General features: G+C 35.1%; 7 protein-coding genes, 1 long non-coding RNA gene and 2 other non-coding genes across 15 annotated transcripts; 7 read left to right on the top strand and 3 right to left on the bottom strand.

The window, feature by feature from the left end:
* Positions 1-7853: 7853 nt before the first annotated feature.
* Positions 7854-11022, top strand: LOC133796431 (3-isopropylmalate dehydrogenase 2, chloroplastic). 2 transcript variants are annotated; one of them, XM_062233935.1, is made up of 11 exons: positions 7854-8299; positions 8529-8658; positions 8746-8857; positions 9073-9148; positions 9267-9355; positions 9520-9606; positions 9777-9893; positions 9986-10093; positions 10198-10251; positions 10339-10491; positions 10713-11022. In XM_062233935.1, the coding sequence occupies exons 1-11, from the start codon at positions 8086-8088 to the stop codon at positions 10785-10787; spliced, it is 1215 nt and encodes a 404-aa protein (XP_062089919.1). In that variant the 5' UTR covers positions 7854-8085; the 3' UTR covers positions 10788-11022. The 2 variants fall into 2 exon arrangements, with proteins under 2 accessions (XP_062089919.1, XP_062089920.1); XM_062233936.1 differs by having other exon boundaries at positions 8163-8299; positions 8509-8658.
* Positions 11023-15875: 4853 nt separating this feature from the next.
* On the top strand, positions 15876-16541 carry LOC133795154 (uncharacterized). Its single transcript, XM_062232604.1, has one exon. The coding sequence runs from the start codon at positions 15876-15878 to the stop codon at positions 16539-16541; it is 666 nt and encodes a 221-aa protein (XP_062088588.1).
* Positions 16542-21027: 4486 nt separating this feature from the next.
* LOC133796429 (DEAD-box ATP-dependent RNA helicase 35) lies at positions 21028-25198 on the top strand. 3 transcript variants are annotated; one of them, XM_062233930.1, is made up of 4 exons: positions 21028-21205; positions 21601-22503; positions 23481-24436; positions 24880-25198. In XM_062233930.1, exons 2-3 carry the CDS (start codon positions 21605-21607, stop codon positions 24343-24345), a joined length of 1764 nt encoding a protein of 587 aa, XP_062089914.1. In that variant the 5' UTR covers positions 21028-21205; positions 21601-21604; the 3' UTR covers positions 24346-24436; positions 24880-25198. The 3 variants fall into 3 exon arrangements, with proteins under 3 accessions (XP_062089914.1, XP_062089911.1, XP_062089915.1); XM_062233927.1 differs by having other exon boundaries at positions 23481-24784; XM_062233931.1 differs by lacking the exon at positions 24880-25198 and having other exon boundaries at positions 21604-22503; positions 23481-24689.
* Positions 25199-25549: 351 nt separating this feature from the next.
* Positions 25550-27039, bottom strand: LOC133796430 (uncharacterized). Of its 3 annotated transcripts, none has more exons than XM_062233932.1 (4): positions 26902-27039; positions 26237-26656; positions 25967-26077; positions 25550-25810 (listed from the first exon to the last, which is right to left on the bottom strand). In XM_062233932.1, exons 2-4 carry the CDS (start codon positions 26627-26629, stop codon positions 25778-25780), a joined length of 537 nt encoding a protein of 178 aa, XP_062089916.1. In that variant the 5' UTR covers positions 26630-26656; positions 26902-27039; the 3' UTR covers positions 25550-25777. The 3 variants fall into 3 exon arrangements, with proteins under 3 accessions (XP_062089916.1, XP_062089917.1, XP_062089918.1); XM_062233933.1 differs by having other exon boundaries at positions 25550-25805; XM_062233934.1 differs by having other exon boundaries at positions 25550-25756.
* A 4720-nt stretch (positions 27040-31759) lies between these two features.
* LOC133796426 (NADH dehydrogenase [ubiquinone] flavoprotein 2, mitochondrial) lies at positions 31760-34868 on the top strand. The gene is made up of 10 exons (XM_062233924.1): positions 31760-31945; positions 32031-32063; positions 32191-32256; positions 32871-32987; positions 33180-33257; positions 33356-33461; positions 33585-33631; positions 34035-34112; positions 34241-34306; positions 34436-34868. The coding sequence occupies exons 1-10, from the start codon at positions 31889-31891 to the stop codon at positions 34541-34543; spliced, it is 756 nt and encodes a 251-aa protein (XP_062089908.1). The 5' UTR covers positions 31760-31888; the 3' UTR covers positions 34544-34868.
* Positions 34869-35164: 296 nt separating this feature from the next.
* Positions 35165-37072, top strand: LOC133796427 (uncharacterized). Its single transcript, XM_062233925.1, has 7 exons — positions 35165-35460; positions 35570-35656; positions 35757-35881; positions 36016-36112; positions 36194-36303; positions 36429-36503; positions 36751-37072. The coding sequence occupies exons 2-7, from the start codon at positions 35587-35589 to the stop codon at positions 36799-36801; spliced, it is 528 nt and encodes a 175-aa protein (XP_062089909.1). The 5' UTR covers positions 35165-35460; positions 35570-35586; the 3' UTR covers positions 36802-37072.
* A 187-nt stretch (positions 37073-37259) lies between these two features.
* LOC133796428 (uncharacterized) lies at positions 37260-39998 on the bottom strand. Its single transcript, XM_062233926.1, has 4 exons — positions 39824-39998; positions 39478-39626; positions 38876-38956; positions 37260-37668 (listed from the first exon to the last, which is right to left on the bottom strand). The coding sequence occupies exons 1-3, from the start codon at positions 39930-39932 to the stop codon at positions 38879-38881; spliced, it is 336 nt and encodes a 111-aa protein (XP_062089910.1). The 5' UTR covers positions 39933-39998; the 3' UTR covers positions 37260-37668; positions 38876-38878.
* A 2021-nt stretch (positions 39999-42019) lies between these two features.
* Positions 42020-43342, bottom strand: LOC133793600 (uncharacterized). Its single transcript, XR_009874895.1, has 3 exons — positions 43004-43342; positions 42827-42908; positions 42020-42746 (listed from the first exon to the last, which is right to left on the bottom strand). It is a non-coding gene; the product is annotated as an uncharacterized LOC133793600 (long non-coding RNA).
* A 10027-nt stretch (positions 43343-53369) lies between these two features.
* On the top strand, positions 53370-53476 carry LOC133798828 (small nucleolar RNA R71). Its single transcript, XR_009876046.1, has one exon. It is a non-coding gene; the product is annotated as a small nucleolar RNA R71 (small nucleolar RNA).
* A 9031-nt stretch (positions 53477-62507) lies between these two features.
* On the top strand, positions 62508-62614 carry LOC133798827 (small nucleolar RNA R71). The gene has a single exon (XR_009876045.1). It is a non-coding gene; the product is annotated as a small nucleolar RNA R71 (small nucleolar RNA).
* Positions 62615-70061: the final 7447 nt, after the last annotated feature.

Here is a 70061-nt window from a genome sequence, read left to right as displayed (position 1 = left end):
TAATAAAAATGAGATTACAAAGAATTTGGGTTTTAATTAGGGCATAAAACCCCAACAAAGACGTCCTGGTTTCTCTTCAAAAAGCAAATTAGTTGCTATTTGGCTTCTTCCTGGAGGTATTTTCCAACCTTTACCTTTTTCGAGGGATCAGACTCTTCAAGCTTTTCTAAGGGTTCGAGGTCAGCTTTCTCCTCAACCCTTGGATCGATTTCTTCATCAATCTCTAAGACCGTCCCGTCTTTACTTTGAACAATGACAAGTGCTTGTGCGCTCGTCTATTTATTTCCTCTTAAGGAAATGTTGTAGCATTCCCTTCCAGCTAACTGATCTCCCTTCAATGTCCCGATGCCACTAGGGGTCGGAAACTTAATGGCCAGATGCCTTACTGATGAGACTGCCCCCAGCCCAACCAGGGCGGGTCTCCCGAGCAACACATTGTAGGCTGAAGGTAGATCCACTACCACGAACTCCATCATCTTGGTTGTTGATACCGGGTAGTCTCCCAAGGTCACGGGGAGTTCGATGGATCCCATGCAGGCGGTTCCTTCTCCTAAAAATCCGTATAGCGTAGTCGCACATGCTTTCAGGTCGCGAAGGGAGAGTCCCATCTTTTCAAGGGTTGCTTTATAGAGAATATTAACTGAGCTCCCATTGTCTATGAGAACTCGGTGGACCCTTTTATTTGCCAGCTGGAGGGTGATGACCAGTGGATCATGGTGAGGAAATTGAACATGGGACGCGTCTTCCTCAGTGAAGATTATTGGTTGGGATTCAATCTTTTTACTTTTTGGAGCTCTAGGTTCGGGTTCATAAGGAGACCCGTCCCCAGTCTTCAACTCGTTAACGTATCTCTTTTGGGCATTTCTGCCCACTCCCGTGAGATGAGGCCCTCCTGAGATGGTTATTACATCTTCTCCATCAATTGGAGGGGGCTTATCTTCTTCCCTGGGTCGGGAATTGTTGTTTTGTGTGAGCTATGGCACAGCTGCTCTCTGGCTCGTGGACGCTTGATTAGTACTCTGGTTCTTGACATATTGTCTGAAGTAACCTCTCGAGATCAATCCTTCGATCTCGTCTTTCAGCTGTCGACATTCATCAGTAGTATGCCCGGTGTCTCTGTGAAATCGGCAATATTTGCTGGAGTCCCTCTTGGACTTCTGATTTCTCATAGGGTCTGGAGGCCTGAAGGGGACCTGGTTTTCATTAGCCAGGTATATGTTCTCCCGAGACTTGTTGAGCTCGGTGTACACTTTGTACATGGAGAAATATCTCTCCCCTTTCTTTTTCTTTCCTCCCTCGGCCTCGGGGTTACTCCCTTCGTTCTTTTTTCTCTTGGAAGGGTTTTCCGCAGCAGGCTTTGAAGCTGGTGGGTCCACCGAGGTTGAGGCAGAGTTTACGTTTATCGTTGTAGTTACGGACTGGGAAGTCACATTAAGTGTTGACCTCACTTCCTATACATTGACAAACCTCTGTGCCTGTTTGTTAAACTCGGTTAGGGACCTCACCGGTTTCCTCTGCATGTCGTCCCAGAGAGCACTTCCTGGCATAACTCCAGCTTGGACAGCCATTAGGTGACCGCTGTCATCCACATTCCGAGCTCGTGCAAATTCCAAGTTAAACCTTGTAAGGTAACTTTTCAATGTCTCTCCTGGCTGCTGCCGAACATTATTCAGGGTTTACGCCTCAGGTCTAACCCCCATCATGGCTCTGAACTGCTTCTTGAAGTCTTTAGACAGCTGATCCCAAGAAGTTATTGAGTGTCTTTTCTATTTTTCGAACCAGCTTTTGGTTGGTCTTGTCAGTGATGCTGGAAATAACATGCATCTGAGCTCGTAACCCACGTTACTTGCTCTCATTATGGTATTGAATGTACTCAAATGGCTGTACGGGTCGGACTTTCCCTCAAACGTTGGGATGTGAGGGATCTGAAATCCTTGGGGAAATGGAGTGTTGGAAATATGGGGAGCGAACGGTTCAAGCTCCTCATCAGAATCTTCGTATCGATCCTGACCTTGCTCATTTTTCAAAAGCCTGAAGGCCTTTTCTAACTGATCAATTCTTTCCTGGACTGGGTCCGCGAGGGGTCTTGTCTGGAATTGGTTGTCATCGATCATCATTCCAGGTTTGTGCCTCCGCAGGGGGTCTTTACGCCTATTTAAGCGATCCCTCAGGTCCGGGTTCATCGGGTTAACATTACCCCGACTCTGATTCAAGTGTTCCCGTAGGTCGGAGCGATTCCTGCGGCTTCCAGTATTCTTTCGACCTCGATCATGCATGCTGACCGAGTTGGTATCTCCAGAGTCATCACTAGTAAAACTCGTCGTAGGATTATTTCGAGATGGGTCTTTCCCATGCCGCCTCGTTTCTGCAGTGCGAGATCAAGACGTTTGGCTTTTTTCAGAAGGGGCGCCTTTCTGCTCCCTGTTCCCTTGTCTCCTCCCTGCACGTCTTTTGTCCTCACCTCGAACTGTTTGAACATTCCTGCGAGGAGGTGAAGGATATCTTATAGGTGATGGAGGGAACCGTATGGGTGATGGTGGCTGCCACCCATTTCGCGGCCTAGATGGTCCGGAGTTTGCCCGAGATGGGTTGGTTGCATTTTTGTGCGCTCCCAAGGACTTGAGTCCGAGCCTCTGCAGGGGCTCGGTTGTTTTCAGTTCCCGCAGGTACTTCCACAGGTGGATTAACCGGGGCCCTAGCTCGGGTACTTCTCTGGGGCCTAGAGGGGGCCGATTGATCTGCTGGTGCAGGAGGTTGTTCTGGCCTTCTTGTGGTAGCATTCTTTCGTGGACGCCCACGGGGTCTGTGGGGAGGAATGTGCATGTCCCTCAGAGGAGGGGCTTGGTTTTCGCGCGGAGGCGGGGGCTGAGCTGCCTGCGCCTCGGCGGCTATCCTTGCCAACTCCTCATTCCGCTTGTTGGCTTCTGCCAACTGCTGTTTCAGCTGCCAGTTTTCAAGTTCCACAATGGGAACGTACCGCTCAGGATTGTAATACATATCCTCATCCCTTGGTGGTGCGGGTGGTCCCCGAGAATCGGAGGACTCGCTTCTCTCTTCAACATCCAGGTTTACCATTGGCTGTTTCCCAGGACGTCTCGGATAATTTTCTTCAGGAACGTTTTGATCGTTAGCGGCCATAACTCGTTCAGGGGCTGAATGCTTAAGGCTCTCAATGAAAGCACCAAACTGTTGACGCCGCTTTTCGTCAACAGTGAAACAAGAGAACGAAAACAATAAATAGTTATGGCCAGAAAAACACAATAAAATAAGAAGAGTTTTTTACGTGGTTCAGCAGTTAACTCTGCCTAGTCCACGAGTCTTTGTTATTAGAACTTTAAGATGATCTCTGGAAATTCCTCAAGAATGAATTCTCCAGAGTTTTCTCTCAAGATCACAAAAATTCGGTCTTTTACAATGGTGCATGACTTCTCTATTTATAGAGAAGATTTCTGAATACTATCCCACACGTTTTGGGAAGTTATTATGTATATGTAAATGAATTCAATGGCATTAAAAACTTGTAATCCTATATACAAGGAAACGTCTCCCTGAAGATCAGGGAGCATATAACTGAATAATAAATATCCCTTGATTATAGGGGATTTACAACAATGAATGCAGACTGCGTCTCTCTTAGATGATTCACTAAGATATTCAAAGTTATCAGCTTATATTGTCAATGCCACGTTCACCCAGGTCTCTTAATGACTTTCGAGCTATAGCATTTTCCCGAGATCATGTGGCTTCGAGCTCATACTTTTATCAGGCTCGGAATCCCTGATCCGAGGTCATCCGAGAATAGACGTACTTCGATGCCTGTCTTTCGAGCTTGTGAAGGTTTTGAGGCTACCATCTTCGAAGTTGCCCCTGCTTCGCAGGCTCGGTGCCTAGGTTGCGAACACGTTCCAGACATTACGAGTCCATTCCTTACGAGTCCAGCTTTCGAGATCACAATTCTTAAGGCTCGAAATCTGGGTGTAACAAAAGTATACTTGTAGAATGATTTGGTTTTATATGTTACAGTTTTGAAAAGTTGTTTCCAGATTTTTTTTGTTGTTTTTTATTATTTCATAATTAAAATAAATGTAACGCCCTGGTTACCCCATAACAGTTACGGTGAACCGGAAATTTGACCCGCTACCCGAGTCATTTGGATAAAAACGTGCTCTAAGTGTTATTAACAGGTTAAGGTGAAAAACAATAAAAAGGAAAAGGTATCTTTTATTAAATATATAACTGCTCATGAGCTTATCAAAACATTTACAAGTGATTTACAACTCAAAATGGTCATTACTGTTTCAAATTTACAAACACGCTGACCTAAGCGGCAAAATAGGGTAAACCCCCTAGTTCCTCTGAGAACTCCTTGACCGTGGTGGTCAAGCGGCCGCATATGTACACATCACCACCTAAGCTCTCCACTCAAGGCTGGGTGAGCTTTTCTTTCCCTTTACCTGCACCACATAGAACCCATGAGCCGAGGCCCAGCAAGAAAACACAATATAGCATGATATAATATCAACAATGATCATAATAATCATCCAGGACTATCAGTCCAAAACAGATAGGTGACAGTAGCAAAAGTCACTAAATAGGGAATAACTCCTTTCAGCCTTGTGACGATAGAGTCACTGGGGCTTAACAGGTAAGTGAACCTTTCATTAGCTTAACCAGGATAGGTGCATGGTGACTGGTCACCAACATAACCTTCCTCATGACCATAGAGTCGTAACCCTGGAACATCGTTCCCTAGACATGTGACAAGCGGTCACCTGGGCCTTAAGCCCTGGCTCTGAGTAACTAGTCTTAGACTAGCCAAGCGCTTATAAGTTTCATCGACCTTAGGGTCGGAACAGAATTAATGCCTTAGAGCCATTCAATGCTGATATCGATTAGATCTAATCTTCATTCGGCCCTGCGTTCAGGACGCTTATGCCGTTTCTGACTCTTAGGTCAGTATCCCTGACTAGTCAGTGCCATATACAGATAAACAACATTCACTAGCATTTAATATGCAATCCATGTCCATATTTATCAATCAACATGCCTCAATAACAATCACACATGTCATATATACATAGGGTGCAGTTTTCTTACCTCAGATTCGAGCTAGAATGAATAAAGGAACGACCTCAGAGAACAATCAACTTTTAGTCCTTTAGCGGCCACCTAGTCATAATCAAACACGGGACATCATCAATAAAAAAATGATCAACATAGGTTCCCAAACCAATATCTAGCCTCCGGGACATCAATCCAAACTAATCCAAGTAGTAGGAACAATCCCGAGGCCCAAAACTATGTTCCCGGGGTCAAAACACACAAACGGGCTCAACCCTGCTCAAGAGTCGCGGCCCTGGCACCTTGGGTCGCAGCCCCCAGCCACCACTGAAGCAAGGGCCGCGGCGCCCTACATCAAGGGCCGTGGCGCCCAGCAAGAGCAAATTCCCCCACCTGCTTCTTCGAGCTAGGGCCGCGGCACTCCAAGAACAGGGTCGCGACGCCCAACCCAGAACACGCCCAAACTCGTTCTCCAACATCCCAAAGCCTCCAAAATCATGCCTAAACATTACCAAATCATCAAATCAAAGTTCCCAAGCTTCCCAATGGTCCAAAAACTCAACAATTCACAAAGTCCAATTCAAAGCTTAGAAACTCTAAAAACTCAAAACTTTAAACTTAGATTACCTTCGATTGGGTTGTTTCCTGTCAAATCCTTCGGTCAAGAAGCTTCTAATCTTTTCTAGGATCGCTATACCTCGATCCTCGCTCGATTCCGACTCCTAGAACTCGAGATTTCTTCAAAAAGGCTTCGAACGGTAAAAATGAACTACGGGAAGAGAACGAGAGGTTTTCTAACGTATGTTCTATCTGACAAGCTACTTCAAGCTTAAGTAACCTCAAATAAAACCTAGTGCTCGGGGTCCCAAAAACCTCCCTGGGGACATTATAGTCAAAACTTATAGAATTTCATCCTGATCTCAATAACTCCCAATTTATCATCAAATAAACATTCTTATTACCCAATAATTGACCCCGTTATGACAAAACCGCTAATCCATTATATAGGACCGTCTCATGCCGAATAGCTCGAATATATCTCCATAATAATGGATTCTCATTCACAAATCACAATATGCACCCAAATATACAAATATACCCTTAACGAGCTAAATTATCAAAATATCATAATACTCAAATGTGGACCCACATACATGCATATAACATCATATTATAATATAATTCATATAAACATGCATATTATCATTTAATGGCATAATTAAACAGTTATGGCCCTCCCGGCCTACTAATTCTGCCATTAAACCACATCGGAGAATTCAGGGCATTACAATAAACTTCTATCTATTGGGGGACTAAATTATTTTATTACCCTTTTGTTCATACATTTGTAAAATAATTTGAAATATCACTTTTCTTTTTCTTTTAAACAAAGTTTCTTTTTATAAGTTTATTTTTTACTCTCATATTCAAATCAAGAAAGTCCTAGTTTTAATACAGAGGGTCATGTTGATAACTTGATAACTCTAGTTATCTACTATAGGTCATAGCCACTCTATTAGTTTCTGTAAATATTTGTTACACCTTTTGATTGTTTATTGTTAGTATGTTAACTAAAAATGTTGGTTACAATTTTTATAATTTGCTAAATTTTGGCTATGTAACTATCTATTACAATTTCTTGAATTTGTAGTTACAGTGCATTGAATTTTCACAAATCTTTTTCTAATGGTTATTGTGTTTCTGTCTTTTGTTTCAGGTAAAGGTTGTAATAACAAAGCTATTGTTGTTTTTTTTTTTAAAAAATAGGCTAAAAGTTTTGAAATTTAATTTATGGGATAGATTTTGTAAAAATTTGCTACAAATTCATGAAGTTAGCTGTAACTTAATTAAACTTAATATCAAACTAGCTAATATTAGTTTAATATTAAGTTTAATTCAACATTGATTCATTTTATATTAAGAATATATTTACGTAAGAGATTTTTGTGAATATTTTTAGAAATATATGTTAAAATTGCTTTTATATGTAATAATAATTTTTAAGCTTGTAAACGATGATTAGAATATTGTTTAATTGTTTACATCATAAAATTAGTAATAGGTTGTTTCAAGAAAATATTTAAGTTTTTTTTGTTTTACTTTTTTGACCGTAAATTCCATAATAATTTAACTAGATCATATATAAAGTTTTGATGCAAATTTAACTATATAGAAGCATGAATATTGTACAAACGTAAACTTTACCTGATTACAAAAAAAAAAAAGTTTATGACTCGGTTGGAGGTTTGAGTTTGAGTGGGCCACCGTGTATAATAGGTTATTTATTAGAGGTGCCATAAATTTGTAAATACATTTAGATACTATATATATATATATATTTTTTTTTTTTTATAATTTACCGTATTTGTGTTAATTTACCATTACAAAATATGCTAATAGGTTGGTTAAGTTTTGTAGTTGAAAATATATTTTAGTAATTTTATTAAATAATAAACATTTAATACAAAAATAAACATAAATATGATGCTAATAAAAACCACCCTATTTTTATAGTGCGGTCAAGTAAAAAAAAAAAAGAAGCTTATAGGTTGGTTAAGTTTGGTGAAATGTGATATAGAAAAAAGTAATATTAGCACACATAAATACTATAGGCATGTTTGGTGCCTTCGATTAACACTTCGATATAAGATGTATTTCAATTAAAATAATAAATTACATAGACTTTGAGCACTCACAGTTGCTATTACTTTAAAATTTTGAATAAGCTTGAATAAATTCACTCAGCCCTTTTACAAACTTATTCTTTTTTGGAGCTCTTTTATATTTTTGTTTCTTTTTCTACAGAATTTTTAGAGCTCTTTTTTCTAAATTTTTTTTACTCACTCTCTAAATCTAAATATATAGGATAAGTTGGTGCTCTTTGGACGAGCACGTACTTAATTCAGAACAACTTTTTGAGGCTCTTTTAATTACTGTAAAGTCAAACAGTGGGAAAGTGGTTATTTTCTGGCCAACATTATTAAAATTTTGCAGACTTTGGACGAGCTCTACACACTCACTGTAATGGCGGCTACTCTGCAATTCTACGGGAAAACGGTCAGACCCCTTGTACTACCTAACTCCGCATCCAGATACTCTCCCAAGCCCAGCAGGATCACGTGCTCCGCAGTCTCCCAATCCAGGCGCTACACCATCACTTTGCTCCCCGGAGATGGAATCGGCCCTGAAATTATCTCCGTTGCCAAAAATGTTCTCAACCTCACTGCCTCTCTCGAAGGTCCATTTCTCTTTTTTCCCTTTCAAATTTCATTGGGTTTAGTTTCTCCTTTGTTTGGTTCTCTAGAAAATGAAAGAAAGTGAACAAAAAAAGTGTACTTTGAGATCACATGCCCACATTTGCATTTGCTTAGAAGTGTGGAAAGTTTGTCTTTTTTTTTCTTTGTTGATAATTTTGGGACATTTGGAACATTATGTTTATTTCTAAAGGTGTTTTTCCCCCTAATTAGGGGTTGATTTGAGTTTCCAAGAAATGCCCATGGGTGGGGTTGCCTTGGATTTGACCGGTGTTCCATTACCAGAAGAAACTCTTTCAATGGCAAAACAAACTGATGCAGTTCTTCTTGGAGCAATTGGAGGGTAGTTTCTTTTTTCTTTTAGGTGTGTTTTTTGTGTTGAAATGGTATGGTTTGCTAATTGATATGTTTGTTTTTTGAAAAATAAAAGGTACAAATGGGATGCTAATGAAAAACATTTGAAACCAGAAACTGGGTTACTTCAGCTTAGGGCAGGCCTTAATGTTTTTGCAAATTTGAGGCCAGCAACTGTTTTACCTCAGGTGAAATCTTTTATCTTTCTTAACTGTAATTCATGCATACAACATTTAATTCTCCGTGTTTGTTTAAGTACTTTACAGTACCTGCCACCTGGGTATGTTGACAATTAAGGATTGTAGAAAACATGTGTGGTACTTTTCTTATATACAGTTTTGGTATTGACTTTTCCCTATTACATTCAAGAAAGCTTAACAGTTTATGTTATTTACTTTTCCAGTTGGTTGATGCTTCAACTTTGAAAAAAGAGGTGGCCGAAGGTGTTGACATAATGGTTGTAAGGGAGCTTACTGGAGGTTAGCCTGCAATTTGCATGTTTGGATTGACATTCATAGCTTGATTTTTATTCTGTTTGTTACTTTTCTTTTATAAATTGATTATATATTTTATTATACTTTTTCTGCTAAAATATAGGTATATATTTTGGAAAGCCAAGAGGTTTTGGCAAAGATGAAAATGGTGAGGAGACTGGATTTAATACTGAGGTCTATGCTGGCTATGAAGTAATTTTCTAGTTTTTCTTTTCTTGTTGTTGCAATAACTTTTGAACCCTTTTTTTTGTGTGTACATACTTTTCCACGTCTTTCTGTGTGTGTGTGTGTGGCTTTATAAGTTTGCATTGAGTCAGGTGTGGCTGGATTTTAATTCAACATAATATGGTTGCTAGATTGATCGCATTGCTCGTGTTGCATTTGAGACTGCTCGGAAGAGGCAGGGGAAGCTTTGCTCTGTTGATAAAGCAAATGTGTTGGAGGTACTTCTAGATTAACAGAATATTCTTCTTCATTTAATGCACAAAATTAGTATAAATTGTGTTCTTTGAGAAAGATTTAAAGATGGTTTGTTTCTAAACTTTACACTGAATTGAAACTGCCACTGTTGTGTACATTGCCACGGATTTATTTTGCTTAATGGTTTCTCCAGGCTTCAATGCTTTGGAGAAAAAGAGTTACAGCAATTTCCTCAGAGTATCCCGATGTTGAACTCTCACACATGTATGTTGATAATGCTGCAATGCAGCTAGTTCGCTATCCAAAACAGGTTTGGCCTTAGGTTTACATAAACTCACTGGGGTTATGTGTCTCTTCATTATTGTTAGGCTTATAAGAAAGTCTGCTATGGAATAATTGCAGTTTGATACAATGGTAACAAACAACATATTTGGTGACATCCTATCTGATGAGGCTTCAATGATTACTGGAAGTATTGGGATGCTTCCATCAGCTAGTCTTGGGGAATCAGTAAGGGGTCATTTTTTATTTTTCCACTTTATTCAAGGTTTTGATCTAAGAGGAAGTTTTAAAGTTTTTTTTTCATAATGCTTTGTCAAAATTCATGAATACAGGGACCCGGTCTTTTTGAACCTATACACGGTTCAGCTCCTGATATTGCTGGACAGGTTGGTTTAGCCTGCCCTTTGCTTAACATTTTCATCTCTTGAAGTTACATGTCTTTTAATTCCGAAACACCATGGATTCTTTTCCAGGATAAGGCAAACCCATTAGCAACAGTGCTCAGTGCTGCAATGCTTTTGAGGTATGGTCTAGGAGAAGAAAATGCTGCAAAGAGAATCGAAGCTGCTGTTCTAGACACACTAGACAGGGGTTTCCGAACTGGTGATATTTATTCATCTGGAACTGTGAGTATATTTTTATGTTCAACGTTAAGTTCGAGATTTGATTGTCTCAGTTTTTCATTTTTTTAGTGAAATATCTCAAGTTGATAATTTAGCACGTGTTAGGACTTAAGGGAAAGGCTATTACGATATAAATTATTCTGGGATAGTTTCACTTTTTCAATTATTTGTCCCTTGTTTTTTAGATCTGAATACTCGTTAATTGTCATTATTTGTTTGTACAGAAACTGGTTGGATGCAAAGAAATGGGTGAAGAGGTATTGAAATCAGTAGAATCCCAAGTACCAGCTGCTGTATGAACCGGGGAACCTAGTTTTAGCACCAATATAGTTGTTCATTACTATTTTTGTAATCCAAATCTAAGAATCAATAACGAGCAAATCTTGATGATCAGGCAAAGGACTCTCGGATTTCATTCAACATGATTTTTGTTGGAAGGCCAAGTCTTATATTATACGTGTCTTTTTTTTTTTTTCCATTTTTGTGCAAAGAATCAAATTTGACATAGTTGTTACTTTTTGAGAGCCCTGTTCATCCTTGTTTCTTCATAATATCCTTTAAGTGAGTTTATAAATTTGGCTGTGTAAGATTTTACTGTCATGGATGAGAGGTCAAAGGGAATGAAATAGAGCATTCATCTACTTTTTAAAGGTGAAGTTTAGATCTTGCTGAATTTGCTTGATGATCATTAGAAACATGTGTTAAGTTCACAAACATCTTTTACATGGAAACTTAAATAACATGACCGATCTAAGATACCAAGTGTTAGAAAAACTACTCTTTAATTTTATTTCAATGTTAGAACTTTGTTAGATTAAACTTCCTATAGAAAATTTTCCTTTTCAATTAAGATATTTAGTACTCCAAGACAACAACTAGCTTAAGCATGTACTCAATTTTTGGGTTATTGGCGACCGAATACTCAATTTTTTTTCAATGGTAATATAATTAGAGGAATGAGAATATGGTAATGGTAACGGTAATCCGATAAAATAAAATAGTAATGATTAACAATTGACTGTTTGGTTCAAGTTAACTAGAAAAAACTTTTAAAATTGGAGAACACAAAACCATTTAGTTTTGATAAGAGACCATAAAGTCTTCTTGGTTTAAATATTATATTATTATATTATAATGTGAAATGAGAAAAAAAGAAACATATATATTTTTAAGAGGAAATTACACTTTATATGGGATTTTTAATAGAGTGTGCAAAAATATGGCTTTTTTTCAAAAAAAAGTTCATCTATGGCTTTTTTTAAGAATTTTCACTTTTTATGGGTTTATTTTCCCATATTTTTGTATAAAAGTTGGTTTATGCCATAGTTTTACTCTTAATCAAATTTGGAAGAGTATGTTTGTAATTTGATTATTATTTTTTTAGGTTATTTGTTTTTTATATTGTTTTTATATTACTAATTTTATATTAAATTTTTCTTTGGTTATTTTACAATTTTTTTTTTTTGTAATATGAATTGTTTTTAAAATTATTATTTATTTATTATAAACATTTTTTTTAAGATTGTACGTTTTTTTTTTCAAATCCTGAGTAAGATAACAAATTACTTGATTGATCTTAAAAAAAATCATAGAGCTAAGTTAAATAACACGCACCAGGAGGGGTAACTAGTTATCCTGAGATGAGTAATTTTCTGCCATAAGAGAGGTAACCAGTTACCTAAGAGGGGTGACAAGTTGCTCATATTAAATATGAAAATAAACATCAAATTTGAAGGAAAAAAATGGAAGAACACTTCATTAAAAAAGGAAGAAGAAGTAACTATGATTTCAGTAACATAAGTAACTAGTTACCATAAAGAAACCATAAATATACACACACCAGAACGTGAAAGTAACCAGTTACCCTCAGAAATATACACGCAAAGAATGTGAAGGTAACCAGTTACCCATTCACGTTGTCATATTTTTATTAGTTTTCTTTCCAAATTTTGGTATTCCTATAAGTGTTACAGTAATTGATTTTAATTTTTTTTACATATAGTGGAAAACACTATAAAAAAATTACAATAATAAATAAAAAAATAGTAGAATAATTATATAATGTTAAAATATATGTGTTAAAAAATTGAAGAAAAAAAAAAGAAATAGAATGAGAAAAGAATAAGTACAAAAATGAAAAAAAAAATATGAAAAAAAACAAAAGAAATGATGAATGAAAAAAAAATAGATGAATAAATAAGAATGAAAAGAAGAAGAAGAAAAATAATGGAAAAATGAAAAGAAAAAAAATATGAATGAAAAAATTGGTTGAAAAAAATGAAAAAAAAATGGAAGAAGAAAAAAAATGAAAAAAAAGCTCATATGTGTGAAAAAATAAAAAATAAATGGTTAGAGAAAATAATAAATACAAAAATGAAGAAAAAATAGAATGAAAAAAAAACTGAAAAAATATGAAAAAAAAAAAAAACAATACAAATGAAAGAAAAAAATAGATAAATAAATAAAAATGGAAAAAAGAAGAAGAAGAATGAAAAAATGGAAAGAAAAAAATTGGTAGAAAAAAAATAGAAGAAAAAACAAGTAAGGAAAAAAAAATGATGGAAAAAAAAAATTACATTCAAAATCAAAGAAAACATAACTATGATAAAAAAATATGACATTTCCATATATTTAGTTAGCTACTAATTGTGTTTCCATACTTTAACTTTTTCTTTAATAAATTTCCCATACAAATTAAGAAAAGTATAACTCCTATATTTTTGCACATTAATAGTATAAAAGTCATATTTTTGAAAAATTCCCTATTTTTAAAAATACACCTTAAACTTTATTTCTTCTTAATTTTTTTTTTTAAATTATCAGTTTGATGATAGTAGCATAATTGTTATAATTTAATAAAAATAAAAATTATAAACTAAAAAGTAGACATTATTAATTCAACAAGGGAAATTTGACATTTTATATATTTTTAACTATTCTTTTAATTCTTTTTTATCCCAAAAATGTCTTTCTTCTAAACCAAAAAAAGTCACATTCATTTCTCTCTCTCTCTCTCTCACTCTCTCTCTCGCTCTCTCTCTCTCAGACCAAAAAAAACCACCACGGCTTGCAGTTAGCCGGACCTCCACCCACCATGACCTCAGCCAGACCTCAGCCGGACCTCCCACACACTCAACCGACCTCCACATTCATTTTTCTCACCCAAAAGCAATGGGTAAGTGTTTTTTATGCAAAATATTATTGCCTTTTGTTATATTTAGTGTAAGTTGTATGGATCTGCACATTGTTGGTTGTATTTTGTCCATCTTGCGTTCTGAAATGAAAGTAGACTATGTTCCGTTTTCTGGGTTTTTCGTTTTTTTGCGATTTTTGAACGATAAATTGCGATTTTGTGCGATTTATACCAAAGTCAGAGGTTAGGGATGAAACTATGCGACATTTGAACGATGTCATTGCGATTTTGTGCGATGTTATATGTGTGGCAAAAACTAAGTATTTTGGGCGATTTTAGTGCGATTTTTGGGCGATTTGTGGGCAACTTTAAATTTTTTTGTTTGTGACAGATTCAACTGTATTTGTGGCTGTATTGTAAGATGGTGTTTGGGCTGTCGAGGGTTTCAACTGGGTATTCAATTCCCCAACAAGTAAGACGTTGATGTTTGACATTGACACTACTCTGGAAAAGTTGCGTGAAGTTTTGTATGAAGAGTTGGATGTGGATCCTTTGGTGTATGAACTGAAATTAGAAGTCTGTTACATGTACATGAAATGCACCAAGTTTTCGCCGGAGGTTTTAGTGAAAGATAGTCAACTACGAGTGTTTTTTAGCATGAAGGCAAAGATGAGTGTGGACAACTTGCTGCCACTATTTGTGACTAAGGTGAAAAAGAATGTGAATTTGGAGCCTACTCCCCCATCTGTAACCCCTCGAAGTGTGGTAGGGACCTTTGTCCCAGAAACTGATCAGGGGGTTGGTTTGAATGAGCAACTACCTAATAATATAGATGACCACAGAGCCGATATCGCATTTGATCATTTAGATGAGTTCGATGGTCCCTATTACAACGATGATCTTGTGGTAGATTTGGATGAGGATGATGATGTGGAGCTGGAAGTTGATGGAGCTGTACAGGTACCTCCCTTGAGGTTGGAACTAACTCCAAGCAACCAAGCAGAGCGACAAAGAAGACCCCCCCGTAGTGAGAATCACCAAACACCAGGAACTAGTAGCAGTCGGCCAGGTCCTTCCATTAGTACTCCTGCTTCTGAATTTGAAGTTTGTACCAAATTCAAACATCTTATGTGGACTAGGGAAAACATAGAGGAAAATCATGTCTATACGACATCTCTTAGTGGTACGCCTTCAGGGGAGATACATCTTGGCAAGTTGTACACAAACAAGGAAGAATTTAAGAATGTAGTGGGAAGGTATGCACTGAAAAAGAATTTTGAGTGGATGGTGAGGAAGTCTGGCACTGATGTGTTGTACGTTACTTGCAATGATCAAAATTGTAAATGGAGATTAAGGGGGAGGAAGAAGGCACGTTGTGACATGTTCGAGGTTACTGTGTTCCACAACGAACACACATGTAACTTGGATTCTAGAAATTCTGATCACCGTCAAGCAGCACCGTGGGTTATTGGCCACATTATTAAGGAAAAGTACACATCAGATGGAACTAAGTACATGGCAAAAGACATACAGAGGGATATGTTTAAGGATTATGGCATCAAGATTAGTTATGAGAAGGCTTGGAGGTGCAGAGAGAAGGCACTTACGTATGTGAGGGGTACGCCAGCAGAATCTTATACAAAGTTATGTGGTTACTTGTATATGCTGGAACAGAAGAATCCAGGTACTATTACTGACATTGTGAGAGAGGACGACCGGTTCAAGTACTGTTTTTGGTCACTTGATGCTTGTAGGAGGGGATTTAAGTTTTGCGTCCTGTGATTAGTATTGACGGAACATTCTTGAAGACAAAGTATGGGGGCACAATGTTACTTGATGTTGCGTACGATGCAAACAACCAATTGTTTCCGATGGCCTTTGCAATTGCCGACAGTGAGAACCACGACTCTTGGAAGTATTTCTTGCAAAAGTTAAGGGAAGCCATTGGGGAGGTTGAAAACTTTGTGTTCGTATCGGATAGGCATCAGAGCATTAAACATGTTGTTGAGGTCGTTTTCCCCGAAGCATGCCATTGTTTTTGCTTTAAACATATTACTATGAATGTCATGTTCAAGTTCAAGATTGATGTATGTAACACGCAAATATGGCTGGCAGCCTACGCATGGTCGAAGACTGAATGTGATAGACATTTTGAGGTGCTCAAACGGATGGATCCTCCCATTGCTACATACGTCGAGCAAATAGGGCTTGAAAAGTGGGCTCGTCCTTATTGTCCAGCGATCGGTACAACATAATGACAAGCAACGCCGCTGAAAGCTTCAACAACGTGACAGAAGAATTCAGGAAATATCCAATAACTACTTTGGTTGAATTCACCAGGTTCACACTGCAAAATTGGTTTGCTGATCGTCTCGAAAATGCAAGTAAGTGCACTACCCCTTTGGCAACTACTTTTGAGAAGGATTTAAAAGCACAACATGAAGATGGTAGGTTCAGGACTGTCTATCGTAATGGTGCACAATTATTTAACGTTGGTACAGGTCCTGAAGGTCAGAGAGGTGGTGATGTGGACTTAGTCGAGAGAACATGCACATGCAGAATGTTCCAATTGCTAAAAATCCCTTGTCCTCATGCATGTGCCGCAGCAATTAGTCAGAATGCTAGCCTGTACGCACTTAGCTCCCCGTACTACACAAAAGACACGTGGAAGAAGACCTACGATGCAACAATTAATGTTGTCGACGAGGAGGATGATTGGGTACTACCGGAACACATCAAGAACATGAGAGTCGGGGTACCAGTGGATAAAAAACCGGTGGGTCGGCCTAGGAAGAGCAATGCGGGTAGAAAATCGATGAAGCGTCGCCCGTCTAATGGTCAAGTGGTTGTGGAACCTCGCCATTGTACTAACTGCGGTGGTTCGGGGCACAACAGAGCTACATGCAAAGCTCGAGTTTGAAGCTTTTCTCTATTAGTGTACTTATCTATACTAGTTGTAATGCACTTATTTTTTGACTGGATTTTTGTGTTGTATTCCTGGTTGCTGTTACAGTTTTTTAACCTTTTTTTTTATACAGGAATGTGTGAACCATGTAGAATTTTTAACAAGGTCAAAGTAGATTTTTTTCCAATTTTGCGATAGATGGCGATGTTTTTGCGATTTTGTGCGATATATTTTGCTATGGAGATTAATTATGCGATTTGTATGCGATTTTTGTGCGATAAATGCGATTTCAGACCATGTAAATGTGCGACAATGTGCGATTTGCAAAGCGAAATTAGCGATTAAAGACGATTTCTAACATATTTTACTAATCTGACAAAATATAATAGTGTCGTAAATATTATACATTCTGGTAAAATAAGTCAACACACCACCTATGTCTAAAGGTGAGCATGTTATCATCGTTAACTTTCTCAAACGACCGATCCAACATTCGGTGCTCCACATATTCAATGGCATATATTCCACAATCGCCACTGCAAATAAAAAGATATTGGTAATTATTAGTAATAATTTAGTAAAGTAATTCATAATGGAGTACAAAATAAAATAAATACAAAAAGAGACATTTACCTGCTTTCCGCTTGCGGTACAACTTCCGGAGTAGCTCGTTTATAATGCATTGGTGGGAGCTGGCTGAGATCACCTGTTTCAACCGGAAATACATAACTGTTGGTATTAAAATAACCAGAAGCCCGCAATAAGGATGCAAATATCTCGGTATAAGGCTTCAAATATGACTTCATATTGTCCTCAGTCGTGGCGCCGATATCACAGTCATATACAACAATATACCAATTCTCAATATCTACCTCAACAGCCACCCAATGCTTCTCAGCAGGAAGGTTCAATGTGAAGTAGATGTACTCCTGGTTCTCCCAACAAGGCAAGTACCGATGCTCCATCCCCCTCACATAATCAATAACTGACTCATCCCAGATAAATGTGCTTCTGTCACCATCATGACAATTCCAGTACATTGAAAATATTTGTGGAGCAGATGTGTCCAGAACCACACAATTCGTAGTGTACACCTCAGGGAAGAGCTTCCTCCTTCTTCTCAACAAGTGGAATATGACATCAATTTGCTGCATTTGAAATAAAAATGGTTAGAATCGAATCGCAAAAAAGTCGCACAAATGTCGCAAACAAGTCGCATAAAACACAATTTCTGTAATTAAATCGCTTTATGTCGCACAGACATCGCCAAAACGTCGCGCATATCCCAATGTACTATTTTCGCGATTTTCTGAGCGACTTAAAGCGATTTAATTACGATTTAAACAAACAATCAACTTATACATCGCTAAATATCGCAAATAAAATGATGTATTGTTCAAAATGAGAAAACAATTAAATTAAACAGTTAGAAACAAGTACTTACAGAATCGTCGATCCATTCGTGCTCCACCATCAACTTCACGAACCAACTCCAATCGACAATGCCAGTGTGCACTTCTCTAGGACGACGATTGTCCCTCGAGTAAGTAATCCACCTTTTGAAAAATTTGTACAGTCGTGGGTCTGCTGGCCTCAAAGTATCAACCTCAACAGGACCAGTTCATTGTTTCTTCTTCCCCGCTGTGTAGTCCTTCAAATACATTGGCTTTCGTTTTGCCCTCCTCACAAATTCCACTCCAGCTGGTGGCCCATCCAACTGTTGCACATCCTGAGACTGCGTATCTCCGATGGCCATAATAATGGCATCTGTTGGAGTAGAAGGAACCTCATCTACGTTGGGTTCCCAATCTTCAGGGTACACGTCGTCTTCAGAACCAGAATTATACTGACGACGTTCATCCTCTGCTGGCTGTGATGGTTGCTTCTGTAACAAACTTATCACGGTCGCAAGTTGATCCATGATAAGCTTCTTCATCTCCGCCTGACTACTCTCAAACATAGTCTTCATCTTATTCTGTGCAGCCAGAATTGCTATTTGTTGGGCTTCGACCTTCTCCAATCTCTTCGCCAACCCAAGGTAGTCGGCGTCATTGGCTGCAGGAGTTGAGGTTGGAGGCACAGTGCCTGATGTGGACGGCTCTGTTTGTTCTTTTGGTGGTGATGGTGGAATGATTTTTGCAGTTTGAACATATTCCGCCACCCGTTTTGCTTGGGTCTCGAATTGAGTGGAATCTTGTGTTCCAGCTTCTGTTTCTTCCATCTCATCTGAGCCCATATCCACCGTGGGGACTTTACCCTCACAATTGGACTTCCAGTATTCAACCTCCCAATTCCGAGGGTGCAAGATTTGAAAAACAACCATCTGTATAACCAAAAAATTAGAAAACAATCAATATCGCAGAAACTCGAAGAAACATCGCATAATGTCGCAAAATTATATTATCAACAAAGTAATAAAAATCGCATTTATGTCGCAATTATGTCGCTAATATTTTAAAAAGAAATCAAATATAAATCACAAAATAAAAAATCGCATAATGTCGCAAATATGTCGCAAAACAGATAATGTAAATCACATAAAGAAAAATGTTGTCGCGTAAAACTCGCACATATATCGCAAATAATACTGAAGGCAAAGTATATCAGAACAACAATGAGAAATAGAGAAAGATTCACATACCCTTTTCTCAAACAGCAGTGCCACATCAGTTTGCTTCACATCGTGTTTCGTAACAGTAACGGGGGTGCTCCAGTTCAACATTCTAGGGAATCTGCTCCCTTTGCACTGCCCATACTTCTTCCCCACATCTTGCATGACCTCAAACGCCCAATATTGCAGGGCCGGTGCATATCCGTACACATTGTACTTCGCTTCTAGTTGAGTAACTTTTTTCTCCTTCTTGGATTTCTTCTTCTTCTTATCTTTCTTGCTCGACAACTTATCCAGGTAGTTTTGCCGTAGTTGCTACATATTTTTAGCTGTGGAAGACAACAACTTCTGATAAGAAAGGAGGCCCCAAGGATACTCGAAGAAGTTATCTACATTTTCAACTAACTTCAGCATATCAGTCCAAATATACACACCCTCGGACCGTGACAACAGAACGCCTTCAACAAAAGCACATAAACCCAGCTTGTAAACATCATCTTCAACATCACACGCCTCAAAAGCTAGCCAAAGGGTTTTGAAGGCCACCCTTTTCGCATTGTTGAAATAGTCACGCAATATCCGATCAGAATCACATTGTGTATTCAATTATGCTGTCGAGGGGCCACCGCTCATCTTTAGGCCTGTGATCAAATCGAACTCAGACCTCCCAAATCTGGTTTCCGTTTTACCCATGTAAAACCACACTTCATCGTTTTTAACTTCACTGACTTTCTTTTTCCTTAATAACAGTTGATGCACAATCACCCTGGAGAAGTGAAGAACACTGGCATTCCAAAAAGATCCGAAGGGACTTTCCTTCACCTTATCAGTCAACTTAAAGGCTTCGAACTTATCCTTTATAGCAGTGAAGTACCCGCTCCCTCTGTAGTTGATACGCCCTGGAAAATGCTCGGACAATGGGAGAACGAGCTCTGGAGCCATCTGCATTTTTAAAAACAGGATTTATAATCGCACAAATGTCGCAAAAGAACTCGCAAAACCTCGCAAAACTACAATTATAAAAAATGTATAAGGTTTTTAAATTAAAATCACAAACCTATCCAATATAATCGCACAAACATCGCACAAAGATCGCTAAAACAACACAAATGCCATAAACTATCATTATTTTCCCTACATAATCGGACAATATCGTCCAAATGTCGTTCAAAAATCGCAAATCAGACACAAACAACGCCAAGTAACCATACTTGCCTTGATAAGTCGCACAAAATCGCACAAACATCGCTTAATATCGCAAATTTATAAGAAACCAAAGAAAAAGCAGTCCCGATACCCCAGATTCTTCCCCAAACACAAAATAGTAGAAATCTGAACATTAATCACAGAATTCAGTTCTAAAACAACAAACTAACCTCAAATACACCAATTTCGTTCGAATTAAAAAGAGAAATTAAAAGAAAAATATAAAAAACAAACCTTGGTTCCCGTGGGTTCAATTGACGGTGGCGGCGGTGATCGGAGACTGGGTTCTCGGAGGTCTGGCCTTTCGTTCCTTGGTCCGCGTGGGTCACTGGGTTCATGTGGGTCACTGGGTTGGGTGTCGGCGTGTGGGTTCGTGTGGGTCGCTGGTTCGGTGTGGCTGGGTTCATGTGGGTCGCTGGTTCGGTGTGGCGTTGTGGGGTGGCTGGGTTCGTGTGGGTTCGTCGCTGGGTTGGGTGTGTTCGTGTGGGTTCGTGGTTCGGTGTGGGTTCGTGTGCGTTGCGGGGTGGCTGGGTTCCATGCACGACGAGTCCCTAGTCTATAGAAAGATGGCGAGAATGGGAGAATTCAGGAGAGAGAAAGAACTTAGAGAAAATGGAAGAAGTTGAAAAGTAAGGGTATTTTGGATAAGTTTTCTATCTTTATTTTTTTGGTTTAATTTTTTAGTATTTGGATTTGGATTACACACAGACCAGCCCTTCTCTTTTCACTCGTCTCTCTCTTTTCTGGCCGCGCTCTTATTCAACCTTCTCTCCGGCGCCACCCTTCTGCCCCTCTTCTCCTCTCAGGCTCTGTGCTTTGGATTTGGGCTGTCACTCATATCGACCGCTCCTCTTTTGAGCATGTAAGATTCTAAGATTCAGAAGCTCTCTTCAAATTTTATGGGTTGTGAGGAGATGTGCTAGGTTTTTTGTGTTGCGTAGCAGACTTCGTGTTGATTGTTTTCTCCTCTTTTTCGTTTATGAGTTATATGCTCTTGTGATTATTGATAAGTATTGTGTGGTTTATGCTTATTGCTCGATTATGTACTACTTTTACTGGTTTATTTGTATATGTGTGTGTATGGTGGTTGCGAGGGTTGCAAGTTGCTTACTTTGTCGGGTAAATGCTTTTTCTTGGCTGGATTTTACTTTGTCATTTTCTCCGGGGTTTGATATACTTGAACCTGTTGTTCAATTTCTAATTTTTTCGATTTTAGGGATATTTTGCACTGTGAATACTAATTATGGTTTTGTTCAGAAGCATGGAGGAAGAGGATGATTATGTTGAATATGTGCCTGTGGCAAAGAGGAGAGCAATGGAAGCTCAGAAAATCCTTCAGCGCAAGGGAGCGTCTTCCACCGTTGAAGATGAGTTGGAGAAATCTAAAGAAGCTGAAGCCAAACCGAGTCTTCTTGTGAAAGCATCCCAGTTGAAGCGAGATGCTCCTGAGATTAGTCCAACGGAACAGATTGTGCAGCAGGAGAAAGAAATGATCGAGCACCTATCGGATCGGAAAACTCTAATGTCTGTTCGTGAATTGGCAAAGGGGATAACCTATACAGATCCTTTGCCAACGGGTTGGAAGCCGCCATTGCCGATCAGAAGGATGTCGACGAAGCAGTGTGATGCAATTCGAAAGCAGTGGCACATCATAGTGGATGGGGACAATGTACCCCCACCGATTAAAAATTTCAAGGATATGAGGTTTCCTGAACCAATTTTGAAGATGTTGAAAGCCAAGGGGATTGTTCAACCGACCCCCATTCAGGTGCAAGGTCTTCCCGTGATTTTATCCGGAAGGGATATGATAGGGATTGCTTTTACTGGTTCAGGGAAGACATTGGTTTTTGTGCTTCCCCTGATCATGGTTGCATTACAAGAGGAGATTATGATGCCGATTGCTCCAGGGGAAGGGCCATATGGTCTGATTATTTGCCCATCTAGAGAGCTGGCCAGGCAGACTTATGAAGTGGTGGAACAATTTTTAGCTCCTATGAGAGAAGCTGGATATCCAGAACTGAGGCCATTGCTATGTATTGGTGGAGTGGATATGCGATCACAGTTGGATATTGTGAAGAAGGGCGTTCATATTGTAGTTGCTACTCCTGGAAGGTTGAAGGATATGTTGGCAAAGAAAAAAATGAGTCTTGACAGTTGCAGGTAAAATATGTACCAATTTCACAGTTACAGAAAAACATCCATGAGAACAGAATAGCTTAATTTTTTTTTTTTCACTATATTAGTATTTGATAGGTTCATATATTTAAGTTCTTACCACCAACTACATATTGAATACCAAAATCTGACATTCGGTATAAATTTGAAGCATTACAATAGGACCTATTTATAATTATTCTATTTTATCTTGTAAAAATTTGTTTAACCAAAAATCAATGAGTAGACGTTTTGAGAGCCAAAATTTTCTCTTTGGTATTCTTCACTTGGAATGATTAAAATATTATCATAGCTTAGAGACTATCTTCTATATTCTTTCTCTCTCTGGAAGTGTTATCTTTCACTTTATCTATGTGTTGCCAGGATGGGGCAAGTATTCTGTATTAGTATGACAAGGGAGTATTTATTTATTTTATTTTTGCTGGAAGATATGGGAGTATTTTTAAAGTATATGTAACAATTTGGTAACCTATATTTTATCGAAATACAAATTTGGTACCGTATGTTTTCAATGATGCTCATTTGGTAAGTGTAATTTGAAATTGTACATATTTGGTACCCTAAACTTAATGAACAATAAAATTTTATCATGATGAGCAGTTTGGTCACATTGATCAAATTTTAGTACAGGTACCACCAAATATGTACGATTTCAAATTACAGGACATTATTAGAAACAGAATTGTAAAAAGAGTATCAAGTATGTATTTCGATAAAATACAGTGTACCAAATGAGTATTTACCTATTTTTAAATGTATTTTGACTGAGTTAGATGTGGTATTGTTGATTCGAGAACACTTACCATTTTCTTGCATTGAGGCAACAAAGCCACCCTGCTTAGATCCTCGGATGACTTTATTGCCTATTGGATTAGCGGGTGCCATAAGACAATCTGTCATCTCTACAATCTTTTTATTTATATGTATCTATTTTATTGATTGTGATTCTTTATTTCTTGCAGGTATCTCACCCTTGATGAAGCCGATAGACTGGTAGATTTGGGGTTTGAAGATGACATAAGAGAAGTGTTTGATCACTTCAAAGATCAACGACAAACTCTCTTGTTCTCTGCCACCATGCCTGCCAAAATTCAGAACTTTGCCAGAAGTGCTTTGGTAAAGCCTGTCACAGTTAATGTAGGAAGAGCAGGGGCTGCTAACCTTGACGTAATTCAGGAGGTTGAGTATGTCAAGCAAGAGGCAAAGATTGTATATCTTCTTGAATGCTTACAGAAAACCCCACCACCCGTTCTAATATTCTGTGAAAACAAAGCTGATGTGGATGACATTCATGAATACCTTCTCTTAAAAGGAGTTGAAGCAGTGGCCATTCATGGAGGCAAAGATCAGGAAGACAGAGAAAATGCCATTTCGTCTTTTAAGGCAGGCGAGAAAGATGTACTTGTTGCCACTGATGTGGCCTCTAAAGGGTTGGATTTTCCTGACATTCAGCATGTTATTAATTATGACATGCCAGCAGAAATTGAAAACTACGTTCACAGAATTGGACGAACAGGAAGGTGTGGTAAGACTGGAATAGCAACGACATTCATAAACAAGAACCAGAGTGAGACGACACTTCTAGATTTGAAGCATCTATTGCAAGAGGCAAAACAGAGAATACCGCCAGTGTTAGCCGAGCTAAATGATCCAATGGAAGATGTTGATGCCATTACTAACGCAAGTGGGGTCAAGGGTTGTGCTTATTGTGGTGGGCTTGGTCACCGTATCCGTGATTGTCCCAAGTTAGAGCATCAGAAGAGCGTAGCTATTTCCAGTTCGAGAAGGGATTATTTTGGATCTGGAGGTTATAGAGGAGAAATATGATAGTTTATGCATTTACCTTTGCATTAGGTGCTTATGTCCCCACTATGTGATTTGGTAATCATAAACTTGTGCAAGTGGACGATATCAACATGTAACATCACCAAATTAAAAAAAGAAAAGGAAAAATAGTATTTGGTAACAATTTCATTTCTTTTTGGCTGGATACAAAGTTCATTGCCATTTGTTCCTAGCCTCATTTTGCTTTCAGGGTTATCTTTCCATTTCTCTCAAACTCTTACCCGTGTGTAATTATAAATATTCATGTATATCGCTTCTAGTTTCTTGAAGCAAAATGTTCGTTTTAAGGAGGCAAGGGTGAGCCTCTTCGGCATGGTTGAAACACACATTTTGGCATTTTGTTCTGTGGTTTATAGCCTGTTCTTGCCTTGGCTTCCTTTAGTAGAGTTGACCCTAGCACTAAAACATTTCTTGAAGCATGGTATGAATGAATGTTGTGCGTGGCATGTCTTATAATACCTGCCTTTGCATGTGTTTGCTTACCTATTCTTATATGTAAGGGTTCTTTTGACACAGCTGAATTAATCCCCAAGATTGCACCAGCACCAGCAACAGCTTCTGAGGTCGAATGGAAAACTGCGGTGGTGGTCTAGCTGCTACGGAGTTCAGATCCTAAAAATTTATAGATGTAACTTTTTAGTTACCCTTAGTAACATTTAATATGTCTCGTTCTATGATTTTTCTTTTGCTATATAAGCTAGTGAATGTATCTTCTAGTACTTGGAAGTCACCGATTCTGTTTATTATGTAATATATTTTCAAATATTTCAATTAGGCCGGTTCTGAATTTTTTGGTGCCGTAGGATCGATCCAATTGACCAATTTGATTCATCCTTCTATAAATAGATTATTATTTGATCACTTCTAAACTCCTATTGTAAACTTAACTGTAAACTTAATTACAATAGATTACTATTGGAACTGTATTTATAATATAATTTTGTTTAGTTTGTGTTAACGGTATTAGTACCCCAGAGTGTCAAGAAAATAGCCAAACTGAAACATTTTTCTTACTAAAAAATTTACAATGGTTCAATTATCTTCAGCATAGCTGGACATTTAAATTTAAAGTACATTGATTTGCAAAGTATACTATGCCAATGATTCGAAGCTTATGCATCCATTAGTTTATTATGTTGATTTAAAATAAGGAACAAAAAGGACTAAAATACTGCAAAAGCCAATATGTCATTTTAATTGTACGTATATTGTATTGCCTTTCTATATTCGAATAACAAAGCTGTTTTTCCTGTATAGTAAGAAAATAGCAGAACACAGTTTTTGAAATAAAAGATGATGAAACACCATACCACCCAACTTAATTAAATCATCACACACTTCATTTTGCCAAGAAGCTCTTTTTCAATGGTAGCAATTTGATTTGATTTCACTCCTACACATATTGAGGACTGCATCAGTCATGGTGAAACTTGGTGTGGCCTCTGTGCTGTGTAGAAGAAAATATATTAAAGCAGAAGAAAAAGTATTCAAACCACAAAATAATAGATATCAGACTCAAAAGAATATGAAAAATGACTACACTTGAAACATTCACAACTATGTCAAAAATGTCATATATCTGAAGGTAAAGGCAGTACTTTACTTTTATAGGTTCTTGGAGTGCCAAAACTCTGGCTTTGAGCTCTCTGGTAAGAAGAGATGGATTTGGATATGGGCTTAAAATTTCTGGCAAACTCTTTCTGAATTCCACATTCTGTTTATGCCACGCCAAAAGCCATCAATATAGTTATTTCTCAAATAAGCCAAACTTTTGGAACTAGAAATTCTCAAGTAGTTTCTTTGGTAATATTTGGAATTGAAATTTGAAAGTTTGGATCCAAAATGAAGTGAAAGTAAAACAAAACATCATTACCTCAAAAGGGTTGACACCGGAACTTTCTCCTAGTACTAAATTTCGAGTTTGAAGGCAGTGATTTAATAGTTGAAACTGCTGATATATCTCTTTCATCATATATTTCCTTTCTTTTAAACTCCAAAAGAAGGCATCCTTCATGATCTCAGTTTCTTCTTCAAGAATCTTAAGTCGCTCCTGAAGCTCCTCAACTTCACTTCCCCACAAAACAGCCTTGTTCCCTTTAGATGATGATTCTCCACAAGCCTTACTTGCTCCTGTTTTCGAGCTTTCAGCATCTGAATTTGTTGATGGCTTCTTACCTTTCTCATACTTGTATTGATACTCATTGTAAAATCCCTTGAATCTTGAAAGCCAGTCTTTTGCTGAGGAAAGTTCTATCCTAAGCTCCATTCTTTCCTTTATTGAATCACTCCACAGCTTACAATATAGTAAAAATCCATGAAAGTGGAAAATTGTTAAAACATTTTAATATCTTAAAAAATGGGATATTTTTTTTCCCTCTCAATGTTCATGGGAAACTTTCCTAAAGACGAGAATTTTACTTATGACATGTTTGTAATAACAATGGTCTTACTACTCTTAAGAATGTGTAAAAATAAAGAAAAGAAAAATAAAGAGAGGTTAGTTGGAGAAGCAAATGAAATGATGGTTTGGTTGCTTACCCAATGGAGTTTGCAGAGTTCAAAATAATGAAAGTAAAATCCTTTTCCTTTTCAGAGATCATTCTCCATGTTTGCTTTTCTTGCAAGAGAGAGAGTTTAGTGAGGAATGTGTTGTGAGCTATATAGAGTAGAGAGTAGTAGGTTAACTTTACTAACAAGGCAGATACAAAGAGACATAAGAGGAAACTACGGAGTATTTGCGCAAAGAATGTCTTTTACACAGAAAATTAAAAGTGCTTGTTTCGGATGAAATTTTTAACTAAATCTAAATGGAATCAAATTAACAGAGCTCGGCTCTGTAACTATTATGTCAGCCTGAAACTTGGTTCATTAGTCATATTCAATACAATTGGTAGGCAATTTTTGGCTCCATTACTTCAGAAGCGGCTAAAGCAAGCGAGGCGGTTGTGTGTTCAAATCTTTGATTTTTTACCATTAGGCTATGTTTGGTAGAAAGAAAAAGTATCAAGCGATTCGATTGGGAGGAAATAATTTTAAATGTACATTATCTAGTTCTAATGTTTAAGCCAAAACAATACCTTATATGCATGAATTACATGTTAAAAAGTAGAGTAAATTGAGCTAAAATAACTAATATTTTTTTTAAAATGTTGCACTTTATATATTTTTTACATTAAATATACTTAATGTTATCAAAATGTTACATTTTTATACCAATTTTTTTTCTTTTGATAAATATAGTTAATGTTTTTAAATTATTGCACTTCTATACTTTTTTTTTATTATGTTGATAAATAATAAGAAAGTGAAGAAAATATATAGGGTTTTAATTATATTTCAAATTTTAAATTATTTTCACTTCTTTATTCTTTCTCAAAATAATAAAAAAATTATTTAAGATTTTAAAATTAATCAAAATAATTAAAACTTATATTTTTCCTTTACTTTTTTTAAATTGATAGAAAAATATTTTTTAATTGTTTTTTATTAATTTTAATAAAATATTTATTAATTTTTAATTTAAAATAACTATTTCAAGGAATAATAAGAAATAGAAAATAATTTAAAATTTAAAAAATAATTAAAGGTCTATATTTTTTCTTAACTTTCTTATCATTTCTCAAAATTATAAAAAAAATAAGTATAAAAGTTCAACATTTTAAAAACATTAAGTATATTTATTGCCAAAAAAAAAAATTAAGTATAAAAATACAATATTTTGAAGACATTGAGAATATATTTACTGACAAAAGAAAATTGAATATAAAAGTGCAATATTTTGAGAACATTAAGTATTTTAGCCGCAATTTATTCTTGATATCTACCAAACATAACCTTGATTGAGTGCCTACCATAATGTTTTTGAACACATTTGTAGTGATCATAGGTTTCCATGAAAATCAAGATTTTGATAAACAATTGAAACCCTCTTAAGGTTTGGAAGAGGGAGAGCAATGCATAGGTGTTGAGGATGAATTCATACTAGTTCCTAGGTACATGTTGGATCATCTTATGAGTTATGACCAATAATCTTCATTCTTCTCCCTCCTCTTTCTCCAAAATATACATATGGTATGTCAAATCTAAAAAGTGAGAAAAAATGGCATGTTTTTCTAGAAGATTACAGCTTGTAAAACATATACACCAAGAAAGAAAAAGGATGTGGTTTAGTGGTATGTACTATGTATTGGGTATCCCTATGTAACGACCTAAATTTGCTAATAAGGCTTAAGGGTCTTGATTAGTGTGCCTGGAGGGCATAATGGGAATTATGTGTGATTTTAATGAGTTAAATGCATGATTATGATTTAAAGCATATTATATGACTATTTGAATATTTGAGATGCATGACTATGTGTATTAGTATGCATGTAGGCCCTGATTAGGTTAGAAGGGCATAATCGTAATTTTGGCCATATGGGCATAACTGTGTACATATATGAGATAATTGTTGAGACCACATTATTATGTGGATATATCTGTGATCTGTGACTCGAGACGATCCTAGTGAGCAGATTAGTGGACAAGTCATGGTGGGGAGTTACACCCAGCTCGGGGTGAGTCTGGGGGTATAAATGGGAATTTAGTGAGTATATGGGAGTTTATTTTGACATCGAGGAATATAATTGGTGATTAGTTAGGTATCGGGAATTAAGCGGTAAATATTAGGGACACTCGAGGAGTTAGCGGGAATTGGGGTGAAATGACTAAAATGCCTCTAAGTGGATTAAAGGGTTTAGAATTAAAAGGGAGGGCATTAAGGTCATTTGGCTTTTTAGAGATAGGTATTACTAAGACTTTATGTTAGTGGAAGTGGTAGAATGTAATAGAAGTCTGAAAAGAAAAGAAGGAAAAGAAAGAAAGAAAAAGAAAGGAAGGAAAAACAGAGCTGCTTTCCTAGGAGTCGGTTGGTGATCACCTTCACCATTTATGGGCGTTTTCTTGGAGCAAAACTCAGAGGAGAGCTAGGTCAACTAAGCCATAAGGTTTTTGAGCTAAGTTTGAGGATTTGGCAAGGGTTTAGCAAGGATAAGCCATCACTTGAGGTAAAATTCTGTAAGTTTCTTCAGTTCTAGTTTTGGTTTTTAGCTAAGATATCTAAGCTGTGTTGATGGGAAATTCTAGGGAAGTTGGAGCCAAGGGTTGAGGAAAAGCAAGCCAAGGAGATCTAGAGGCAACTTGAGGTCGAAATTCCACCAAAGGTATAAATTTTGAGCTTTTAACTTTGATGTTTTGACTGGTTTCTGCTGAGTTTTGAAGTCTAGAAGTGGCTATGGTGGATTTTGAGATTAGGGATGCATGTGCTTGGGTTTTGAGTATTTGGGGTGCTTGGGATGAGTGGAATGTGTTAATAAGCTTGTTTTTGAGTTTGGAGAAGTTTTGGTTGAGTTTGGTTTGAGGAAATCGCAGGAGGGAAAATTGAGGTATTGCCTGTCTGTGACTAGCGCTACAGCGCTAGCCTTTGGGTGCTGTAGCGCTAGGCCATGCTTCCTGGGGGATTTTTCTTTTTCTTGTAGCGCTGTAGCACCCTCCTAAGAGCGCTTTAGCACTGCCCTGTTTCCAGAAAGGGATTTTAGGGTTATTTACAAGGGTTTTTGACCAAGGGTTTGGGGTTTGATTCCACCACCTTGTTTGGTGGAACTAGGACTTCCCGGGGGCTCGGGATTGGTCCCGAGGCTAGGTTTTGGACTTGAGGTTTGGTGATGACTTTGACCTATGATTGTGTTTAGGTGAGCGCTAGGGCTCGAGAAGGATTGTGCTCAAGGAGTCAAGTGATCAAAGCTAGCGAATCGAAAGGTAAGAAAATTGCACCCGGTTATATGTTTGTGATGGGACTAAGTGCTCCCGATATTTGTATTATGTCAATGATGGTATCATGCCATGGGACATGTGATAGCGGCCTAAGGGTGCCGTACACAATATTTGTGCACAGGGCGCGGCTTGGCCACTGGTAGCTGAGGACAGCTTAATATTCACTGAGCTCGGTTTAAGCGAGCCAGAGTCAGTGGGATAACGGAGGGTGCGGCCTGAGGGCGCTAACCCTAGTTATCATATGTGATTTGGTGTATGATATGAATTGATATGTTTAGTATGCTGAATACTTGACTATTTTGAATGTTGATATGGTTAAGAATATGTGATGCTATATGAGATATTGAATTGACTGTTGATTGCTTATGCTCTGTTGTTGTGTTTTCTTGCTGGGCCTTGGCTCACGGGTGCTACGTGGTGCAAGTAAAGGCAAAGGCAAGTTGGACCAATCCTGAGATGGAGAGCTGCGGGGTTGAATGTACATAGCCAGTTGTTCGATCGCCATGGTCGAGGAGTGGATCAGGACATAGATTGCTTAACTGTCTGTTTTGCCTTAATATGGCTTGATATTGTATTTAGTTCTTGAATCTTTTGTAAACGGTTCAATCTTAACATTTTTGGGATCCCGTGTAAACAGGAAATGTTTCTTTATGAAAAATGTGACTTTTAAGACCAAAACATTTTAACCCTAGTACTTTTATAGTTTCAGTAACACGTTTTTAATTAAATGACTTGATTAGCGAGTCTAGCACTTTATAAACACACAGTGTAACGGTCTTGGCTATCCAGAGCGTTACACCCTAAGTTTGAAGTCATGCCACTCATTCAAGTATTTTAATCTCACTTCCTATATAAATTGCTTCAACTCAATTGAACCATTGTATATATACAACAATCCATGTACAAACAACAAATTTTTTTGTCACAATTTTAGAAATAATGTCAACAACATATCCTATTATTTTTTGGATCATGACTAATTAGGGTTTACACATTTGGATCCAAAATATATATATATCTTAATTGTTTGGTATGCTCAAAATCAACCTGAGATGTGTAAACCCTAATCATTAAACTACACCATTTATTTTTGGAGTTTCAACTCAATATATTGTATTTTATTTTTACAATACACAACATTTAAATCACTTCTACCTATATTGTCACAAACAAACTACTGCAAATATATTCCAAAAAAAAACCAACTGCAAATCCCTTTTCTTTTGTTATTTATAGTTTTAGAATATTTTGAGTCAACTAGTGTTATAATAGAGCTAGACACTCCATTTTTTTTTTTTTTGAGGTCAAATACCAATTTTATAAAAGTAAAGATTATATGCATTTTCCCTTATTATTTCCTTTTATTAAATTTTTGTATTTTATATTATATTTTCTAAACTTTGTCCTTGCTTAAAAAAAATTACTCCTAAAAGATATAAATAAATATAGATCGCAAATGTCCGTGAATCTGGAGCGTTCATCAACGCAGTATCATAAACCCCAATATAAATGCGAAGCAGAAGATAAGTCGATCGGCGTTGGGGAGATCCAACGGTCCTAAATCATTCACGTGCTCTACATCTCCGCCATAGCCTCTCATCTCAACTCTCTCAATAAGCCCCGAACTCCCCATCCCTCCTAGTCCAATCTCTACTCCGTTACTCTTTTCTTTCTTCTCATCTGGGTCGGGTCGGGTCTGGTCTGTTCCTTCAAAATGCTGGCTCGGCTCGCTGCCAATCGCCTCCGTGAGATCCGTCAGATTTTCCGTCAGGTATTTGTTTTTCCTCCTCGCTTTCTTGGATTTTCCCGCTCTCCACTCACTCTCTAATCTTTTGTTTGTTTGTTTGGTTGGGCAGCCGTTGCGATCCTTTTCTACTGCCCTAAATTACGTGAGTGTCATTTTTTTTCTTCAATTCCTGATCTTTTTTTATACATGTTCACATATTTATATCCATATATGTTCCTGATTTTTTTTTTATCTTAATGCTCAATTCATGATTTTTGGGAATTGAACAGCATATTGACTCCCCAGACAACAAACCTGACCTACCATGGGAGTTCAGTGCTGCAAACAAAGAGAAGGTGAGTGAAAATGTTAAAGCTAATTTCTTTCATTTTATTATTTAAGTTATAGGTCCCATGATTTTGTTAAAGAAAGGTGAACTATGTGTGTATGTGTGTGGGTTGAGTTAAATTCCCAAAGATAGAAAATTGTTCAACACCATTCTTTTATTTGGGGGTACATTTGCTGTTCGGGTTTTAGGTTTTTACCTCTGTAATCTGTTTTCTAAAATTTGATTCTAATATTTTTTAGAATTATACATTTGATGGGAAAAGGAAAATGTAGGAAATTTATATCACTATCATCTTAAGTTGACGATTTCAATGCTACGAATTTAACTATTAGGCTATATTGTCCTGAGAAATAGTAAATGGTATTCACTCCCTATTTTGTGATGAAACTAAACAGGGGGAAAAATTAATAAAAAAGTTAAAAGAGTAAAAAACTTATCCTTATTTTGCATTATTTATATCAAATCAAATACAACATATAGGTAGGTGTATGTATCTATATATGTCCACAATCATATTTTATGTGCATACATATATGTTGCTATAACGAGTGTATATGCGTACATGTGTATTTATGATTTTGACAAATTGAGCTTTAACAATGTTATCCTATGCATGCTTAGGTTAAGGAGATAATTTCGCACTATCCGTCCAACTACAAGCAATCCGCTGTTATTCCCTTGCTGGATCTTGCACAGCAGCAGCATGGAGGATGGTTACCCGTTTCAGCAATGGATGCAGTATGTTTGAATTGACAGTTTAAAGAACTTTTTCCGTTCTTGTATTTTATTGTCTACTTTTTCGCAGCTTACAGAATTAAAAGTCTCATTGCTGGATTAGTTAAATTTTGTTTTTCAATTGAGCATGTTCTTTTCCTTTAGAAATATGGTACGAAAAGAAATTTATTGACAATTGTTTTGTGGATAATCCAGGTAGCTAAGGTTATTGAAGTTGCTCCCATCCGTGTATATGAAGTTGCTACATTTTATTCAATGTTTAATCGCGCTAAGGTGGGAATGTAATTTTTGTATTCACATATTTGTGCATCCAACTTTCAGGAAGATGCTACCAGAAGCAATTCCATGAACATGTTTTCTTGGTTTTTTAGGTTGGTAAGTACCATCTATTGGTCTGTGGCACAACACCATGTATGATCCGTGGTTCTCGAGATATTGAAGATGCCTTACTGAAGCATTTAGGAGTGAAGAGGAATGGTGAGTGTATTGCTAGCTAGTTCTCAGGATTTATTTTGCTTTGAAATTAACAACAAATTATTGCAAGTATTTGCAAGTTAAAATAGCACGCTAACAATGATCCTCTTGGCTTTTCATCTGCAGAAGTAACTAAGGATGGATTGTTTTCTGTTGGAGAAATGGAATGCATGGTGAATATTTTAGCTTCCTCACTTAAATCTGCATTATGATTGTTGTTGGAATAAAAAACTTGAGGAGTGTGACTTGAAAAAGGAGTTCAATAATGACACTAAGGTCCATTAGAGGATATTCTTTTGAAATGGATTGGCTATGATAAATTTTATAGTCTGAGCATTAAACCTTGAGTCCTGTCTGTTCATAGAAAAAAATGTCTGTTCAGTTGTTGATTTCCAGCTTCTTTTGCACACTAGATTTGCATTACTTGTTGCCACCTGTGGTGTTATTGAAGATCTGGGGTCGTTAGGTTTTCTGAGATAAAAATTCCCACTTCTTTTTTATGTTAAAATTATAGTTGCATTGATTTGTATTGAATGATCTATGCATAATGTAATTTTACCTTTTGTCTTTATGCAGGGTTGCTGTGTAAATGCGCCCATGATCACTGTGGCAGACTACTCCAATGGTTCTGAAGGATATACTTATAACTATTATGTGGGTTTTTGATATTTACTAGACCATTATGATATTTATGCCTATTCATACCTCAATATATCCCTTTAAAGTTGATAGAGTGGATAGAAGCTTTTTGAACTTAAATTAATCTTTTATCGCAATTTCAGGAAGATGTCACTCCGAAGAAAGTTGTAGAGATAGTTGAGAAGTTGAGAAAGGGCGAGAAGCCACCGGTAAGAAAACTGGCTGGGGTTGTAGTGCTTTATTTCGTTTTCCTTTATGTCATTGTTTTGTTGGTACCTTCATTGCCACATACTTAACCTTTTGTTCTTGTTTTCAAATCCGAATGCTCGTTCTTTCAGCATGGCACTCAAAATCCAGGGCGAACTAAATGTGGACCAGAAGGAGGAAATACTACTTTGTTAAGTGAGCCCCAACCTCCTCCATGCCGAGACCTTGATGCCTGTTAAATTTGTAGCACATGATGTCTTCAATAACATAAGGCTTGGACATTCTCAGGCTTTACTTCTGTTGTCAGTCAGTATTGTTAAATTTTCTTTACGGCTCAGCAATTGTTTTGTATTTCGATATCCCTGTATGGTTTCTGGTGGATGTGCCACACAATTCCATTTTTGTTTCAAGTTATATACATTACATTGGTTTGGAACCATACTGTTTCTAAAGGTATGCTTTCATCTCATGGTCATCTTGTAAGATCTCTACATAAAGTCTTTATTAACCAAAGACTTCCGAACCATTTCCCATTGCTGAGAATGAACACCTTTATTAAAATCATGATTGAATTTTAAATTTATCAGAGTCATGCATAGCTCTTTTTCGTTCATGTTAACTCAAAATATGCTGCCATAATAGTTCAGACAACAAAAGAAATGAAGATAATGTACAACTTTAGCCAAAAACTCGATAAAACATTCATTATAAACATTCAGATACAAGGTGAAACATTCTTTGCGTTCTCTTTAGTTGACACAAATGTCTTCACACCCATTTAGCTTTTTGCCCCCACACTCCAAAATAATAATAATAAATAACAATAATTGCACAGAAACATGAAGAGTTTAATATAGTTCAATTTAAAGTGCGTCTGACGAGGTAAACGATGAAAAACGTTGTCTCGAGGAACATACTTTGTTGGTATTTGTCTTCTATAATAAGAATACGTCCAATTTTCCTACTGCCTCGATTATGACTAAGCAAAGCTAAAACCAAAACCAAAACCATATCTATATGTTTCCTCCAGTGACCATACATATTCATATGTGCGCTTCAACACTTTCCCTTTTTCTTTGTTTCACCTTCTGTTTGGAATCCGAGAAAAGCACTTCAGTAATCAAAAGTAGCAAACCAGAGAATTCAACCTTGCAAGGTGTGGAAATCTACAGTAACGTTTTCTTTTTGGACTTTTCTGTCACGGGGATTTTTTTTATTGCTTCGGTCAATGATTAACTGGGATTTGGAATTTTTTGTTTTTGTAGTTTTACAGTGAAAATCGATGGGAAATACTTCATCTATGCTAACTCAATATGACATTGAAGGAGTTCAAGAACACTGCAATCATCTATGTGGATTTTTGTTTTTTGTTTTTCTATCTTTGATGATTTTCTCTCGAGTTTGTTTATTTCTGCCACTTTTATTTACCAATGAATTTTCTTCTTCCTGTAGTTTCTCAGCAAGAAATAGTATCCTTGTATCAAAGATTTTGTCAACTCGATCGAAATTCAAAAGGTTTTATTTCTGCTGATGAGTTTTTATCGGTTCCTGAGTTTGCAATGAATCCACTTTCTCAGGTATGAAATGAAACTTTTGATTGAAATTGCTGTTAAATATCACCTCTTTCTGAATCCAAACATAAAGTCCATGAATTTGATGTGATGGTGCATGTTGTATTGACTTTTTGGCTTGACTTTCTGGACTTGTTCAGAGACTGCTTAAAATGGTGGATGGATTGAACTTCAAGGATTTCGTGGCTTTCTTATCTGCATTTAGCACAAAAGCTAGTTTTCATCAGAAAGTTGAAAGTAAGTGCAGCTTAACATATGGTGTTTTTTGTTTCAGACCTTTCGGTGCTGCACTAATCATACTACACTTTTCTCTGTTAGTTATCTTCAAGGTATATGATACTGATGGTAATGGCAAAGTGTCTTTCAATGACATCCTAGAAGTGTTGCGCGATTTGTCTGGTTCTTTCATGTCAGATGAGCAAAGAGAGGTATAATAATCAAAGATCTAATTGACTTCTTTTCTTTCTATATTGTCATTTAATCATAAAAAAAAACTTGGAAACGTATGAGGACAATGTTTAGTTCACTTAAATTATGTTGTTCAAACTTGCAGAAAGTCTTGATCCAAGTTTTGCAAGAGACAGGTTACACAAGGGAATCTTATCTGATGTTGGATGATTTCGTTAAGGTACTTTTCAATTTACTGTATAATCTTAATCTATCTTTGGCCTACAAAAATGTTCTGAATGACATTGCATAGAGTGAGAATTATTTAAAACATCAAAGAAAAAATGACAGTTTTCAATTGACTACATAACTTTTGGAAGCAGCAGTTTTTAAAGTTTTCTACCCTCAAAATAGCTATGGTGGAAGAGAAAAGAGCAGTGTGAATTTGGTTACCACTAATTGCCATTATCACTCTAATCCTGATGCAGATTCTTGGTAGTACTGGCCTAAAAATGGAGGTTGAAGTGCCCATTGACTAAGTCGAGATAGATTCATAGCAATTCAAGCTGGAAATCTGAAGTGAAAAGTGAGCAGTTGTTTTCATCTTCAGAACACATTCAATCAAGATGGAAGCATACAGCTTTTCTATATAGTTTTTTTTCTTTTATAGTAGGAATTATCAACCATTGTATGTACCAGTGTAAAGTGTCCAAGTTTCCATGTTTCCAATGCAAGAGATTGTGTGGACTGCCAATGCCATGAGATTCTTGTCAATGAAAAGTGCCATTATTAGTTCTCTTTCTTCCATCACATTACTAATCCAATAATACTAAGAATGACTATCAGCCAAAACAAATTTAAAGCAGACAAATCCTTGAGAATTTCTTGCGTTATACCGACTCATAGTGGCCCAATCCTACTCATTTCAATCATCAAAATTCTCCAAATTATGATATATCCTATGCAAAATGATATGTCCAAGGATCAAGATTTAGAATTACTTTTCAAACACCAAAAAAAAACTTTTTGTTTATTATAAGGTAAGCAATCAAGAATTAATGTGTATAATTGATTGCCGAGTCGAATTCCAATTTGTCTTTCATTATTGTCTGCATTGAGCCACTGAGGTCTATTTTATCAAATATCATTATCTTCTAATCAATGCCTAGCTACTGCAGCAAAATATCTTCTAAAACAAGTCATATTTTTAATAAAGAAGATTTGCATTGATAATTAAAGCCGGTCTCCACAGAATTTTCTGCCAAAAGAAGAACCAAAAGTTAATAACTTGCACTTGGATAGTTCAGTTGAGCTTAAATCCTAGTCAACAGGGCTAATGTTTCACTTCTCCAGGCCGAGATATTGCTGTCCAAGAAATGGTCATCAATGGTGAAGAACCTCCACATCTGTACATTTAACAAAAACAAGGCTGTTTTTAGATCAAAACTCAGACTCCATTACTGTCTTTTACATCAATGACTTCTGATTAATTTCATTCCTGTGATGATGATAATAGTGATTATATTAGAAGAGGAATGCTAATGGTTATAAACCAAAGTTAGATGAATGGTTAATTTTGATAAATTTTGTAAAATAGATAGTTATTATTAGAATTTTTAAAAATACAAAATTAAGCTTCGTATTTAACTAAAAGAACACCAAAATGACATGTTCACTTATATCATCAAATCCTAAAATATTATATTTTCATAGAAATTGCCCCCACCACACACACACAACAATTCTAATAAAGCAATAATAATAACTATCAGCTTAGATAAAAGCTATATATTAGCTGATAATTTACTAACAAAAGTCTATATGTTTCACTTAAAAATAAAGGGTATCATGTTAGTTAAAAACAAAGCACTACAGTATATAACCAAAAAAAACATTATTAAGGGTTTTTATTCTTCATGTCGTAGTTATGTTTTACTACTTATTGAACATGTCAAAGAGGTTTGTCTTTTATTTGTCTTCATAAAATATACTCCATGTGTGTGCTATGAATTATCTCTAATATAATTGGTTTGTCTCATGCATGATGATATAGGGCTTAAAGAACTATTTATTGCGTCTCATGATTTGGGGTATTAGCTCCCAAGGGTCGACACTTGTGGATGGTAGTGTTGTTATTCTTTGGATTCAAGTCTTAAAATGGATACCTCTGCTACTATTAAATAAGTTATAATGGTTTACAGCCAAAAAAAAATACAATAATAAATAAAAGAAGCTATAATGGTACAGTATGATACAATGAACTGTTTGTCTATCACATATTTAGGGCGGAATTTGGTTTTGGAGGGTAATTAAGGTGGACCTAAATCATGAGCTACTGTTCTATACTCCTCCCACTTAAATGCCTGAAGTAATTTTCAGATTGCACATGCAAAGTATTTTCATGGCCTTTAAGGCAAGGTTTCAAGTGTGGATTGTAAGATACATTTACGCAGTTAACTACATAACCTCACGAAATCTGAAGATTAATGTAAAATGGGAAACATGTAAGAATGTTCAACAACTGAGACTATAGACTAAAATAGTTCCACGTGAAATTGCTCAACTGTGATATATCTTCTACACTCTTATAAGTATGGACAAGTTAATACAAACCAATTATGACTTCACAAGCTGTGCTCGAGGCCTCCACAGTCCCAGTTGATACTTGTGAGTATATTTCAGTATCAGCTTCCTCTGGAACACAAAAATTCAGACATGATTCTAAGTTAGAAACGAACAATCCAAAACACAGTCAACCTGAAACCTACAACAACTAGCAGAGTCTATTGGCAAACCTAAAGGGTGAGCAAATAAAAAAAGGGTTGGCAAAAAAAAAAAATCAATTAAGCAATGACTATAACCTCATAATCAAACTACTATCACTAGCTCAAAAACTCTAACCGGTGGTAGAAAATTACTCTGTATTAGAATGGAATCAAGCTTCTAATCCATACAGTTTAAGGCCTTTTGGCTGACATTTTCACCTAAGTCTCATCTTTTATTTTCCTCTCCAGACAAGAATATCATAGCTCTGCAAGAATTTAAAGAACTTATTTGTTGCCAAGTTTGTAACATTACTACACCATAGAAAGAACTGGTTTCTAGTTCATAGTACAAATTTTTAGACACAACTATCCTAGAAACCCTGCTTGAAAACCATGTAACTTGATACGCTATATTAATGTAGAGTGAAGAGAGTGATGGGGTAACATTACATGTTTGCAAGGGACTCCAAGCTTCTTGAGCTTAAGAGTGCGAGTAACAAGGAGTTTGTGGAAGTCACCAATCTCAGATTCAAGCTTGGCGACATGGGTTTCAACTCCTTTGCCTATTCCATTCAAAAATTCTGGTATTCCAACTTTCACTGCAACCAAACACAGTACTACTACTTATTCTTCTTCATCATTATAACCAATTTTCTCATGAAATGGAGAACCAGCCTACTCAATCAATCCCCAATAAAATAACCAATCATACAGCAAAAAAAAAAATCCAGAATTTAAGCATTGTAAGGTTCTCATTAAAAAATATACATGTATATATTAAAACCCTGAGAGTTACCCTCATAAGGAATCGATTTGGAGAAGAATCTAGCGAAAGAAGGGGTTGAGTAGGGTGTAGACATTGTATTTTTGTTGATGAACAGAATTTGCCTCCACGCCATCGCCATCGCCACTTCTTCAACCTCACGTAACACCTCTTGGCTCTTTGGGATTGGGGTTTTGTTATTCAGCTCACAATCAACAATACGGTGTCGTTTTCTTCCTTTAAAAACACTTTTTTTTTTTATTACAAATAAAAATTAATAATTAAAAAATATACAGTACCAAATAATTAAATAACCGTAAAAAAATTATGTATAGCCCGAAGATTACAAAAATGAAAAAGTAAATTTTTTCTTGTCATTTTATTTTCTTCATTTATCCAATGAGTTCCATCTATTAATTTTGCATCTTAGTGTCAAATTTAAAATTTATTAAATTTAATAATTAAGGTGTTCAGACTCATTGTTTATATTAATAATTTGAAATTTAAATTAGGCCAACACTAAAATGTAAATAGTAAAAACAACGTAATCAATTTAATTTAAATTTTAAAATTTTGAATCCAATATATTTAATTATAAGTTTTTTCATACCCTATAGCACTTTTACTTGTAATTCCAACATATTGAATCCAATATATTTAATTATAATGTTTTTGATACCCTACGCCATACATATTCCAAAGTGGCTACAAGACATTAGTTGATGTCTTTACAAGAATTCCACGGTCGAAGCTCCAAATTTAAGTGATATTAAAGATAAATTTTATGAATGTTGTGCTAAATTATGTCATTGAGAGTGTTCAAAGATAGATAGATAAATAAATTATATGGCTCATAATACTGTAAAATTTGCACACTACTACAGTTGGGACGGCAAGATTGATGTAAGCAAATGCAGAGATAATATTCTTAATGACTATAAGGCATGGTTTCCACCATAAGGATCTCCATAGCGATTGAGTTCGGGCAGCTTCCTTGGTCAGAGAGGGTATCTTTCGATGGCCATTTTTTTCTGTCACGAAAAAGTTGTCTTTTGTCGTGAGATCCTTGATCTTTAACCAATTTATTCGTTTCTCTTAACTTTCTATTTCATGTTGTATTGATTTGATTTAGTCCAAACTTTTGTTTTGTTGGATTTCATATTTGTGTTTCTTAGGGTGTGTTAAAAGGTGTACCCTTGGTTCCAACCTTTTAGTTGTTTATTGCTGTTGTTTTGGTATGGTGGACTTCTAGTTTGGAAGTATCATTTTTGTTATATTACTCCTCTTGATTGGTATGAATTCGTGTGCTCTTGCTTCATGCAAGACTTACTTCAGCAAAAATGTAATCTTCTTATATTGTTTATCATTTTAGCGAATGAGAAGTTTGATTGTCCAAGACCTAATCTTTTTCAAAAATCACAAATCCCACCCTAAACTGAAAAGAATTGAAATATATGTATGACAAAGTATTGTATGGTGTCATTCTCCCCTTTCGTCTAATTCTCCTACTTCCAATTCCATCGTTGACCAACTCTCCTCTTTTTCTTCCATAACTGACCACTGTTGACGTTGTCACACACCTCCCAAATAATTAATTGATTGGTGAGAGTAAGAATTAATACAATAACATAATTTTAATTTAATTAATAAGTAAAAAAGTTATTTTAATAAATATGTGTTAATGGATAAAATTTTATTTTAATAATTTTAAGTAATATATATTTTAAAAAAAGTAATATGTATTTTTTAATTCCTTTTTTAAATTAATTTACATTTTTTTATTAATTGAATATAATTTTAAAATCAATTAAAATAATTAATGAGTCTTTAGGGAACAGTTGCACCAATATATCAACGTAAAAGACTTTTGTCTTCAAAAAATAAATTAGGAATTTAAATGCTACTATACCTCCGGCTGAGGCGATGGTCAGGGCAGTCCAAGGAAGGTCATCCACTAATGGATGGACTTCTGGGTATGCTGATATCGCTCAAGTGATAATTACCACTTGGCACCAGGGCCTCCAGGGATTAGTAGGGGTGGGCCCCTCATACCCTGGCTTAGAAAAAAAAATAAAAAAAAATAAAAGACTTTTACCACTTATATAGTAATGTTGTATATTTTTACAAATATATATATATATATATATAATAGTTACAAAATTAGTTAGGTAAATTTTTGTTACATATATATTTTTTTAGTTACCAATTAGTCTATAAATGTGTTTTCTTTCATTTAAGATTTTTCCACTCCATATTTTTGTAAAAAAAATACAAGTATTATCTTAATTATTTTTTCCAAACATTTTTACAAATTGCATATATTTTTGTAATTCCCTAATCTTTTTCTTGGGCTAAGAAGCATTAGGATTAAGTAGAAGACAAAGAGAGATTGGGCCGAAAATGAGCTTATCATTGCAGGTGTTGTTTTTTTTTAGATAGATTCATGTTGTTTTCCACCATTTGTAAGGTTATTACTTATTAACACTAGAGTGAACATTTCGCCCGCAAAATCTGCCTGATTCGAACTCTGAGAACTTGAATTTTCAGAAAATTCATTCATTTCGGGTTTAATCCGATCCGAACCCGACATATGTGCGGTTGGATTGACATATGTCAGATTTGGGTTTAAAATTTAGTCATTTCGGGAACCCGACCAAAAATTAAAAAAGAAAATTAAAATCTGAAAAATAAGTAAAAACAATATTTATTTCTTTTCTTCTTCTCTTTCACTCTCACTCACGCACGGCCTCCCTCACTCAGCAGCCGCCTCCACCACCACCAGCTCTTCTTCTCTTCTCGCCTCCCTCACACTAGCCCCCCTTCTCTCAGTATATATATATGGTGTACCTGCCAAGTCTTAATCCTAACTCCATTGGAGGTTTTATAAAACTTAGCTCTGCGGACGAATACATCAGGAACATGGGCTTCAGAGTTTCCAGATCCCAAACTTCCAACACTGCATGCATAGTCGTAAGTCACTATGTATATAATGTATGTATGTATATATGTATACATGAATATAAAGTATAATATTACCTAATTCCATGACCTGGTCCACAAGTGATGTCTGTGGCTGTCACATTTTTGGATCCGCTCACAGTAGATATGCAATGATCTCCTATATATTACATTCATTAATAATAGGTGAATTATTAGTGATAGATCTTTTTGCATTCTGATCATGAGTTTGAGTTTTCATATATATATATATACCTGTTCCAATGAGTCAATGACACAGTTAGAGATGTCAATGTTCTGAGTGTGTGTTACATGGATTCCATCAGTGTTAGGACTATGGGCTGGTGCAGTTACTGTGAGATGAGAAGCCATCACTGTGTTGCAGTTCACAAACATTACTTGCATCTGCTGTGAGTCTTTTATACTCAGATTTCTCAGCACCAAGTTTTTACAATTAAAAAAAGTCTAACCCTGCACTCAACAAAAACACCCACCACATATATATATATATATATATGTTAACAAAACTTCATTCTTCTACCAACAAAGAAAAAACCAAACCACAATTATGATGTCAATTAACATACCGTTGGTGCTTTTGTGGGCTGGTAATAAAAAAAAACATAAAAACAAATAGAACTAGGATGTGAAGATATATATATATATATATATATGACAATTTTTTTTAATGGCGTTTTACTTTAATCCCTACCGGTAGGGCTTTCAGTGTTTCTCGACCCGTGAACAGTTTTTGGCGCGACTTTTTTTATGACCGAGTATATTGTAGCTATTTAGAGCATCCTGGAAATTTTCAGAAAATTCCAAATAGTTTACAGTACTGAAAATTAGGTTCAAACATGTTGTTTTCCACGCGCATAAAAAAAATTAGTCACGCGTGCAACAATATGTTTGAACTTAGTTTTCGGTACTGTAAACTATTCGGAATTTTCTGAAAATTTGCAGGATGCTCTAAATAGCTACAATATACACGGTCATAAAAAAAATCGCATCGAAAACTGTTCACGGGTTGTAAGCACTGAGAGTCCTACCGGTAGGGCTTAAAGTGAAGCTCCTATAGGAGAATTCACCTATATATATACATGGTTAAATAATAAGCATTGATTGATTACTTACAAGTGCTTTGTTAACTACGTAAGACTGTTTCCACCAAGTATTCCATTTTTTGCAAAATTGGGCTTTTCGGCCCAAAATCCAAAAGGCCCAGCCCAACCCGAAAAAACTCAAAATTTCGGATCGATTTTGGTACTATTTTTCTCCACCCGAAACCTGCAAAACACAAATCTGATGAACTCGAAACTTGAAAATTCGACCCATGTGCACCCTTTATTACGATTAGTTAACTCTAATCTAAAAGAGTATTGTTATAAAACACATACTGCCCACGCTACCTTATATTATTCATCGGTGTAATTTAATATCATACCATTATAACTAATAGCTCCATACACGGATTATATTTATGACTTTCCTAAATTACCCTTCTTTTCTTTTATATAAGTTAGTTAGGTAGTTATTCTCTATTTTACTCCATAATCTTTTTTCAAGCGACCACTTCCCCAGCTACTACAATTTTTTTTCCTTCCAACAATCAAGCTTAGAAATAAGTACTACTTTTTCATCTCGTATTCCATTTTTTCCCAGTTTTTGTTTAAAGTTTTTTTTTCAAAAAAAAATTCTATATACCCATTTTTTCTTTTGATACTCTTTCTTTTTACGCCCATCATTTATCAAGAATCTCCATTTTTATTTTGATATTGATAATATATTGTAATTTTGATTTTTTTTTTTCATGAACTTTTTCTATGTAATGGTCATTTAAAGTCACAAATAAAATCAAAATATGTTTTTATAATTAATTATAGTACTGAGGACTTATACTTTTTCTCATTCTTATTTCTAGCTAAAAACATGAGAAATTATAGTAAATAGTCCAAAACAATATCATCAACAAGCTCAATATCCTTATTTTAAAAATTATAGAGAAATGACTTACATTAATCCTGTTATGTAATTCTCTCAGTTACATATCACTAAAGGGATGCCTGTAACAAATGATATTTTTTTTGGTTAGGTTGATAAATAATAAATGTCACTTATTTTAAGTTAGAAAAAATAGCATTTTTTTCAAATTTTTAATTTTATTATATTTTTATTTTTCCAATTTACTCTTTTCTATCATTTTTTTATTTATTTAGAAGAATATAACATTAATATCGTGGTATATGTATATTAGTTTTGTTCAATTAGATTTTATTTTAAAGTTATATTGATTTTTTTTTTCATTTTTTATAGGCTATTGGTATATTATATACCAATTAGTGTTTTTTTTTTTTTTGTGATATGGTATACAATTTTTTTCATAATATTTAGTTACTATCTTGCTATACATAATAATAGTATATAATCTTTTATCATAGTTTATACATTTTAATGGTAGTATATAATATATATATATATATTTTAGTAATAATGTTATAAATGTTGTTGGTATATTATTTTTCAACTCAGTATATGTATTTTGTGGTATGATATTTAGGTTCTATCTTGTTATATGTAATGGTGGTATATAATTTTGTTAGCATGAGATATACATTTTTTTAGTAATAATTTTTTTAAGTGTTGTTGGAATATTATTTTCCAACTTAGTATATTTGTTTTTTTGTGGTATGATATATCATTTTTTTTTCAATGATATTGTTACTATCTTGTTATATATAATGGTAATATATGATTTTGTTAATATACTATATTCATTTTAATGGTGGTATATAGTCTTTTTAGCGTGTTATATATATTTTTTGAGTAATAATATACCAATTTTATTTTTAGTAAATTTTTTGTACGGTATCATGGTATATTAATTTTTTGTCTTATGGTATATATGGTATGTATTAAATAACATGATATATATTTGTTGTACTATAATATATCAAATTAATATACCATGCTTTATTATAATTTTTTTAAGAAAAAACAAAATCAATTGATATGAAATATCAATAACAAAATTTGATATACTATAGTATAAACAATGCATATAACATGTTGACAATAATTAAAAAATATATGTAATCTTTATATAATATTAATCATACAACTTTGATATACTATCCCACAAAAAATATATATACTAGTTGGAAAATGATATACTAACAATCCATAAAAACAAAAATAAAATAAAAACTAATTAAACAAAATTAATATACATATACTATGATATTGAAATATTTAGAATGAAATAATATCAATTAATTTGCTAATTGACATATTTGCTGGAACTATATAATATTAAGAATGTGGTTGAGCTATTTTTCTACAAAATTCAAAATATAAACGTTAATTTACTTTCACACAACATTAAAATTCATTTTGTATCATACCCTTATTTTAAATTGAAAGATATGAGACTCAATACTAATTAATACTAATAAAAATTTATTGTGTTAGGCCGTGCTGGGCACCAACACTGAAGCTCCTTGGCAATTCTCAATCCAAAATAAATCTTAGCAATTCTCAATCCAAAATAAATCTTATCAAATTATGAGAAAATTTAAGTATTTATTTCTACTACAAATAAAAATATTATATTTTTTCTATTATTATTGTTCTTCTAACTACTTTTAACGATGGCATCTATTATTGACCCCACCAAACTCTTTTTTTTTTCAATGGAATTTAAATGGTTATTGAGTGCAAATTTCTTACGTTGGCCCATCTCAACATCCAGTGTTTTTCCAAATCACTTTATTATATATTTTTCTCATAAAACGTGTAATTCATTATAACCGTTGAAACTTTAAAATTTTGGCATTGTACAATGCTTGGACGTGATGCTAAAGGCAAAGTAAGAAAATAATTTGATTAATTTCTCTTGGCCCATCTGCCAATATAATTAATTAATCAGTTTATCAATCTATTTATTAAACCTTATCTCATCTTCTTCTTCTTGTCTCTTTCGTCTCTCACCGTAAATCCATTCAAACATAATAATTTCTAACTAAAAAGAAAAACTCACATGTACAAAACAGAGCAATCATTTCACCAATAATTTTTTTTCTTGGCGTATTTCTTTGTTAATTAAATATATATTTTTAAGAGAAAATTACACATATCATAGTGATTTAAATTTTATTTTGATTTTTACGGTAATTAAAAATAATTACATTATTATGGTTAACTACATACCAAAATCTTTGCTCCCTCATTCTTGCCATGCATAGGATGTTTCTTCCTTATTTGCGAACAGAAAGTTCTCTTGTTTGAGATCACGATGCATCGCATCACTCCATGTTTATGACAACTCTGCAAACCATAACTTCCGTAAACAAATAAGACTAAAGAAACAAAAGCATGATCACCATCTATATAATAAAACGTCAAGAAAGAACTAGACTAAATAGAACATCTGTAAACAAGAACTGGAACATAACCAAAACAAAGTTCAACCTGAACAACTTTAGTAATGGTCCGCATAACAGCTGCAGCAGCTCGTTCTGTGTAATGCCCTCTTGCAAGAATTAGATCAAATATTTTTGTAAATATTAGTTACAAAATAAAATAGTATCTTTTAGTAAGAACTTAGTTTTATAAATTTTTATTATAAATATGTACTAAATTCACAACTTAATTTTATAAATCTTTATAACAATTATGTTAAATAAATTTATAAATATATATATATATATATGTAAATTTTAGTTACAAAAATAAACTTTTTAGTTGTAAAGTTAGTTTTGTAAATTGTTATTACAAAAATGTGAAATTTGTTTTAAAAAAACATTGTATTTCACCACTATTAATATAAAGTGTTTTATAAATAATAAATATCTTAAATTTATATTTTAAAGTTGTATAGCATAGATATGATGGTTCATGTAATTTTTTAGTACAATATTGTAACAATATGGAAAAGTATAATATTTTTATATATAGTTTGTTTATGATTTCTTAACTATAAAATATTTTCGTAAATGTTAGTAACAAAAATATATTTTTTAGTTGTAAAACTAGATTTGAAAACTATTGTTACAAAAATAAAAAATTTAGTTACGAATTTGTTTGCTAGTTTTATCTACAAAAAAAATATCTACAATTCTATAATTGATTTTGTAAATATTATTTACAAATATGTAACAAATATTTACTAGTTTGTAAACGTTGATCACAAAAAATTGTATTTTACAGCTTTTATTTATGATTTTGTCACTCCGTATTTACACTTTTGTCATTCCGTGTTTTTATCAAAAAATTCCATATTTTTCATATTTTTTTTAACTTTTAGTGCATTTTTGTAGATTTTCCTATTTTTAATGAAGATCTAAACCAAAAGAAAAATTAAATCTTGTCAAACAATAAAGATTCTATGAAGTATTCTTCTATATTGAAATAACTTTTATACAATTATAAAAAATTATGATATGAATGTGAGCTAATTATAAATAGAAGTAAATTATATTTGTTTTAGGTCCAATTGACTCCAACACAGTAATATTATCTTAATATTATAAATATATATGATAGATTAGCTTATAGTTTAAGATGAAATGAAATTGTTCTAGACAATAATCTAGTATTAAGAGTTGTTATTGAAAATTTTAAATTTGTAAATAAGTAATAACTTGTCAACATAAAAACACCTTGTTGAAGTGAAGACAGTTTTAGTTAAATCTAATAACTATATAGAGATTTTACTATGCATAAGCCTATATAAAGAGGGCAAATAAATCCAAATCTTAAAGTCCTCTGGTACAAAAAAAGTCATTGACATAAAAATGTAGACATTAAATCAGGCTTGAGAAAAGCATTAGTAGGTAGAAGGGTTGATTAAGTTTTAATGAGCATCAGTAGGTAAAAGAGTTGACTAAGGTTTAAATGAGAGACGTTAAACGTACGCAGAAGGCAATGAAAGAGCTGGAATTTGAAAATAAATAAGACTTTCGATAAATTTAGAGTTTTAGTAGTGAGAATTTTTATGTTATTTTATTTAGTTATACTAAAATATTTAATTAAAATTTCAAATAAACAAAAAATTTGAGGTGGGAATTCGGTCCTCACATTGGTTTTAGTGCCTCCGTATCAACGGAATGTGCATTTTTCAATTAATATGTAAATACCTTAAATAATTAAATACAAGAGACATAATTATTTTTAAAACTTCAAAAATAAATAATATTTTTGCTCTCCGAACTATGACTACTGTATCATCGTGCCGCTCGAATGATTTGCGATTTTAAAAATTCCCCCTGAATTTTGACCACTACTAAATTGTGCCATTTTTATTAAGACTAATTTTTTTTTAAATTGATAATTAAATCCTTAAAAATTAAAAAAAAAATCATTTTAAAAAATTAAGAAAATAATCAATACTAAAAGTTTCAAATTAATTATATAAAATTCAAATACTCAAAAAATAAAAATCTAATTAATAGCAAATATTTTTTTTTACTTTTTCTTTTCTTTTATAATATATATGTCAATATAAAAATTAAAAAATAAATCCTAAAACAAAGTTTTTTCCCCTTTGTCCTCCTCTTAAATTAAAATTTGTATTTATTTATTTAAGTCTTTTGTCCACCTCTTTAATTAAAAAAAAATTCTTTGTTTTAGTATTTATTTTAAATATTCATTCTAAAATAGTTTTAATTAATATTGTTTAAGAAAAAGTAAAAAAGAGTTATTTGTTGATAATTAAAATTTTTTATTTATTAAGGAATTAATTATTTTTTTTAAGAAAAAACATATATCTTTTTTTATAAAATGGGTATAATTTGGTAATGGTCAAAGTTTGGAGGACAAAATTGATAATTATTCTACATATGACACTGTCACATCAACAGACAATATGCTACGTGCATAGTTCGGGTGAATTTTTAACATCGCGAATTATTCAAAGGGCACGATCATACAATGGTCATAATTCGGAGGTCAAAAATACTATTTATTCAAACTTCAATTACCCTTGGCATTAGCCTCACATGCAAGGCACGTGTCTATTAAATTTTAAAATTTGTCGTATTTATAGAGAGAGGTCGAAGTTTAGTAAGTTTAAAGATTTAAATGCTAAAATTTTGAGATTGGTAACCTAAGCACTAGGGCTGTGCATAAATTTTTACAACCCGCTCAACCCGAATAATCCGCCAAAACCAATCCGAATAAACCGACCAAAATTTAAACCGCCCAATTGTTACATTGGGCGGGTTAAAAATAATTATCAACCCGCCCAATTAAGAATTTATTATTTTTAATATATTTAAATAAATATATAAATTAATTAAGTTTTGTTTTAATTTTTTTACTATAAATTTAAAATATTGTTTTAAGCTTAAAAAGATAAACTTCACATTATTAGTACTAGTATTTCAAAGAAAAAAATTACAATAATGTAAAAAAAAAATACCACTTTTGTTTGGCGCGGGTTGACCCGCCTAACCCGCAAAAAAAAATACAATTTCGATTTGGGTGGGTTAACCTGACCAACCCGCCCAAATTATTGGACGGGTTAAAAAAAAAATTCTTAATTGGGCAAGTTACAGATCATTTTTGCTAACCCGATTATGACATTGAACAAGTAAAAATGTCTTGTAACCCGACCAAACCGTCCAATGCTCAGACCTACTAAGCACACAAGACATATTGAGCTAATTATGTTGCCATAAATTACAAGAATATAAAATGGAGCCTAACGCGTTAGATTATAATATATTTATATTAATTTTTATATAAATGTCCGTCCTCACCACTTTTGTCATGTTATTGCAGATAAGTAAATAGCCAAAATGGAATCTGGTTTCACCGAAGCTAGATTCTGATTGAGATTCACCGTAACATTCTATTTCATTTTATTATAATATATTATAATTAGAGATTCTTTGTTAGATTTGAGATAACAACAACGACACCTGGTGCTCCATCAAACGACAACAACAAGAAGTCAATACACCACATGGACTCTGAATTATTTCAGACCAAAATATTATTATAAATAAAATAAATGTGAAAAAGGGTAATAGTTTATTAAATTTAGACTTAAAAATTAGAATAATAAAGTTTTGGTAACACTTAAAAAAAATAATTTTTTATTTAATTAATTAAAAAATTAAAAATTAAATATAAAATGTGTTTGGGCATGCGACGATATGCAAAAGTTCCAAAAGGGCATGTAAAAGTAGTCTTTTCTTGATCTTCTGGGGCGATGGGGATTTGGTTATACCCCGAATATCCATCAAGAAAACAATAATATGCATGGCCAGCTAATCGTTCAAGCATTTGATCAATAAAAGGCAATGGAAAATGATCTTTTCTAGTAACATTATTCAACTTTCTATAATCTATGCACACTCTCCACCCCGTTTGTACTCTAGTAGGGATTAATTCATTTTTCTCATTTTCAACAACTGTGATCCCAGACTTCTTAGGCACAACTTGAACAGGACTAACCCATTGACTATCAGAAATAGGGTAAATGATACCTACGTCTAACAATTTTATGACCTCTTCTCTAACTACTTCTTTCATATTTGGATTTAATCTTCTTTGACATTCCCGAGAGGTTTTAGCATTCTCTTCTAGATGGATTCTATGCATACATATGGATGGGCTAATTCCTTTAATGTCTCCAATGGTCCAACCTATGGCTTCTTTATGTTTTCTAAGGACATCTAACAACTTGTTTTCTTGTTCTTTATCTAAAGCAGAAGCTATGATAACAGGTAAGGTTTCAGATTCTCCTAGAAAAGCATATTTTAAATTTTCTGGCAAAGGTTTAAGGTCTAACTTTGGGGACTCAGAAATTGATTGAACATGACCTAAGGGTGAAAAAGGTTCAACTTTGGTTTCATGTAAGGGTATAGACTCTACCAAAGAATTCACATCATCATTAGAGTCATCAACATGTAAGTTCATACCAAAGTATTTTTCACAAAAGTCAAGTAAGTCATTTCCATCATCTTCACATATACTATCTATCATGTTAACTTCATGTATTTCCTCACACTCAACAGATTTAGCAACATTAAAAACATTCAATTCAACAGTCATATTTCCAAAAGATAATTTCAAAACACCATTACGACAATTTATGATTGCATTAGATGTAGCTAAGAATGGTCTACCTAGAATGATAGGAATTTGAGCATGCATGTTTTCTACAGGTTGAGTATCAAGAACAATGAAGTCAACAGGAAAATAAAATTTATCAACTTTTATCAAAACATCCTCTATAATGCCTCTAGGAATTTTCACAGAACGATCGGCTAATTGAAGAGTTATAGAGGTAGGTTTTAGCTCACCAAGACCAAGTTGCTTATAAACAGAATAAGGCAATAAATTCACACTAGCACCCAAATCAAGTAAAGCTTTGTTAATAAAATGATCACCAATAATGCATGAAATTGTGGGACACCCAGGATCTTTATATTTAACAAGACTCTTATATTGAATAATGGAACTAGCTTGTTCAGTTAAAAACGCCTTTTTAGGAACATTAGTGTTTCTTTTAACAGTACAAAGATCCTTTAAAAATTTAGAGTAGGCAGGAATTTGTTTAATGGCATCTAAGAAAGGGATATTGATACTAACTTGTTTAAAAACTTCTAAGATGTCATTATATTGGCCGCCTTTTTTTATTGGAAGTAATCTTTGTGGGAATGGGGCTTTTGGAATGAAAGGATGGATTGGAATTTCTTTGTTTGATGAGTCATTAAGATTAGAACTAGAAGGCTGACTCTTTTCTTTTTCTTTTTCAACCTCGGGTATGTAATCGGGTTTGACAATTTTCTTTCCAGACCTAAGAGTTGAAATTGATTTGACTTCTCCATTATGACTAGACTTTCCTATCTCATATTGACCTTTTGGATTAGGGATAGGTTGACTAGGGAATGTTCCTTTTTCTCTATCAGCTAAAGCAGTGGCGAGTTGTCCTACTTGTGTCTCGAGTTTGGTAATAGATTGAGATTGATTTTGTAGGATTTGTTGGGTGGATTGCATAAATTGTTGTAAAGTATCTTCTAAGGAAGGTTTTCTTTGTTGCGGATATGGTTGATTTTGTGGGGCATGAGCTTGGTTTTGTGTGTTGTATTGGTGCCCTTGATTCATTTGGGGTTGGTTTTGTCTCCATGAAAAGTTTGGATGGTTTCTCCAATTTGGATTGTAGGTGGACGAAAATGGGCTATCATTTGGTTTCCCATAAGAATGAAGAGCATTGGCCTCCTCAGAAAAGGCTTCTTGGTAGGAAGGGCATGATTGGGCATTATGGCAAGGACTAGAACATATAGAACAAATATCTTTTCTAGGTTGAATTGGAGAGTTTATAGTTTGGCTTATGGCTAAAGCTTCTACTTTTCTCGCTAATTTGTCTAAGGATGTTCTTAAGTCTAATTCTTCTTTTACTTCATACCTTCCTCCTCTTTTTGGTGAATTAGTTGACCTAGACCTAGGATCAAAATAATTCCATTGTTGTGAATTGACAGATAAATCTTCAAGGGCGTCCCACGCCTCTTGTCCTTGAAATTTTAAAAATTTTCCAGTATGCATAGATTGAATCATTTGACGATTAGAGGGAGTCAAACCATCATAAAAATATTTTACAAGTCTCCATTTTTCAAAACCATGATGAGGACATTTTAATAATAAATCTTTAAATCTTTCCCAACATTCATAAAACTCTTCATTATCTTTTTGAAAAAACTCGGAGATTTCTCTCCTTAGACTATCAGTTTTAGACATAGGAAAAAATTTCAGTAAGAATTTATTATAAAGTTGATCCCATGTAGTTATAGACCCCGTGGGAAGGGAATTTAACCAAGCTTTTGATTTGTCTTTTAATGAAAAAGGAAACAATCTTAGTTTGACCGACTCATCAGAAAAATTTTGAAATTTAAATGTTGAGCAAATTTCTAAGAAATCTTTGACATGCATGTAAGGATCCTCTCTATCTAACCCATAAAAAGATGGCAACAATTGAATGATTGCTGGTTTAAGCTCAAAATGAGTAGCAGAAGTTGTAGGTAAAACAATGCATGAAGGAGCATTAGATGAAATAGGCGCAAAATATTCAAGCAAAGTTTTTTCAGGCACAACATTTTCATCAACAATATTAGCAATAGGTTCCATGATGCTCAAATTTTTACTGACACTTTCAATTTCAAACAAAGATAAACGTCTTTTTACTAATCGTTTTTTAGAGTTACGTTCCCAATGATGCATACAATTTTCACAAACAAGGCAACAAGGATAATCTCAAACAAACAATTTTCTGATGTGGAAGATCAGTTAAAACCGCAACCACAGAGCATACTTAGAATTTTTAGAGATTTCACAACAATATAATTCTTATGGTTTACTTGTCCCCAGGCCTATTTGATTCCACTTACTCGCGCACTACTAACAACTCCCCGAGGTTAATTAGTAGAGGCGGATGGGAATTTTGTTCAAATTTCCTTTAAGCAAGAATTGCTTATGGTGAAAGGACAAGATTTAGGTTTCTCTTTTTTTTTTCAAGTATTTTTCACAATATTACACTAAAATATTAAAGAAGACAAAGAAAAATAAGGCAAAAATTAAATAAGACTAAAATTTAGACAAGAGTAGGGAGGCATAACATGCCATCAACCATAACAAAATTAAGGTAAAAACGAGGAGGCACAAGTGCCATCAACTTAAACATAAGATAGATGACTAGGAGGCAAAAATTGCCATCAACTAGCTAGGAGGCAACATTGCCATCAACTAGTAATTTGCGGAATTTAAATAAAATAAAAATACAACAAAATAAATAAAGAAAATTACACAAAGGTTAGGAGGCAAAAATTGCCGTCAACTAACAAAGATATAAAAGAAATAAAATTACAACAAAATTAGGAGGCACAAGTGCCATCGACTATAAAAATTTAAAAGGATAGATAGGAGGCACAAGTGCCGTCAACTAAATAAAAAAAAACAATAAATATAGAAATATAAGTATATATTTTTTATGGGTGGTTGAACCGTCCCAAATTTTCTTCTTATCTTTTTTTTTTTTTATAGTATATATATTTTTTAGTTTTTTTTTTTAAGTGCAAAAATTAAAATAACTAGTAGAAGAATTTACTAACCTTGAGATAATTTTCGTTTCTTTTCTCTTGCAACTCCCCGGCAACGGCGCCAAAAACTTGATGGACCCAAAACGGGTATGTTTAAAAATTTATATATCGCAAGCGCACGAATCGTCCATATAGAATAGTGATCGTAAGCAAGGATGTCGAACCCAAAGGAGTTGTCTAAAATCGAAAATGAAACTATTTTAAATCAAAAGTAATAAATTCTAACCTAGTTCCAAAGATTGATAAGTTTTAATATTATGAACATAAAATAAAAGATTGAAAAATAAAGCTATTTAAGATAATGAAAATAAACCAATAATGAGTTGAAAATAAGTGTTAAAAGAAAAGATTATTAAGATCCTAGAATCCACAAAATGTAAGTTTAATAATATTTATTAGTATATTGATTCCCAAGTGTTAGTGATAGTTAAAATAATTTAAACTATCATTTTTTCAAAAAGATTTATAATTTCAAACACAAATTTCTTATAAAAAGATAGGATTTTTCTTCACTTTTCAAAATTATAATTTCAAAGCATTTAGTGTAAATCAAACTAATGAAATAACAAATAAATCAATGAACATTATTTATAAGGCAAAACATAATATTTTTGTTCTAAGCATGGATGTGTACAATTTAATGACACATCTTACACAAAGAATATTATGTTTATGCACTAATGAAGAACAAAGTGTAAATATGTTCCAACAATCTAAAATACAAGATATTTAAGATGAAAGAAATATATGAAGAAGAAAAATCCATAGACTTTGTTGCATTACAAGGGAAATCAACATACAACATAAATATTACCTAGTTACAAGTTGCTTCATCATGATCTTAATAATCTTATGAAAAAGATTAGAAGCACATAACTAGAATAGAAATTACAAAATAAATGACATACATACTTGCAAAATGCTCTTGAAAAACCCAAATGGAAGAGAGAATGGTAGAGAGAAAATGGGAGAAAAAGATGGTAACCAAAAAATTAAGCACCCCAAAAAATGGTCTTCAAAACCCTTATTTATAGCCAAAATGAGATTATTAAGATAATCAATTTAAATTAAGTAAATTGATTAAATTAATAATAAATGGTAAAATAGGGGTAAATTATAGGAGTGATGATGATTTTGGGGTAAAAATTATGTAGAAAATGGGTGAAAAGTGGCATTTTGAACCTAGGGGACAATTGGTACACTTAGACATTTTTAGGCTAAAAAGTGACAAAATGCAGCATTTAGGCTGCTGGAGGCTGCTTGGTGCCAGGCGGTTTCGGCTGGGCTCACTGGGCCTGGCAGAGGCTGTGGGATAGCTGCTGGAGTGAGGAGGTTGGGCCAACGTGGGCCTTGGAGCTGGGCGAATGGGTGGATGGGCCGGTTGGGCTTGCTGAAATTTGCTGAATGGTGAAGAATTGCTGCTGCTGGGTCACGTGAAAGCTGAAACTTGCTGAAGGGAAGAAGCTTCAGCTGAGTGCTTGGCTGGTCACGTGAAGGTTGAAGCTTTAGTGCAGCTGAATGGGCGTGAAGTGCAACTGGAGAGCTGAAGATGGCAGGCGGACTGGGCCAGGGGACAGGCGGGCTGGGCCTGGGCCATGCGGGCTGGGCCTGGGCAGGAGGAATTGGGCCGAATGGCTGGGCCGACTGGGCTTCTATGCCATTTTGCTCATTCCTTTCCTTGAAAATGTCATTATTTATTTCTTTATTTTCAAAACACAACAAAGATACAACAATTCCTACACCATAAAAAAAAAAAAAATTAAATTAAATAATAATCAAATCTCTTCAATTATAAATAAATCATATTAATTCATTGAAAATATTGATTATAATTTAATTTAATATAGCATTTAAGTTCAAAAGAATTACACTTTTAACTTCTAACTTAACAATACAAATTTCATATAATTAAATTACACATATTATAATAAAATATCTATAAAAACATATAAAAATCTATAAAACTACAATAAGATTAATAAATTAAAAATTACATAAAATCTTAATAAGTTAATTAAAAACTCAAGAACTAAGCAACAATTAGCATATAAAAAGTGGTAAAATAACTCTATTTTGTAGAGTTATCACACCCCCAAACTTAAAGTTTTGCTAGTCCTCAAGCAAAAGAAAAATTAAAATACACATATATATATATTTTTTATTGGTGATAAAAAAATGATTTTCTCAAAAATTGCACAATGAAAATAACTCTCAGAAATTATTATGAATAAAAGTTAAGCTTGTATAATTAATTAAATTGTCAATTTTGCTTTTAGAAAATATGTTTTTATTAAAATTATTTTTCACTTAAACTTATAGGAAATAAGAGTTTTTATGAAAAATGTAATTTTTGTTACAAGCACAATTGACCCTATAATTAAAAACAAAGCTTAAAAATTATTCATATTTTTAAGAGAATTAATTTCAAACTCAATCAGAATTTTTATCATTGAAAATGAAAAATATCACCAATTTTTTTTTTTTTTTTTTTTTTGTAAATAATTTTTTTAATTTTGTTTTTTTTTTTTTTGAATTTTTATGAAAATGAACAAATAAAAAAAAAAATTAACAAAACCACAACATATAAATAAATAAAAAAAAATTCAAACAAACATTTTTTTCTTTTCAAACAAGCATACATAAAATAAAACACAAAACATTAAAAACAATGCAAAGCAAACATAAATAAAACACAAAACAAACACAATAAAACTCGATACCCCCAAACTTAATTTAAGCATTGTCCTCAATGTGTCAAAATATAAATATAAATTAAAATTGACAAGAGTGTAAAGTTTAGAATGGTCGTACCTCGATATTGTGCATTGCGAAGATAGAACAAGATAGAACAGGATACAACTAACAAAAATTAAATCGCACATAAAACAACAATACAAATAAAACACAAGTTATCAAGATCACACAGGAATCAAAGAGCATGGTAAACAGGGTCCTCAAGGAGTATCTCATCCACTTCATCAGTTTTTAATTCCAAAAATGGTTTTAATTTTTGTCCATTAACTTTAAATATATCACCATTTTTAGGATTTTCAATTTCAATAGCTCCATGTGAAAAAACAATACGAACAATGTAAGGACCAGACCACCTAGAGCGTAACTTTCCCGGGAATAAATGCAAACGAGAGTTGTATAAAAGGACTTTCTGACCTGGATAAAAATCTTTTCTCAAAATATTTTTATCATGGTAAAATTTCATGCGATCCTTATACTTTTTTGAATAGTCATATGCATCATTCCTAATTTCGTCTAGTTCATTGAGTTGAAGCTTTCGTTTCTCACCTGCTTTGTCTAAAGAAAAATTTAACTGCTTAATTGCCCAGAAGGCTCTATGTTCTAACTCAACAGGTAAATGGCACGCCTTCCCATACACAAGTCTGTAGGGTGACATGCCAATGGGCGTTTTGTACGCGGTACGATACACCCATAATGCATCAATGAGTCTTAAGGACCAATCTTTCCTAGTTGGATTCACAGTTTTTTCTAAAATGTGCTTAACTTCCCTATTAGACACTTCAACTTGACCACTAGTTTGTGGGTGATATGGTGTTGAGACTTTATGTGTAATGCCATATTGTTTCATCAAATGTTCAAATGGCTTATTACAAAAGTGAGTACCGTTATCACTAATTATAGCACGTGGTGAACCAAAACGGGAAAATATATTTTCTTTCAAAAAACGAAGCACAACTTTGTGGTCATTAGTGTGGCATGCAATAGCTTCAACCCATTTAGATACATAATCGACTCCAACAAGAATATAAAGATTACCAAAAGAGTTAGGAAATGGTCCCATAAAATCAATGCCCCAAACATCAAATATGTCAATAATAAGAATAGGATTTAAAGGCATCATGTTTCTTTTAGTTAAACTTCCTAACTTTTGACAACGTTCACAAGCTTTACAATAAACATATGTATCATGAAAGATAGTAGGCCAATAAAAACCACATTGTAAAACTTTAGCAGCTGTTTTCTTACCACTAAAATGTCCTCCACATGCATGATCATGACAAAAAGATATGATTTTAGACTGATCACAGTTTGGAATGCATCTTCTAATTATTTGATCAGGGCAGTATTTAAACAAGTAAGGATCATCCCAAATAAAGTTTTTCACCTCAGAATAAAATTTAGATTTATCATGCTTAGACCAATGAGATGGTATTTCTTTAGTGACCAAATAATTAACAATATCAGCATACCAAGGTAATGAAGAAATATGCATTAATTGTTCATCAGGAAAAGTTTCAGTGATAGGAGTGGAATCATGTATAGTTTCAACAACTAGTCTAGATAAATGATCAGCAACAACATTTTCAGATCCTTTTTTATCACGTATTTCTAAGTCGAATTCTTGTAAAAGCAGGATCCAACGGATCAAACGAGACTTAGCATCTTTTTTCGATAAGAGATATTTTAATGCAGCATGATCAGAATAGACAATAATTTTAGATCCTAACAAATAAGATCTAAATTTCTCCAATGCAAAAACAACAGCAAGCAATTCTTTTTCGGTTGTGGAGTAATTTAATTGAGCATCATTTAAAGTTTTGCTAGCATAGTAAATTACATGAGGTATTTTTTCAAGTCTTTGTCCTAAGACAGCACCTATAGCATAATCAGAAGCATCACACATTATTTCAAAAGGTATTTTCCAATCAGGAGGTCGAATAATGGGTGCAGTAGTCAACAAATTTTTTAATTTTTCAAAGGCAACATGGCAATTACTATCAAAGACAAAAGCATTTTCTTTTCCAAGTAAATGGCATAAAGGCCGAGAAATTTTGCTAAAGTCTTTTATAAATCTTCTATAAAAACCGGCATGGCCTAAGAATGATCTAATTTCTTTCACAGTTTTAGGTGGGGGAAGTTTTGAAATAAGGTCAACTTTAGCTTTATCAACTTCTATTCCATCAGATGAGATTACATGACCTAAAACAATTCCTTTTTTAACCATAAAATGACATTTTTCCCAGTTAAGCACAAGGTTTTTCTCTTTGCAACGAATTAAAACAAGTGAAAGATGGTGCAAACATTCATCAAAAGAGGAACCAAACATAGAAAAATCATCCATAAATACTTCAAGAAATCTTTCAACCATGTCAGAAAAAATCGAAATCATACATCTTTGAAAAGTCGCAGGTGCATTACATAATCCAAAGGGCATGCGACGATATGCAAAAGTTCCAAAAGGGCATGTAAAAGTAGTCTTTTCTTGATCTTCTGGGGCGATGGGGATTTGGTTATACCCCGAATATCCATCAAGAAAACAATAATATGCATGGCCAGCTAATCGTTCAAGCATTTGATCAATAAAAGGCAATGGAAAATGATCTTTTCTAGTAACATTATTCAACTTTCTATAATCTATGCACACTCTCCACCCCGTTTGTACTCTAGTAGGGATTAATTCATTTTTCTCATTTTCAACAACTGTGATCCCAGACTTCTTAGGCACAACTTGAACAGGACTAACCCATTGACTATCAGAAATAGGGTAAATGATACCTACGTCTAACAATTTTATGACCTCTTCTCTAACTACTTCTTTCATATTTGGATTTAATCTTCTTTGACATTCCCGAGAGGTTTTAGCATTCTCTTCTAGATGGATTCTATGCATACATATGGATGGGCTAATTCCTTTAATGTCTCCAATGGTCCAACCTATGGCTTCTTTATGTTTTCTAAGGACATCTAACAACTTGTTTTCTTGTTCTTTATCTAAAGCAGAAGCTATGATAACAGGTAAGGTTTCAGATTCTCCTAGAAAAGCATATTTTAAATTTTCTGGCAAAGGTTTAAGGTCTAACTTTGGGGACTCAGAAATTGATTGAACATGACCTAAGGGTGAAAAAGGTTCAACTTTGGTTTCATGTAAGGGTATAGACTCTACCAAAGAATTCACATCATCATTAGAGTCATCAACATGTAAGTTCATACCAAAGTATTTTTCACAAAAGTCAAGTAAGTCATTTCCATCATCTTCACATATACTATCTATCATGTTAACTTCATGTATTTCCTCACACTCAACAGATTTAGCAACATTAAAAACATTCAATTCAACAGTCATATTTCCAAAAGATAATTTCAAAACACCATTACGACAATTTATGATTGCATTAGATGTAGCTAAGAATGGTCTACCTAGAATGATAGGAATTTGAGCATGCATGTTTTCTACAGGTTGAGTATCAAGAACAATGAAGTCAACAGGAAAATAAAATTTATCAACTTTTATCAAAACATCCTCTATAATGCCTCTAGGAATTTTCACAGAACGATCGGCTAATTGAAGAGTTATAGAGGTAGGTTTTAGCTCACCAAGACCAAGTTGCTTATAAACAGAATAAGGCAATAAATTCACACTAGCACCCAAATCAAGTAAAGCTTTGTTAATAAAATGATCACCAATAATGCATGAAATTGTGGGACACCCAGGATCTTTATATTTAACAAGACTCTTATATTGAATAATGGAACTAGCTTGTTCAGTTAAAAACGCCTTTTTAGGAACATTAGTGTTTCTTTTAACAGTACAAAGATCCTTTAAAAATTTAGAGTAGGCAGGAATTTGTTTAATGGCATCTAAGAAAGGGATATTGATACTAACTTGTTTAAAAACTTCTAAGATGTCATTATATTGGCCGCCTTTTTTTATTGGAAGTAATCTTTGTGGGAATGGGGCTTTTGGAATGAAAGGATGGATTGGAATTTCTTTGTTTGATGAGTCATTAAGATTAGAACTAGAAGGCTGACTCTTTTCTTTTTCTTTTTCAACCTCGGGTATGTAATCGGGTTTGACAATTTTCTTTCCAGACCTAAGAGTTGAAATTGATTTGACTTCTCCATTATGACTAGACTTTCCTATCTCATATTGACCTTTTGGATTAGGGATAGGTTGACTAGGGAATGTTCCTTTTTCTCTATCAGCTAAAGCAGTGGCGAGTTGTCCTACTTGTGTCTCGAGTTTGGTAATAGATTGAGATTGATTTTGTAGGATTTGTTGGGTGGATTGCATAAATTGTTGTAAAGTATCTTCTAAGGAAGGTTTTCTTTGTTGCGGATATGGTTGATTTTGTGGGGCATGAGCTTGGTTTTGTGTGTTGTATTGGTGCCCTTGATTCATTTGGGGTTGGTTTTGTCTCCATGAAAAGTTTGGATGGTTTCTCCAATTTGGATTGTAGGTGGACGAAAATGGGCTATCATTTGGTTTCCCATAAGAATGAAGAGCATTGGCCTCCTCAGAAAAGGCTTCTTGGTAGGAAGGGCATGATTGGGCATTATGGCAAGGACTAGAACATATAGAACAAATATCTTTTCTAGGTTGAATTGGAGAGTTTATAGTTTGGCTTATGGCTAAAGCTTCTACTTTTCTCGCTAATTTGTCTAAGGATGTTCTTAAGTCTAATTCTTCTTTTACTTCATACCTTCCTCCTCTTTTTGGTGAATTAGTTGACCTAGACCTAGGATCAAAATAATTCCATTGTTGTGAATTGACAGATAAATCTTCAAGGGCGTCCCACGCCTCTTGTCCTTGAAATTTTAAAAATTTTCCAGTATGCATAGATTGAATCATTTGACGATTAGAGGGAGTCAAACCATCATAAAAATATTTTACAAGTCTCCATTTTTCAAAACCATGATGAGGACATTTTAATAATAAATCTTTAAATCTTTCCCAACATTCATAAAACTCTTCATTATCTTTTTGAAAAAACTCGGAGATTTCTCTCCTTAGACTATCAGTTTTAGACATAGGAAAAAATTTCAGTAAGAATTTATTATAAAGTTGATCCCATGTAGTTATAGACCCCGTGGGAAGGGAATTTAACCAAGCTTTTGATTTGTCTTTTAATGAAAAAGGAAACAATCTTAGTTTGACCGACTCATCAGAAAAATTTTGAAATTTAAATGTTGAGCAAATTTCTAAGAAATCTTTGACATGCATGTAAGGATCCTCTCTATCTAACCCATAAAAAGATGGCAACAATTGAATGATTGCTGGTTTAAGCTCAAAATGAGTAGCAGAAGTTGTAGGTAAAACAATGCATGAAGGAGCATTAGATGAAATAGGCGCAAAATATTCAAGCAAAGTTTTTTCAGGCACAACATTTTCATCAACAATATTAGCAATAGGTTCCATGATGCTCAAATTTTTACTGACACTTTCAATTTCAAACAAAGATAAACGTCTTTTTACTAATCGTTTTTTAGAGTTACGTTCCCAATGATGCATACAATTTTCACAAACAAGGCAACAAGGATAATCTCAAACAAACAATTTTCTGATGTGGAAGATCAGTTAAAACCGCAACCACAGAGCATACTTAGAATTTTTAGAGATTTCACAACAATATAATTCTTATGGTTTACTTGTCCCCAGGCCTATTTGATTCCACTTACTCGCGCACTACTAACAACTCCCCGAGGTTAATTAGTAGAGGCGGATGGGAATTTTGTTCAAATTTCCTTTAAGCAAGAATTGCTTATGGTGAAAGGACAAGATTTAGGTTTCTCTTTTTTTTTTCAAGTATTTTTCACAATATTACACTAAAATATTAAAGAAGACAAAGAAAAATAAGGCAAAAATTAAATAAGACTAAAATTTAGACAAGAGTAGGGAGGCATAACATGCCATCAACCATAACAAAATTAAGGTAAAAACGAGGAGGCACAAGTGCCATCAACTTAAACATAAGATAGATGACTAGGAGGCAAAAATTGCCATCAACTAGCTAGGAGGCAACATTGCCATCAACTAGTAATTTGCGGAATTTAAATAAAATAAAAATACAACAAAATAAATAAAGAAAATTACACAAAGGTTAGGAGGCAAAAATTGCCGTCAACTAACAAAGATATAAAAGAAATAAAATTACAACAAAATTAGGAGGCACAAGTGCCATCGACTATAAAAATTTAAAAGGATAGATAGGAGGCACAAGTGCCGTCAACTAAATAAAAAAAAACAATAAATATAGAAATATAAGTATATATTTTTTATGGGTGGTTGAACCGTCCCAAATTTTCTTCTTATCTTTTTTTTTTTTTATAGTATATATATTTTTTAGTTTTTTTTTTTAAGTGCAAAAATTAAAATAACTAGTAGAAGAATTTACTAACCTTGAGATAATTTTCGTTTCTTTTCTCTTGCAACTCCCCGGCAACGGCGCCAAAAACTTGATGGACCCAAAACGGGTATGTTTAAAAATTTATATATCGCAAGCGCACGAATCGTCCATATAGAATAGTGATCGTAAGCAAGGATGTCGAACCCAAAGGAGTTGTCTAAAATCGAAAATGAAACTATTTTAAATCAAAAGTAATAAATTCTAACCTAGTTCCAAAGATTGATAAGTTTTAATATTATGAACATAAAATAAAAGATTGAAAAATAAAGCTATTTAAGATAATGAAAATAAACCAATAATGAGTTGAAAATAAGTGTTAAAAGAAAAGATTATTAAGATCCTAGAATCCACAAAATGTAAGTTTAATAATATTTATTAGTATATTGATTCCCAAGTGTTAGTGATAGTTAAAATAATTTAAACTATCATTTTTTCAAAAAGATTTATAATTTCAAACACAAATTTCTTATAAAAAGATAGGATTTTTCTTCACTTTTCAAAATTATAATTTCAAAGCATTTAGTGTAAATCAAACTAATGAAATAACAAATAAATCAATGAACATTATTTATAAGGCAAAACATAATATTTTTGTTCTAAGCATGGATGTGTACAATTTAATGACACATCTTACACAAAGAATATTATGTTTATGCACTAATGAAGAACAAAGTGTAAATATGTTCCAACAATCTAAAATACAAGATATTTAAGATGAAAGAAATATATGAAGAAGAAAAATCCATAGACTTTGTTGCATTACAAGGGAAATCAACATACAACATAAATATTACCTAGTTACAAGTTGCTTCATCATGATCTTAATAATCTTATGAAAAAGATTAGAAGCACATAACTAGAATAGAAATTACAAAATAAATGACATACATACTTGCAAAATGCTCTTGAAAAACCCAAATGGAAGAGAGAATGGTAGAGAGAAAATGGGAGAAAAAGATGGTAACCAAAAAATTAAGCACCCCAAAAAATGGTCTTCAAAACCCTTATTTATAGCCAAAATGAGATTATTAAGATAATCAATTTAAATTAAGTAAATTGATTAAATTAATAATAAATGGTAAAATAGGGGTAAATTATAGGAGTGATGATGATTTTGGGGTAAAAATTATGTAGAAAATGGGTGAAAAGTGGCATTTTGAACCTAGGGGACAATTGGTACACTTAGACATTTTTAGGCTAAAAAGTGACAAAATGCAGCATTTAGGCTGCTGGAGGCTGCTTGGTGCCAGGCGGTTTCGGCTGGGCTCACTGGGCCTGGCAGAGGCTGTGGGATAGCTGCTGGAGTGAGGAGGTTGGGCCAACGTGGGCCTTGGAGCTGGGCGAATGGGTGGATGGGCCGGTTGGGCTTGCTGAAATTTGCTGAATGGTGAAGAATTGCTGCTGCTGGGTCACGTGAAAGCTGAAACTTGCTGAAGGGAAGAAGCTTCAGCTGAGTGCTTGGCTGGTCACGTGAAGGTTGAAGCTTTAGTGCAGCTGAATGGGCGTGAAGTGCAACTGGAGAGCTGAAGATGGCAGGCGGACTGGGCCAGGGGACAGGCGGGCTGGGCCTGGGCCATGCGGGCTGGGCCTGGGCAGGAGGAATTGGGCCGAATGGCTGGGCCGACTGGGCTTCTATGCCATTTTGCTCATTCCTTTCCTTGAAAATGTCATTATTTATTTCTTTATTTTCAAAACACAACAAAGATACAACAATTCCTACACCATAAAAAAAAAAAAAATTAAATTAAATAATAATCAAATCTCTTCAATTATAAATAAATCATATTAATTCATTGAAAATATTGATTATAATTTAATTTAATATAGCATTTAAGTTCAAAAGAATTACACTTTTAACTTCTAACTTAACAATACAAATTTCATATAATTAAATTACACATATTATAATAAAATATCTATAAAAACATATAAAAATCTATAAAACTACAATAAGATTAATAAATTAAAAATTACATAAAATCTTAATAAGTTAATTAAAAACTCAAGAACTAAGCAACAATTAGCATATAAAAAGTGGTAAAATAACTCTATTTTGTAGAGTTATCAGTAAACGAATTCCTGAATAGGGCCCAAGGATGGATCAACTTGGAGGAAGCACAAGCCTCAGCTGCAGGAACCATCCAGGTCCCTGATCAGCCCGCTGGAGTGGGAACGGAGGTCGTGACAGCGACCTAGAACGTTACACAGAATAACCAGTTCGGTGGAGGCAAAAGAAAGGGGAACGGCGAGGGCAACCAGCACGACCCAAAGAAGAATAAGTCCGTAGAAAAATTTAAGTCAATCTACGCGACTTATACAGAGCTCACCCACTCTAGGGAGAACATCTTCCTAGCGAACTCTGCTCGCCTCCCCTGGAAGAAGCCAGAGCCGTTAAAGCACCAGAAGGGGAAGAGAGACACCTCCAAGTTTTGCCGTTTCCACAACGACGTTGGCCACAATACTGATGATTGTAGGCATTTGAAATATGAGATCGAAACTCTTATCAGAGCCGACCCCTTGGCTCAGTGCGCGCGGAACAAGGTTCCAACAAGCCAGCCTGCTCCAGAAGTCCCGGTCAGTCAACCCGGGTCTCGGGTCGATTAAGATGTCCCTCCTCCAGTGATAGAAGAGAGATATCCACAATCTCGAGAGGCCCGCATTTGGCCGGTACGAGCAGGGGTGCCCAAAAGAGGTACGTAAACGAACTCAAGGCGCATAATGGAGTAGAGTTCGTCCCGGAGCAGCATCTGCCAAAGCAACAGCGATTGGAGAGGCAACCAATCATTTTTACAGAAGAAGATGCTGGCCATGTTCAGTTCCCTCATAACGACCCTCTGGTCGTAGCAGTGCAACTCGCTAATCAGAGGGTTAGGAGAGTGCTGATCGATAATGGGAGCTCGGTAAATCTTCTATTCCGGTCCACACTGGAGAAGATGGGTTTAACTGTCGCCGAGCTGAAGGCGACCTCCATGATGTTGTATGGTTTTTCGGGAGAAGGATCAGCGGCTATAGGGACGATCAAGCTGGTGATCACCTTAGGAGAGGGACCTCAGACAGTCTCAAAACTCCTCGAGTTCGTGGTCGTCGACTGCCCCGCTGCATACAATGTTATTTTGGACCAACCCACACTTATAGCTTTTGAAGCCATCACCTCCGTTCGCCATCTCGAGCTGAAATTCCCTTCTTCCACGGGGATATGCACGGTCTGTGGCGATCAGCTGGCTGCCAGGGAATGCTACAGCATTTCCATGAAGGGAAAATCGAAACCTGGGCTGCTAACGATGGCCATCCAAGGTGGAGGAGAGGAATCTCAGGAACCTTTAACTAATCCTGGGATTGAAAAACCTCAGAGCGCCGAGGAGGAAAGTATCATCCTAAGTGAGGATATCGACCCCCGAATAGGCGAGGACAAGTCCAAGCTCCAAGCTATTGAAGAGCTCGAGGAAGTAAACATTGATCCACAAAATCCTTCACGGATGGTCAAGCTCGGGAAAAACCTCTGTAGCAAGAGGAAAGCGGAGCTGATCAAGTTTCTGCAGGATAACCTGGATGTGTTTGCATGGTCACACGAGGTCATGGTGGGAATCAGTCCAAATGTCATCATGCACACCCTTCATTTGGATAAGAGCATTCCTGCAAAGTCCCAGAAGCAGAGGCACCTGGGAACAACTCGGGCTGAGGCCTTAGAAGAAGAAGTAGCCCGGCTCAAGAAATGCGGCTTTATCCATGAAGCCAAATTTCCGGTTTGGGTCGCCAACCCTGTGCTGGTCCCGAAGCCCAACGGGAAATGGCGGACCTGCATCGACTTCTCCGATCTGAATAAAGCCTGCCCCAAAGATTGTTTTCCCTTGCCAACGATTGATCAGTTGGTAGATGCCACGGCGAGGCATGAGCACATGTCCTTTATGGACGCGTACTCGGGCTATAATCAGATCGCCATGAATCCGGCGGACCAGGAGCACCAGCTTCATGACCCCGACTAACGTCTATTGTTACAAGGTCATGCCATTCGGGCTGAAGAACGCCGGCGCTACATATCAGAGATTAGTGAATAGAATGTTCGCCAACCAGATCGGGAAGAATATGGAAGTGTACGTTGATGACATGCTGGTCAAGTCGAAGACTGCCGATAACCATGTTTCCGACCTGGAAGAATGCTTCAAGATACTAAGAGAATACGACATGAGGCTTAACCCTCAGAAGTGCACTTTTGGGGTCGCGTCTGGAAAATTCCTGGGTTTCATTGTCAACACTAGGGGAATCGAGGCGAACCCGGATAAGATCAGGTCATTGCTCGAGTTTCCCTCACCCAGGACGCGTAAAGACGTCCAAGGCCTGACAGGAAGGGTGGCAGCCCTAAATCGGTTTATTTCGAAATCCACTGACAAGTGCCTGCCATTCTACAACCTGCTCCGGGGAAACAAGAAATTTGAATGGACAGAGGAGTGCGAAAGTGCTTTCCTCGACCTAAAGGCACATCTGGCCGAGCCGCCCGTATTTTCCAAACCAAAGACAGGAGAGCCTCTTTTTCTCTACCTAGCTGTCACAAAGGATGCAGCTAGTGCCGTATTGGTCCGAGAAGAAGACCAGGTTAAGAAACCGATCTATTACATCAGCAAGAGACTTCTCAAGGCTGAATCCCGATATCCGTTGATGGAGAAATTGGCGTTCTGTCTTATCATGGCCTCCCGAAAGCTCAGGCCGTATTTCCAATCCCACTCAATACACGTCATGATCGATCAGCTTTTAAGGCAGGTTTTGCAAAAACCTGAAGCATCGGGACGTCTGTTAAAATGGGCTATCGAACTCAGTCAGTTCGAGATTTTGTACACCCCACGAACTACCATAAAAATTCAGGCCCTGGCCGATTTCATGGCAGAGTGCACAGGATTCAGTGAGGAACCTATGGAAGACTCACCCCAGGACACCCCGGCCCAGATGTCTTGGAAGATCTTCGTGGACGGCTCATCCAATGAGAACGGCTCAGGGGCTGGGATCATTTTTATATCCCTAGAGGGCCATAGATTCCACTCGGCGCTGAGATTCGGATTCAAGGCCTCCAACAACGAGGCCGAATACGAAGCTTTGCTGGCCGGACTAAGAGTAGCCCATGAGTTGAAGGCGAGCTTCGTCCAGTGCTTCAGCGACTCCCAGCTCGTGGTAAACCAGGTGCTAGGTGAATATCAAGCACGAGGAGCCAAGATGGATGCTTACCTGGCTAAGGTAAAATTCGAACTGTCCGCGTTTGGACGGGGCTCAATCGAGCAGATACCTCGGGAGCAGAACGCCAACGCAGACGCCCTCGCCAAGCTCGCTACCTCCGGGGAGACGGAGACACTGGGGTTAGTACCGATGGAATTCCTGAAAAAACCAAGTATAGAAGAGGTCGGGGCGGAGGTCGAAATGATTGACGCCAGATCGACCTGGATGACTCCCATCCTCGAGTACCTCACCAAAGGAAAGTTACCCGAAGGACGTAATGACGCACGGCGGGTACTGTACCAGGCTCCAAGGTATACGATGGTAGATGGGGTGCTATACCGACGTGGGCATTCCCTGCCCCTCCTACGATGTGTTCTGCCAGGCGAAGCATAGGCCATCCTGCAGGAAGTGCACGAAGGTTTTTGCGGGGATCACACTGGGGGGCAAAGCCTGGCCCTAAAAGTCTTAAGACAAGGGTATTACTGGCCCACTCTGTCGAAGGACTCGATCTCATACGTCAAGAAATGTGACAAGTGCCAGCGATTCGCCACAGTCGCCCGTGCTCCCCCAGTCAAGCTGAGGATGATCTCGTCCCCATGGCCATTTGCGGTATGGGGAATAGACTTGGTTGGCGCCCTCCCTACTGGGAAGGGCGGGGTCCGCTACGCCGTGGTGGCTATCGACTACTTCACGAAGTGGGCTGAGGCTGAACCTTTAGCAACAATAACTTCCAAGAAAGTTCTCGACTTTGTGGTCAAGAGCATTATTTGCCGGTTCGGGCTACCGAAGAAGATCGTATTCGACAATGGGACTCAGTTCGACAGTGACCTCTTCATCGAATTTTATGAAAGGTAC

The sequence above is a fragment of the Humulus lupulus genome, chromosome 8 (genome assembly GCF_963169125.1).
Source record: "Humulus lupulus chromosome 8, drHumLupu1.1, whole genome shotgun sequence".
Lineage (NCBI taxonomy): Eukaryota > Viridiplantae > Streptophyta > Magnoliopsida > Rosales > Cannabaceae > Humulus > Humulus lupulus.
This window is presented reverse-complemented; position numbering and strand designations above follow the sequence as displayed.

Coding starts and splice junctions, on each gene's coding strand:
- LOC133796430 (XM_062233932.1), bottom strand. CDS start 26,629: ATGGAGCTTAGGATAGAACTTTCCTCAGCAAAAGACTGGCTTTCAAGA. Junction 26,078..26,236: donor CCGGTGTCAACCCTTTTGAG/GTAATGATGTTT, acceptor TGGCATAAACAG/AATGTGGAATTCAGAAAGAG. Junction 25,811..25,966: donor CACTCCAAGAACCTATAAAA/GTAAAGTACTGC, acceptor TCTTCTACACAG/CACAGAGGCCACACCAAGTT.
- LOC133796429 (XM_062233930.1), top strand. CDS start 21,605: ATGGAGGAAGAGGATGATTATGTTGAATATGTGCCTGTGGCAAAGAGG. Junction 22,504..23,480: donor ATGAGTCTTGACAGTTGCAG/GTAAAATATGTA, acceptor TATTTCTTGCAG/GTATCTCACCCTTGATGAAG.
- LOC133795154 (XM_062232604.1), top strand. CDS start 15,876: ATGACAAGCAACGCCGCTGAAAGCTTCAACAACGTGACAGAAGAATTC.
- LOC133796431 (XM_062233935.1), top strand. CDS start 8,086: ATGGCGGCTACTCTGCAATTCTACGGGAAAACGGTCAGACCCCTTGTA. Junction 10,094..10,197: donor CAGCTAGTCTTGGGGAATCA/GTAAGGGGTCAT, acceptor TCATGAATACAG/GGACCCGGTCTTTTTGAACC. Junction 10,252..10,338: donor CTCCTGATATTGCTGGACAG/GTTGGTTTAGCC, acceptor ATTCTTTTCCAG/GATAAGGCAAACCCATTAGC.
- LOC133796427 (XM_062233925.1), top strand. CDS start 35,587: ATGGGAAATACTTCATCTATGCTAACTCAATATGACATTGAAGGAGTT. Junction 35,657..35,756: donor AGAACACTGCAATCATCTAT/GTGGATTTTTGT, acceptor TTCTTCCTGTAG/TTTCTCAGCAAGAAATAGTA. Junction 36,113..36,193: donor TTTTCATCAGAAAGTTGAAA/GTAAGTGCAGCT, acceptor TTTCTCTGTTAG/TTATCTTCAAGGTATATGAT.
- LOC133796426 (XM_062233924.1), top strand. CDS start 31,889: ATGCTGGCTCGGCTCGCTGCCAATCGCCTCCGTGAGATCCGTCAGATT. Junction 31,946..32,030: donor TCCGTCAGATTTTCCGTCAG/GTATTTGTTTTT, acceptor TTGGTTGGGCAG/CCGTTGCGATCCTTTTCTAC. Junction 34,113..34,240: donor GATATACTTATAACTATTAT/GTGGGTTTTTGA, acceptor TCGCAATTTCAG/GAAGATGTCACTCCGAAGAA.
- LOC133796428 (XM_062233926.1), bottom strand. CDS start 39,932: ATGGCGATGGCGTGGAGGCAAATTCTGTTCATCAACAAAAATACAATG. Junction 39,627..39,823: donor CAAATCGATTCCTTATGAGG/GTAACTCTCAGG, acceptor GTTTGGTTGCAG/TGAAAGTTGGAATACCAGAA. Junction 38,957..39,477: donor TTGGAGTCCCTTGCAAACAT/GTAATGTTACCC, acceptor TTTGTGTTCCAG/AGGAAGCTGATACTGAAATA.